This window comes from Martes martes (genome assembly GCF_963455335.1).
Source record: "Martes martes genome assembly, chromosome: 7".
Taxonomy (NCBI): domain Eukaryota; kingdom Metazoa; phylum Chordata; class Mammalia; order Carnivora; family Mustelidae; genus Martes; species Martes martes.
In genome coordinates this window covers 133,534,322-133,606,410 of record NC_137894.1, presented here as the reverse complement: position 1 = coordinate 133,606,410, position 72,089 = coordinate 133,534,322, and the positions used below count along the sequence as shown (strand labels likewise).

Below are 72,089 nucleotides of genomic sequence, written 5' to 3'. Positions count from 1 at the left end.
TTGTTCTCCCTAATCCCACCCTTACCCCCTTACACTGTTCTTAGCAGCCAAGCTGATCCTTAAAAACAGAAAGTCAGATTATGTTCATCCCCTTTGGACAAAACCCTCCAGTGGCTCTCCATTTTAGTCAGTTAGAAAGCCAAAGACCTTATTATCATGGCGTGCAATCAAGTCACCAATTTCTCTGACCTTGTCTCCTTCCCAACTTCTCTCACTCTGCTTCAGCCACACTGACCTTACTTTTCTTCTAACACACCAGAAACGCCCCACCTTAAAGCCTTTGCAATGACTGAACCAAATCTAAGTAAAACACCGTGAAAGGTAAATATCTGAAAACACTCTGATGGAGTAAATGTTCCTTTTTTATTCAGTAGCAAGGGAACATGTTGACACAGCCCAAGTACAGCTTTCTATCAGCAAGTAATTAAATTAGGCATGCTGAAACTCTCTGATAAACTAACATAAAAACACTAGAGAAAACAAAACACTGCAGAAATGGTGAAGATCATTGGACATTCTGGGTAAATATAAATGAGAATATATTTCTATTTCTAATATATCTCTATGTATTTCTAGAGTCCAATTTGGTTAATATAGAAAAAGGCATCTCAAAACACTTCCCTTTAATAATCAGGTGTAAACAAACAAAAATAACTCTAGGTAAAAACGATTAGGAACTATTACAGGTAGACAACTTTGAGGAAAGCCCTTTTTCTTTAAACTGCTGGGGATGAGAGGTCTCGCATCTAGGTACAAAAATTCTTATTTCCTTTAAGGAAAAGTACACAAAGTTTCAAATGGAAATAAATACAGGTTAAGAGTTTCATACAAGGCCAAGAAGTTTTGTGGGAGCCATCACAACAGCAAAAAAATAAAGATATTCATGGGCACTCCCTCTGTCTCATAAAAATTTTTCTCACTCTCCTAAAAGGTTACTTCCAACCTGGAGGAACCTGGACAGTTTGGAACTAAGTTCTCACGCTTCACACTGTATTTTAACCGCCCTTCGTTCACTCTTTGGAATCCCAGAGCACAATTCCCAGACTTTTTTTTTTTTCCCCAAATTCACTGGAAAACATGTGTGTACGTGTGCTGAGAAGATAATGTATGGCCTAACTGGAACGAAAATCAAGTAGCTAAGGAACTGTGCCTCCCTGTATTTATTCACTGATTCAACAAATACCTGAATACCTTTACAATTCAGCTGTGAAAAAGGACCGATCCCTGCCCTCAGTAACTGTTGGGTGTTCGATGGAAGGTACTGCAGACTCAAAAATAAAACTTACAGAAGAAAATCTTAGGGATTCATGCCCAAGGACGCGAGGGGCGCAGGGTCAGGAATAAGGCAGCTCCCACGCGTCGTCCCATGAGATGAACCAAATCACGTCATCCCACCCCCATCTCTACCCAAAGGTCGTCCCTTCCCACGGACAGAACAGTCCTAGTCTCGCTGTAGAGATACGTGTCTTCAACAATACTGCACGTCTGAGGGCTCGAAGCCCAGAGCTTCTTCCAACCCCTCCGTTTTGAAGCTTCTAAGAGACCCCTGAGGAGCCGGGGAAAACGATTTTTCGCCACATTAGAGCCTTGGGCTGTCCACAGAAACCACTCATAAGCGCCTGAGAGTCCTCACAAAAGATCCTGAATTTGCGCCCACCACGAGCTCTAAACCCCCAAACCAGGCCCCAGCCAAGCAGGAAACAAAGGGTAACATTGTACCTCGAATATCGACCGCCGCCATAGTTCTAAAAAGCGCTCGCAGGTTCTCTTTCCGGCGTGCGGTAAACGTCACAACTCCGACGACGGAAGCGGCGCGCGCCGAACCGCAGGGCGGGTCAGGAAGGTGAGGAAGGGAAGAGACCGCACGGCCTGGGAGTGGCCTGGGAAAAGGGTGGGGAGAGGCCAGGGCGTGGAAGAGGGGGCGGGGCCGGGAGGAGGAGGGAGCGGAGAGGAGTGGGGCGGGGAGGGGAGGCGGGTCTGGGAAAGAGAGGGGCGGGGCGGGCTGGAAGGTGAACCGGAAGCGAAGAGGTTATGGTGGGGGCCGCGAGGTGGGAAAGGGGCGGGACTAGAAGGACGGAGCGGGGGCCCGGAGTTGGAGGGTCTGGGAGGAAGCGTTACGGGTAAAAGAAAATTTGGAGACTGAGGAAGAAGAGACTGAGCGGAGTCCTGCCCCTTTTCCCTGTCCCACCACTGAGAGATTGGAAAATTGGACGTTGATCTTTTGTGATCGTTAAAAAAAAAAGCAAAAAAAAAGCTTTCTGATTATGCAGAGTTGCGGGGGAATATCTTCCATTTTGAAAGCTCCCTCAGGTGTATCCAAAAGGGCTGTTAGATTTAGGAGCTACTCTGTTCTGTTTTTCATCCTGCCTCAAGTATGGGATGCTACAGAACGAAGCAGAAACAATTTGAGAGCCGTTAGCTTTTAAGTGACTAAACCCATTAAAAGTCTAAGCCCATTAACGAAAGTTGTTAGATGCCTCTGAGATAAAAGTTTAAGACAGGAAATGTTTCTGAAGTAAGATATTAACAAGATTAAAGGAATGGGAACACCTCTGGGTCCCTGATTAATGATTTAGTGTCTGCATTTCAGGTAGTCTGGGGTAGGAAGCAAGCCAGCAGAGGGAATAATTCTGTGATATGGGGAGACCTAGAAAGCCCCAGAAAGATTCTCAAGCTCCAGCGTGACCCCATAAAAGCAAAATGATGAGGGTATCTACGAGCAAGACACTGACACGGAGAAGAGAACCTCCAAATCTGAGGGCGCCCTGTGTATAGGCATGAGGGGTGGGTGCCTACATCTTCTCCAAAACTCAGATATTATGAAGGTTCCCCCAGAACTTAACCACAAACCAGGAGCAAAGGGGGAGAACCTGAATTTACTGTGATTTTTCACTGCATATACTGGGAATTAAATTTTTAAAATCTGAGTGGAATAAAAATATACTGGGTTGCTTTGTCACATTTCAATTTTTAAGTGGGATTTTATACCTGAGGTGGTATGTGTCCCAATAGAAGTATGCACAGTGCACAGAGCAGAGTTTTAAAAAGACAGATTCTTCCCCCCACTCCAGGAGGAAATTTTCAAGAGGGACTGGTAGGGGGCTTGGCAGAGAGGGCATTTCAAACAGGGGGAACAGCATGTCCAACAAACAGAAGTGTGAAACGTTAAGCTTTTTGTTTTGTTCGTTTTATTTATTCATTCATTTATTTATTTATTTATTTATTTATTTTTGGATTTTTATTAGGAGAGCAGATTGAGGAAAAGAGCACCAGAACATGGATCTGCAGATAATAAAACACATGATAATCATGGTAAGCCAGACATGAAAGCTCAGCCTTTATCTTGTCAACTGTGGGAGAAATGCAATTGGGCTCCCATCTTAAAATACTCAAGGAGTATGAGTTGGAGGCATTTATAAGACTCAAAGCAGAGAGTCCATTTAGGAGACGTTTGCAAACTAAATGATGCCTACACTCACACAAAGGCAGTAGTAGCTGAGGGAAGAGAAAGAATTACGGATATTGAGGAAATAGAATGGGAAGGGACTTAGTGACTAACAGATGAGCATGATGAGGGAGACAGAGAATAATTTCCAAGGTACTGATTTATTAGACTAGATTCCATTAATCAGTTTAGGAATGACAGGTAACAAGTGAGTAGATGAAAAAAAGGGATAATGATTTCTTTTTTAACATGTCCATATCAGTGTTGTACATGAAGTCTCTGCAAGATGTTCTGTACACTAGGGTTTCTCAGCCTTTGCACTTTGCAGATAATTCTTTGCTGGATGTATGGAGAGCTGTCCTATGGTTTGTAGGATGTTTAGCAGCATCCCTACCTTCTAGTTTTTTCCTGGCTCCTCGGGAGTCTCTTAGAAGCTTAAAGGGACAGGAAGAAGCTCTGGGCTACAGTATTGTTCTACAAACATATCTCTACAACGATGTTGGGGCTGTTCTATCCGGGTGAAGGGACAGCCTTTGGGAAGAGAGGGGCTGAGATGACATGACTGGGTTTATCTCTTGGGACTGGGCATGGAAGCTGCCTTACTCCTGATACTGTGCCCCACAAATTCCTGGGCATGATTATGAAATGGAAATGGATTTGTGAGAAGTGACAAGAAAACTCCTTAAAATCTCTCTTGATCTTAGAACAATGTAGACCAACTACTTCATTTATGCTAATGTTTTGGAAATCCACAGAATAGAAAGATAAATACATGATAATGTTTTGTATGGTATCCTACCAGAAAGGGGTTCTAACAAGTATTAAATGTATGGGGTTTTTTTCTCTCACTCTCTTATTTAGTGAGGACAGAAAATTATCTCGGAATTCTTTAGGAAGTATTGAAAAGTTTTGCTGGAACCCCTGAGTGTAGCCCTGGTGGTCCAGGGAGAGATATGGTACCAAATGTTTTGTTGTTTAAGGGTTATAAGAAAATCTACACCACCCTTTGTAGCAAAGACCAAAACTTGACATGGGTTAGTACCTCTGAAGGCAGCAGTTCAAAAAAAATCTGAATAGTAAGAATTCAATCCTAGAATCCCAAACATGGAGCACAGGTTAGCTTAACACAGAAGAAACAGAATCCTTGGAATGCCTGGGTGGTTCAGTTGATTAAGCGACTGCCTTCTGCTCAGGTCAGGATCCCAGAGTCCTGGGATTAAGTCCCGCATCCACATTGGACTCCTTGCTCAGTAGGGAGCCTGCTTCTCCCTCTGCCTACAGCTCCCCCTGTGCGTGTTCTCTCTCTCTCTGACAAATAAATAAAATCTTAGAAAGGAAAGAAAGAAAGGAAGGAAGGAAGGAAGGAAAAGAAAGAATCCTTCCAAGAACCTCTTCTTGGATTTGTATTCTCATTGCAGGACAGTGGCCATGTATCCATGAGATTGTGTAGCAGTAAACCTCGTAACACTCCTGAGTCATCAAAAAGCAATAGCAAAGCTGGACTAAATTGATCAAATTCCAGTATGACATTCAAAGACAACCAACAATTCGCACACCCTTTAGGTTGAGTATGCCCCTGAGACATCTGGCTAATTCTGGAGTGAAGCACAGGAAGTATCCCAAGGAAGATCATTGACTGATGACTGATATGGCAAGGAGGACCCCAAAGGTGATGCTTAAAGTCAGACTGCTAAATCTCAAGTGACAATCCCAGCAAATTTTGGGAGGGGGATGGTTGTGGCAATAGCTTGGATATCTGCTGGTAGATCTGGCTTTATTCTTAGGGTCCTTCAAATAAAGGATTAGATGCCTTCCTAAACAAGATTACAGGGAAGAAGAAAACAGTACTTCCTAGATCTTTTTCTTTTAAAACTTTATTTATTTATTTGACACAGAGAGAGAGACAGTGAGAGAGGGAACCCAAGCAGGGGGAGTGGGAGAGGGAGTAGCAGGCTTCCCGCCAAGCAGGGAGCCCGATGCGGGGATCCATCCCAGGACCCCGGGATAATGACGTGAGTCAAAGGCAGACGGTCAACGACTCAGCCAGCCAGGTGCCCCCGTTATTCCTAGATCTTGTTAGTAATGAAATTGCTCATAGTGTTCTCATATTATCTTTTTAATCTAGGCTATTTCAGCACATATGTCCCCATTTCTAGCCAATTATTTTTTTTCTTTTCTCATTATTAATATCACAAAGGTTTATCTAATTTGTATTTTTTTAAAGAAAAATTTTTAGTTTTATTGACTCACTCTATGGTGTCTTTTTGTATTTCACTTATTTCTGCTTATATATATATATTTTTTTAAAGATCTTATTTATTTATTTGATAGACAGAGATCACAAGTAGGCAGAGAGGCAGGTAGAGAGAGAGAAGAGGAAGCAGGCTTCCCGCCGAGCAGAGAGCCCAATGCAGGGCTCGATCCCAGGACCCTGGGATCATGACCTGAGCCGAAGGCAGAGGCTTTAACCCACTGAGCCACCCAGGCGCCCCTTCTGCTTATATTTTTATTCTTTTTATTTTCTTTGGCTTTATTCTGTCAATCTTTTCCTAATTTACTGAGATAAACATTTAGCTCTTTAATTTTCAGGCTCTATCCATTTCTTAAATAAGCATGCAAGGCTATAAATTTTCCTTGGAGAAACATTTTCATTGTATACCTCAAGATTTGATATATAGTGTTTCATTATCATTTCCTTTAAGCATTCATTAAGTTCTAATTCAATTTATTCTTTGACATATCAGTTTACTTATGTGTGTTTTCAACTTCCAACTACATAGAATTTCTAACCTATCTTCTCGTTATTTACTTCTAACTTAATTGTATTGTTCTCAGAGAATGTGTTCTACATAATACCTGTTCTTTAATATTTGTTTAGATTCGCTTTATGCCTTATATGAATCATGTGTGCTGAAGAAGGGTATGTGTCTGGGACACCTGGGTCGCTCAGTCAGTTAAGCGTCTGCCTTTGGCTCAGGTCATGATCCCAGGGTTCTGGGACTGAGCCCCGCATCCATCGGGCTCCCTGCTCAAGTGGGGAGCCTGCTTCTCCCTCTGTTTGCCACCCCCTGCTTATGCTGTCTCTCTTTCTCTGACAAATAAATAAATAAATAAACTCTAAGGGGGAAAAAAAAAAAAAGAAGGATATGTATCCTTTAAGTGTTGGATACAGAATCTGGAAGCAAGAGATACTCCAGCTTCTCAAAATTGTCTTTCTTGATCTCCATGGCATGACCTGCTTCTAGTAACCTGCTGCGTCTCAGACCATCCTTTTCTATCTCTTACATTGGCTTCTCTTCCTTTGTTTTGCCTACAGACTTTCTTTTTCTTTTCTTTTTTTTTTTTTAAAAGATCTTGTTTATTCATTTGAGATAGGGAGAGAGAGCATGAGCAGGGGGAGAGGTAGAGGGAGGAGCCGACTCCCTGCTGAGCCAGAAGCCCGAGGCAGGACTCGATTCCAGGACCCTGGGATGATGACCTAAGCCAAAGGTAGATGCTTAACCATCTGAGCCACCCAGGCGCCCCTACCCTTAAGTTTTATAATCCTTAGTTCCATGCCTCATCTTTTCTTTGTTTTTTTGTTTGTTTGTTTGTTTTTTGTTTTTTTTGTTTTGTTTTTTTTACTCTCCTCTCTAGATGATCCAATTCATACTGTCTTCAGATTCCATCTGTGTCATCATGGGTTACAAAGTAGCCTAATCCTGACCTTTCGCCTGAGTTCCAGAAACATATTTGCAACCACCAACTGGACAGCTCCAGCTGGCTGTTCTGTGTCCTGGATTGCAAGATTTTCACTCTTGCCTGTATTCTTGCCCTTAGCTAAGAAGACTTGCCACCCCTCTCCCTTACTGCCTGTATCCAGGGAAGCATCAGGTCCTGTCCATTCTCCTCAGGCTCCTGTCCTGCATGAGGCTCCTCCTTGGCATTGCCACTGCAGCTTTTCTAATCCCAACACCCAATCTGTCTTGCCTGAACGTTGTTGCTAGGGGAACTTTACTTTTAAAAGTGCTTTCTTGGGCACCTGGGTGGCTCAGTCTTTAAGCGTCTGCCTTCAGCTCAGGTCATGATCCCTGGGTCCTGGGATCGAGTCCCGAGTGAGGCTCCCTGCTCAGTGCAGAGCCCGTTTCTCCCTCTTCCACTTCTCTTGCTTGTGCTCGTGTTCCCGCTCTCGCTGTGTCTTTCTCTGTCAAATAAATAAAATCTTTAAAAAAAATAAAAATAAAAGTGCTTTCTTGTTCTAAAATCTCTACTGACTCCCTGTTTTCTGCCCGCAGGACGTAAGTGTGCCCCAGCTTGCTTTTCAGCTTTATTCCTCAACTCCAAACCACCACCCGATACACTGAACCCCTACAACACTGGGCTGCTCATAGATTCTGGAACTGCACAGGATGTTGATGTCTTTGAGCCCTTGGAAGTGGTTCCACCTAGAAACTTTGAATGCTATTTTCTCTCTTTCCTCACATCCTAAGCTCTATATCCAGGAAAACAAATGTGTTTGCATACACAAGCACACACACTTAGACCTATTCATGTGTAAGCAAGATTAGAATGATGGGGAAAGTATTTTAAAGTTTATTGCTCTGCAGATGTTGACAATTAGGGACTAATATAATTTAGTTGGAGGAGAGCGGGTGAGTAGGGAGAAGCCAGGGAACGGTTAATAACACCTTTACTAGCAAATTGTCCCCTCTCTTCATTTCCTCTTCTGCTGACTTGTTAGGAAATTTTCTTAAGTCCCCATGAAATGATAACATGTTCATTTCCACTTCTCCTCAAACACCTAATTGCCCAGGCATTTAGATGATTGGATGACCTTATCTCCCAATCCACTTTCATATTACTTTCTCTTGGGATTGGTTGCCTGGTAACTCTGATACCAGGCTTGCCTTCCTAATAATTATGCTTTTTGTATTCTCCAGTAATTATCTCCTGCTGAGTTTTCTTGTGGTTTACATTTTATTTCTAGATCTAAAATGTGTGGACATAAAAAAATAATAGTATTTTCTTAGGACCACGTATGGAGTATATTTATGTAATAACCCTTACCAAACACTCTTGGTGGGAAGAAAATTTCTGGGCTCATTTTCCATTTCCTACCAGATAAAGTGCCCCTTCCCTTCACAGATCTCTGTCCTTGTGAGTATGGATTTATGTGAACCTGACATAATGTGAGATAATTCTTAACTTTCCTGTGGGTGCTCAAGTGTAAGTGTCAATGTCATTTCATAGATCCGTATTAAAAGAAGATTTTAAAAATTGACTTTAAAAACAGAAAAAATGTTTGAAATGACAGACTGTGTTATACATGCCTTTTCTTGTGTCACCTGTCCATGACACAAGTTCTTCCTAAATTATATTACCTGAAGAGGATCAATGCATATACCATTTGGACATACAGTATATCCATGTAAAATGTAAAACCGTATCATACATGTGCTAACATTCAGGGCTTTGTACTGTATTTTATTTTGTTGTTTTTTTAAGGATTAATGTGAGATTAATTTGGACAGCCATGCATATAGTCATCATTACCACATTTAATATGAGGTGTTAAATATTTGATCCAATTTTCTTTCCTGAATATGTTTTTCTTTCCTATCTCAGTCAGTTTTGAAAACAATAGTAGAAGAAGAGCGGCCAAATTCCAAACTGAACTCCTCAGAATGAGGTCTTGGGAGTGGGTCTGAAATTGGGGTAGATATTTGCTGATTTTGTGTGAATCAAGGAAGGCTCTTCTGTGGGCCCTTGGTTGTTGAGGTCGTTGTACCAGAGCAGGAAGTCCTGTTTAAGTTGGGACCTTAGGCCAACCATGGCCTTGTGCCTTCCATAGTTTCCCGAGATTCATCATATTCACCTGGGTGGAGCATATGGGGCAGGTGGCCAGGTGCAATGGTTGGTTAGGACTTTGCATTTTAATATGTCATCCACTAACCTGAGAATATCTGTCTGATTCATGGACAGGTCACTCAAAGAAACAATTTGTTTTTTTCAGCATTCATTCTTCTATTCATTTTTATTTATTCATTCGCTTGTCAGTTGTGGATGGACACAGAATGACCCTGTGAACCAATATTGTAATACAAAGTGAAAAGTGAGGTGATACAGGTTATTATAGGTTTATAGAAGAAAAGTCAACTGCAAAGCTGTGGAATAATGGGGGAGGGTTTCTATTCTCAACATGTTTAAATTTGTGATTTTAGATGAATAAGACATAGTTGTACACATGTATACACTCAAAGATGAAACAAGTCATTCACAATTAATTTTTACTGCAAATTCTATTACCTTCTCTTGGCAGAAAACTGTATTTACATAAAAGAGCTGGTCAGATCCCAAAAGCTAGATTAGAAATCACAATGAAATCTGTGGCATTTTGATATAGAATAGAAATAAATTTGACTCTGACGTGTCATTAAATTGAAATAAATGGTATTAAAAGATCACACTTGTGTGTATAAATTCAATAAAAATACTTTTCTTTAATCAAGCATAGGGAACGTAGGTAGAAAGAACTTGCAAACACAGGGTCTTTAAATTATTTGATTATGTCAATATTGCTTATTATCAGTGCAAAGTATTAAAAATACCTGACCGGACTCTAAGAATCCCCTAAGTACAAAAACTTAATCCTGGCTTAATAGTTCTTGATAGAACTAAATTTCCAATATCACTACTGCATGATAGTTCTATACAATTTGTTCAACCATACTCCATAAGATAGAGCTGTGGTAAATGTTAAGGAATAAATAAACTAGAATTGGTAATGACTATTACTTTGATCATTCAAGTCACCCAAGCTAATATAATTCTAGGCATAAAAGCTAGTTTAGCTATAACATAACAAAATCAAAATACAACTGAATCGGAGAAAATATCAGCAAAAATAGAAATAATAGTTAACATTTACATATGAAGCACTTACAATATGTCAGGCACTGTGCTAAGCACTTTAAAAAGGTTGCTACAATTGGATCTCCCAACAAACTCATGCGCAGTGACTATTAAATCTCCAACTCACAGAACCAGAGGGTAGAATGGTGGCCTCCAGGAGCTGAGGGAAATGGGGAGATGTTGGTCAAAGGGTATATAAACTTTCAGTTGTGAGACAGATAAGTTCTGGGGATCCACTGTACAGCGTGATGGATTGTAGTTAATAATATTGTACTAGGGCACCTGGGTGTCTCAGTGGGTTAAAGCCTCTGCCTTCAGCTCAGGTCACGATCCCAGGGTCCTGGGATCGAGTCCCGCATTGGGCTCTCTGCTCAGCAGGGAGCCTGCTTCCTCCTCTGCCTGCTTCTCTGCCTACTTGTGATCTCTGTCTGTCAAATAAATAAATAAAATCTTTAAAAACAAAAAAAAATAATAATATTGTACTATATACTTGGAATTTGCTAAGAGACTAGATCTAAAATGTCTTCACTACACAAACAAACACACACACTCACACAAAAAGGTAACTATGAGGTGATATGTGTGTTAACTTGTGTAAACATTTCACAATGTATACATATATTAAATCATTACATTTTACAATATAAATATATATAGTTTTTATTTGTCAGTCATACCTCAGTAAAGCTGGGAGGAAAGGTTGCTGACTTACTTATGAGAGAACAGAAGCTTAAGGAAGGTGAGCAAGTCACTCCAACTCACAGTGATGGGTGGAGAGGGTGGATCCCAAGCTCCAGGTGCTTTTCCTCTCTCCTATTTTGCTCTTCTGCCCTTAATGTATTGAACATAACAACTAAAATTTAATCTAGTATCAAAAGATGAGTATGATGGCTCCTAGAAGAGGAATGAGCATGCGCAATTTGCGTAGCCAGAGAAATCATTGGTGCAAAGACACAGAAGTGGAAGGGATTTTGTTCAAAGGAGAGTGGGGATATTATGCCTTGAGTATATAATATGATGCTAGAAAACAAGACAGAAAGAGACTTAGCTTGCTTTGGATTTTGTTTGTTTGTTTGTTTGTTTGTTTTCTGCTTAGGAGTTTTGATTTGATCCTAAAGGCATTGGCTAGTCAATGGAGGCTTGTATTTGATAATGGGAACTCAGATGTCAATGTGGAGGGAGAATTGGATACATACTAAGCATCAGTTCCTAACAATCCAGACAAGAGGTGATGCCGTACTAATCTATGGCAGGAACTATGAAAGTAATAAAGATACGGACCTTGCAGGGGTAAGAGAAATTTGCTCTTCTCCTCCCCCAGGGCAAGAGACACAGGCACTTCAATCGACTATTGGCTATGTGCAAAAATGGGAACGGTCAGCAAAGGAATGCTGTCCTGAGTTTTTCACACATCAGTAATGTTTCCCACTGTGGGTTCTTCTTTACCAGTCCAGATGGGGAGTCATCATTTGTGGACTTCAGAGGAAAAGGTAATTATAAAATTCATTAGGCTACCTGAATAAAGAAGTGTAATGTCTTCCAAGAAAATAATTAAACTACCATGGGCAAAGAGCCTCATCTGTGTAATTTAAAGCAATGTAGCGGGTCACTGTGTAGTGTCTCAAATCTAGTCTACACGTAGCTAATTCATAATCATGCTCCATCTGGCCAAAATTAGTCACATTATTCTGTAGGCCAAGCAAAAATACTGCTTTTGTTTTAGAGGTTTCAATATTCTATCTAATGTTGTCTAACGTGTATCTGGATTATTCATTCTCTTTTTCTCAATATATTTGAATCTTGCTAGAGTGGAAAAAAAAATAGAATCTATAACATGTAGAATAAATAGGTCTTGTTTCAAGAGCCCAGAGCCTTTAGTAGAAGGAGTTTGGATGGAATATTCTTATACCTATTTAAAAGAAAAGGAACCCAAACAGATGTGGGCCAAACTGCCAGGTGTTGTAGTGGTCAATTAGGATAACACACAAAAATGAAAATGACAAGCAAACCTTTTTATTTACTTACTGCAACAGAATAAACAAGAGGGAACAGAGAAGGGCACTAGCTCACCAGGGCACTAGTGTTCCATTTCTCCCCATGGCATGGCACCAGGCAGGGATCGAATGGAAGCACAGATGGGGATATCATCTGACTGCCAAGGAACCCTGAACAAAAACCCTTGCTTTTTTATGGACTTGTGGGGCCGCAGGAAGGAAGCGGGGAAAGGGCTTGGTGTGAAAAGGTACTGAGTCCAAGTGGAGAAAACTGCCTTGGCCAAGCTCTTGGTGGACATGCTTGATAAGTGTCTTCAACAACCCCACACCCCCCCACCCGCCATGAAGAGGCCTCCAAATAGAGGTGCCTATGGGCTGGGAATGCTGATATGCATATGAGTATGGCTGGCTCAAAAAGGGCCTGAGTCCTTGACTGCAACGCCCTCCAGATGTCCTGGCTGTGCACCAAATCTGGTATGGGGAGGGCAGCTTCCCCTGGGGAGCCTGCCAGGCAAAGCCTTGTTATTGCCTGTGGTCAGACCTGACAGATCACACATGGGATTTTTGGCCTGGAGCCACAGTTCTCACGGGGAATCCAGGAGATGGCAGTAAATCGAGGTGGACTCAGCTGTCCAGCACGCCGGTCTGCCAAAAGCCATAAATTGTGAATAGAGGGCATAAAGGAAATTTTCTGGTCTAATGTCATGCAATTACTAAAAGTATTCAGCAGTCTTGATCTTACATATCTGGGAATCCCAAGACCAAAGATTAGACCTGGGGCTTAGAGGAGAAACTGGCATTTTCCTTCTTAGTTCCCAGCTCCACTGGCTTCTCACTCATCTGTAAAACCGACTTGGAGAAGAGAAGGGAAGGGAAGAGGAGCGGTGCTCTGAAAATGTTTGCCCTTCCCCAGCCCTGTGAGCACGCACTTTGTCAGCCTCCATCACGGGAGAAGGCGACATCGCAGCTACTGTGTAATTTCAGAACACCGGCAAGTCCCCCCATCTGGGCTGGATGCAAGTTATATCTCAGATGTGTCTTAAATTTGTTCCCTCATTCCCACTCTCGCTGCCTCTCACTTAGACCTCTGAGTACTGTCCCTACTTTTGGCTTATTTTCCCCACTGGAATATCTAGGAAGTAATAAAGGACCCAGAACCGAAGGCTCTTTGGAAGTTACTTCTGTAGAGGTGATCATTGAAGCCCATGGGCATGAACAAGCTCTCCTAGACAGTGACGTAGGATTAAGAAACAACCACCAAACTCTTCCACTAATGAATTAAGGAAAGAGCACACGCCCAATTTTTTCATTTATTCAATAAATAATTATCAAGAATATTTATTTGTATGCTGTTGCTACATGCTGGGGATTAAGAAATTCTTCCCAGGACATAATGAAGGCAATGGGGTGGAGTTTTCAGCAAAGCCTGACAGGCCAGATGAACAGGTTTTTCTGAATGGGGCAGAAAGGGGAAAAAGCGGGGAAGAAGGTAGGAGAAAGGAAGGGAGGCAGGAAAAGGTTGACATGAAGAAACACCCTGCCATATTCAAAGTTTTGCAAACATTTCCCTCCAGATATTGGGGCTTAAGGGGATAATGAGTAAGATGAATGAGTATAAGATACAGCAAGAAGCAAATTTCAGTGCAATAACTAGAGGGCTCATATTCCACAGGAGAAATGTATTTATGTATTTATTTATTTGCGAGAAAGAGAGAGCAGGAATGGGGTGGGGGGATGGACAGAGAGAGAGGGAGAAGTGGACTCCCCGATGAGCAGGGAGCCCCCCGCAAGCCGCCAGCTGATCCCAAGACCCTGAGATCATGACCGGAGCCGAAGTCAAATGCTTAACTGACTGAGCCACCCAGAAGTCCCGGGGAATTTTTTACTTAGAGTAATGAAAAGGTCAGATTCTGGCAGTTACACGAAAGACAGGTTGTACGGTATAGTGACTGGAGACACTTCAGCCTAGAGTTGAAGTGAAAAAGAACATGGGTCCCAGTAGGGAAAATAGCAATGGCGCCAGGAGGACGGACATCGGGAGGGCATGTGTTGGGGTGAGCGCTGTGAATTGTGTGAAACTGATGAATCACAGGCCTGTACCCCTGAAACAAATAATACATCATATGTTAATAACTAAGAAATCAAATAATAAAGAAAAGTAAAAAGAGGAAGGAATGGATGTGGTGGACATCCAGTAGAATGTAAAGGACTTAGTGACTAAAAGGTTTTGGGAGTGAGGCAGTCCAAGGGGACTCCCATTGATTTGACTTGAGTGAGTGGGTGGATATCATTCATAACTCTTTGGGGCCATTAAAAGAGTGCAGCCACTTTGGAGAACAGTGTGGAGATTCCTCAAGAAATTAAAAATAGAGCTTCCCTATGACCCTGCAATTGCACTACTGATGTAGTGAAAAGAAGGGCCATCTGTACCCCAATGTTTATAGCAGCAATGGCCACGGTCGCCAAACTGTGAAAAGAACCAAGATGCCCTTCAATGGATGAATGGATAAGGAAGATGTGGTCCATATACACTATGGAGTATTATGCCTCCATCAGAAAGGACGAATACCCAACTTTTGTATCAATATGGACGGGACTGAAAGAGATTATGCTGAGTGAAATAAGTCAAGCAGAGAGAGTCAAGTGTCATATGGTTTCACTTATTTGTGGAGCATAACAAATAATATGGAGGACAAGGGTAGATGGAGAGGAGAAGGGAGTTGAGGGAAATTGGAAGGGGAGGTGAATCATGAGAGACTATGGACTCTGAAAAACAACCTGAGGGTTTTGAAGGGGCGGGGGGTGGGAGGTTGGGGGAACCAGGTAGTGGGTATTAGGGAGGGCACGGATTGCATGGAGCATTGGGTGTGGTGAAAAAACAATGAATACTGTTACGCTGAAAAGAAATAAAAAATTTAAAAAAAATAGCCTCCTTATTGATCTTCGGTCTTTACCCTTTCCAGTTTATCCTTAACATTCCCATCAGAGTGATAGTTCTAAAATACAATTTATATATATCCTATCACTTAAAACTTCTCGTTGCTACCTATAAGTCTGCAAAAGAAAATCTGTGCAACTTACTTTGGGGTTCTTGGCAGAGGACAGTGCAGCCTCACTAAAAACACCTATTTTTTATAGCATACATCATAAGGACATAACACTATACAGTTATTCCAAGAGTACCTTGGAAAGACATTCCCAAACCCATATGTATTTTGATTACTTTCTGGAAAGACAATAACCGACGGCCAAAATATCGAGCCCCCCATATTCTTGACAAGTTGTCTTCTTCTGTCACCATAAGGTCCCAGATACACCAAGAAGATAATTGCCTTTTCTTACCAACTATGGATCTGGCCCCAAACCAACATAAACACCACCTAGCACAGGCAGCTCCCAAAACTCTAGACGAAACACAGATGAAGGGACTTCTTTGGCTCCATACTTCTAGACCTATTCTCTAGTCGTTACTCACAAACAGCTGTCATCTTAGAAACAAAGAACAACTAAAAGTGACCCAAGGAAAAGAAGCTTCTCCATGTCCCTAAATCTCTCAGATTTTATGAGTCAGAAATTTTACACTGGCAGCTGCTAGGCCAAATTCCACTTGCAAACATCTTTTGCCAGCCAACACACTGATGGTTTAAAAAATGGTTTTAAAAAATAGTAAAATGGTTTTAAAAGAATAGTGAAATCCTTATCCCTTCCCTACTGTCAAAACGTGAAAAATGAATTTGCAGCAGGGGTGGGGGCGCTCAGTACATTTTGGCATTCTCCCATCAATAGGAGCTAGAATAGTATTCCTCTTTGGATGGAGTATTTGGCTTCCAATCCATCACCCCTGGCCCAGTTCCTGCATGTGGGTTAGGCCTCTTGATCATGGATGTGCATCCAAGTCACCTGGGACATGTTGTTAAAATTCAGATTTTGGATTCAAGAGTTCTTGGGTGAGGCCCAAGATCTGTTCTCAGGTAATGCTAACACTGCTGGTCCAGAAGCCCTACTTTGGTAACAAGGATCTAGGTAGGTAGCATGGTACTCATGTGCTCTCCTTTGGAGCCAACAGTCTGGTTTTGGATTCTAGTTCATCTACTTACTAATTGAGCCACTCTGAGAGAATTTCCTGCATTAAGTAGGGCTCAGCTTCCTCATTTAAAAAAGGAGGCTAATAATAGTCCTTAATTCAAAGGAGTTTAGAAAAGATTAAGTGAGTCATTGTACATGACAGACCTCAGAAGAGTGCATGACACACAATAAGAAATCAATCAATGTTAATTATGATGATTCATTTTTGAAGTTATCATGGGTCATTCATTCCCTTCCTTAAAATTATGGAATGGTTTTCCAGTGGCCTTGGCATGAATTCCAGACTCCTTGGCATGGATTACAATGCCCTTCCTGACCGGGCCCTTATTGTCCTCTCCATCCTCATCTCTCTACTTTTTGTCCCTGGTGAGACATTTAATCTCTCTCATCTTGATCCCACTGCCCTAGGAGTTCTCTTTACCTAGAATACTCTTCTGTTTCTTTATCCAGCCAACTCCTAAAAGCCCTTCAACATTTAGTTGAATCAACTCAAGTTACTTGAGTTGGAATTCTTCCCAGACCCTTCCCATCACCACTGTGAGTTTTAACGATAGCTCTCTTACGAGTCCCCATAGCATTGAGGGCCCATCTCTGCCATAACACTTCCCACATTATATTGTAATAGTCAGGTTGTCCGTCTCTCTTCTTTGGGGAAACTCCTGTGGTCCTAAGCTTTCAGTTAATGTCCACTGTGGAGTTAATGAATGAACAAATGACTAAATATATTCTTGGTGCTATTGTAGAGCTCTGTTGGCCCAAATGCTTTTATGAGGCCTCTTAGTTCATGGGTCACAGATCTTTGACCTTTAAGGATCCAGACAGGCTACAGCCCCATCCCCTCCCTTCCCAGGGATGCACACATACTTACCACTGCCATGACCCCACCGAGTAACTGGTAACATAACAGCCTTAGGGGTAATATTCAGACATTGCAGTAGTTCTTGCATTTTCAGATTCAAGAATACAGCCAATCGAGGTATGGATGTGGGGCTCAATCATCAGCTAAGCTACTAACCCAAAACAGTGATTTTAAACCTACATTCAACAGACTCAATTCAAATGCTAGGTGCTTTGCTTAAACCTTATTCACTTAACCTTTTAAACTCATTTTCTGGCCTCTGAGACCTCTCACAATCTTCCTCCAGTCCGCTTCTCCAGCCAGGTCTCACTGCCCTCACTGTACTCCAGCCACACTAGCCCACTTTTGGTTCCTGAGATATCCAGCTACCATCTGCAGGATCTTCACAGCAGCTCGTTCCTTGACCTGAAATGCATACTCCTCCCAGCCGCCACTCTTACACACATACAGACTCCAGACTGTCTCTGCCTCCTTTTCACTTCCAGAATGCAAGCTCTTTGAGGCCCAGACTTTGTTTCTTGTTTTAATTTTTCTTCCCCACTGTTCTATTTCTAACACTTAGTGCCGTAGGAAGAGCTCAATAGATACTTGTTGAATGTTGAGTGAATTAACACTTCCTATAAGGTCACTATTTAACCTTGACGACCCCTGCCCCATGCTCACCCATTTAAGGCCAGCCTCCCCCGCCCTGCCCCACTTTAATTCTAGATGAGCTTCCTACTGGGTTTGTTTGTTTTTATGACATCTACTACTGATTATAAATATTTTCCTTTGTTCACCTTTTTCTTCTCCTTGTATTATCTCCGACAGACTCTAAGAGGGAAGAAACTATATTAATTTTGTTCAGTGTCTGGCACCTAGTACTTAGTTGATAAATATTTTTTCTTTAGAATTGTTCAGTGAAAATTAACTGGCCAAAGATGAATAGTGGCACTATTATTTCATTTTATTTGTCTGACATACAAAATCCTACAAAAGCTTCAGGGCTGTTGTAGCTTTAAAATAGGAAGAAACCACTAGTATTAACTTAAGAAAGTCAGAATGGGAAAAAGCCTTAGATGTTATGAGACCCATTTTCTTTGCTCTGCAGATAAGTAAATCAGGACACAGGAAAGGGAACGAATTGCTCAGTTAGATAGGAGCAAGACTGGAAATAAAACCCAGGATTTCTCATTGTACATGATTCATTCATCAATGAGGAATAATTTAAGCCTTGACTTATGCGCTCAAGATGAAGGTAGGCTTATGCAGTGGTTCTTAGCCCTGGGTGCATGCTGCAGCCACCTGGAGAGCTTTAAAGAGTACTGATGGCTGAGACCCAACCCCAGAGATTTTCGTGTAATTAGGTTAAAAATCCTGATGCCCAGGCTACTGTCCCAACCAATTAAATCAGAATCTCTGGGCATGGGACCTGAGCATCATCATTTTTAAAGATCCCCGCATGACTCCAGCATATAGCCAGGATTGAGAAACGCAGTTTAAGAGAAAGAAAGGGATGTACATATTTTGATTCATTTGAAAATGGAACTCAAGACTCTTGGCTAATATCAGTCTAATTCCTTGACCAGGTTTTCTTCCCTAAGTATCAGTCCTTGGAAAAGTCATTTGTAAAGAGACATCCCCAACTTATCAGAATAGAGCCAACTGTTCTTGCAGGTCTAGATCAATTAATTTTGTAGATAAGGACTTTTGAGATGATTTTCATAGTCAAGTTTACAGTAATCCAAGGTAGACAGGAGGCAGGGTTGATTTCTTTGTGATACTCTCTACCCAGAAGAAATTTCCAATGGTTAAGGGGAATAAAACATATAAACTTATAGGAAGAAAACAGCTACTACATAAAACAAAACAAAACAAAAACAAACAAAATCTTACAAAAGGGAAGCTTACAGATGTTTTAACACTTATTCAAAATGTTATTCATGGAAATAGGAATGTTTTTAAAACCTCAGATTATGTTTATTTCAAGGGGATTTAAACCACTTACCAGACTACCATCTTTTTCTTTCAAATTCATTATGTTATTCTGAAATGTTTCCAGACTCTGGGAGTTTTGACTGCCAGATCTGATCACGCTGGTGACATCTCCAGGTGCTCTGCAGCGAAAGCAGGCAGGACACCTGCAACTTTTCAGTAGGTCCATTCAAAGGCGGAGGGAGGTAAAAGACAAGTCCAGGTTGCTACTTTTTAGGATCAGATTTTTCCATTTATAAAGTAGTATCTGGGCTTGTTCAGGAAAAACTGCACTCACTTCTATTATGCTCACGAAGAGTTTCCTTGTAGCCAGTTTCTGGAGGTGGTGGTAGTAATTAGACCAATTATACAAAGACCGCATTTTGATAATCATGTATTGTCAACAAATGACTCACAGTTTTGGTATCTGCAGCTGGTTTAGAAAATTCTGTGGAGACATAGTCACCTTGGCTCACGCCTTCTCAATGTAGGCAATGGAAACTGGTGGGGGTATAAAAAAGTCTTATCCTCTTTAGTCATAAAGCTCAGCTATACATGCAGTCCATAAACAAATAGATAATATATCAGCCTTGTTAAAACTTCACAGAGACCACATATTATATGATTGCTTTTATATGAAGTGTCCAGAAAGGCAGATCTATAGAATTAAAAAGTACACTAGGGATTGTCCAGGACTGGGGGAAATGAAGGTGGAGGCTCGGGGTAACAACTAGTGGGCACAGGGTTTATGTTGGGGTTGACGAAATGTTCTAATATGGATTGAAGTGATAGTTCCACAACTCTGAATATTCCAAAAGCCATTGATTTGTATCCTTTAAATGGATAATTGTACGGTATGTGAATCATATCACAATGAAGTTGTTAAAAAACACTTTCCTCCTTAAAAAAAAAAATCATGGGGGTGGTGACTACAGGAAAAAAAAACAAACATCTAAAGAGGCGCCTTAAGGGGCCAACAATGGAAAAAAAGGGGAGGGGGTAGAAACTGCCTTCAGTCTCATTCCCAGCCCAAACATCAGCCACGATAGCTCATCTCGTTAGCCTGAGCAGTTCCTTATTTGATCTTACCAAAGCCAGGTAGTAACCCACATCTCTACCAATGGGTGGAGTCTGGAACTAGTTCTGCTGGCCAGAGTCTAATACCAGTTGGGCTGAGGAAAGGGGTTGGGGGAGGTATGCCTTATGCGGATCAGGCGTCACGGTTGCCTTGCAGGGGTCATATTAGTAACTCTTTCCTAAGAACTGAGATGCTTGAGACCTCGAGAGGCTCCCTGAGAATTTAGCTCTTGAACTCGTGTTGCAGGGTGAAATTCTCAAGGATATAACCTCTGAGGTAGTTAGCAACCACGGCTTTCATGAGCGAATGCTCTCGGAATCAACTCCTGTGGCAAAGAGAGGAAGGAAGCAGGAGTCAGTTGAGGGAAAAGTTGAGCCGTGATGCTGGCCTGGAAATGGGCTCAGCCAGCCCCAGGAGAAGCTCTGGAACTGAGACAGCCCCCAGGGTTGTCCCAACGACTGAGCTCAAGCCCTTCATTCCTAAAGGGATATCTGGAGGGTACATCACAGCATTCATTGCACTCGACGTTTCCCAAGAGTCAGAAGAATCCCAGCAGTGGCTCATGAGCTATCCTGGTTGTGGTGACTAAGGCAGGCTACAGAAAATGACCGCCAAGAGGAATCCATTCTTTCGGTCACAGAATCATAGAGAATGAATTTGTACAGCATCATAACGTATACACAATTAACATTAGCTAATATCACAAACTTATACTGATATTGACAAAATGCATGAACCAACTATCATCAAGGAAGCCACATCTGTCAATGTGGATATTTAGTAAACGCTGCCAATCACACGCATTTCAATACCACGCACCGGTCGGTTGTGTTATCTCGCACGCAGTATCAGGTAAGATACACCATATCGGTAAGTCAGATTGCCACATGATAATATAAAAAACCATATAAATATGTTTATCTTTTTCATATATATATTTAAGCATGTACTCAGTAAGATTTCCCATGTCTGTCAGACGTAGTTTTGTGAAACCCTGCTCTTATCAAAAGCTCCTCCTCTTCCTAAGCCTTCCATGCTGTGCTCCTACTAGGTCTTTCTGGCTGTGATTGCTCTCCCTCTAGAGAACCCTATATTTAGAAGGCATGAAGAACCCAGACTGTCTGGAGAAGGGCTTTGGAGAGACTGTGAATTCCCTAGAATTGAATAAGAAGTGTGTGTGTGTCATGGTCTATGCACATTTTTCCAGGACAGGAGTCCATAACTCCCTTAAGATTCTCAAAGTGGCCATTCCTTTGAGTTTATTAATCATTCCATCTTCCATGATGCTCTTTCTACTGTTTTATTATAGTCACTGTGTATATTTGTGTTCCATCACATGTTAGGAACTAGATGAATTCCCATATCTCTTCTCTTCTGAAGTTCCTCCTTAAAAAAAACTTGCTGTGGGTCCTTTTTGAACAGATAACCTCTTAGCTGAAGGCTTATATTAATATTTGGCACCTGATAGTGAATATATCCCTAGTAGGTCCATTTCTAACACATCCAATTAGCTCCCTAGAGTGGTTGGTATGACTTCATGATGAGAGCATGTTCAGGGAGTTCCTCTCTTTGCCTCAATTTCCACTTATACTCCCTGTTCTGCTCTGAAGAGAAATCCACCTGGGAAATTATACAAGCCAAAAAAAAAAAAAAAAGGCATTGAATTGTCTTTTTGGTATAGTTGCCATTTATGAGCACTTAAGCAAGTGTCAGGCAGTGGGCTAAGTGTCATATAAATAATTTCACTTAACTCATATAACAAGCCTATAAGGTGGATGTTACTGTTTTTCTCATTTTCCGGAGGAGGAAACAGAGGTTGAGCAAGGTTAGAGTGCTCAAAGCCACACAGATGGTGAGTAGTGGAAGCACATTTGACTCCCAAGCTGATTAACTCCGAGGCTCACCCTCTTGACCATTAATATTGACTGTCCCAAACCATGAAGGCTGCCTTTCTAACCTTGTTCACTGGAGGGGAGGAATGTATATATGTGTGTGTGTGTATATGTATATATATGTATATATGTATATGTGTGTATATTTAAAAAGGTACAAAGCTTAATTAATAATTACAAAATGAATGCCATTTAACCACCACCTAGGCCAAGAAATAGAACATTGTGTCTCCTCTTATTCCATCTTCTCATCCCAACTTCCGCCCTCCTCACCAAAGGTAACCACAATCTTGACTTTTATAATAGCTTCCTTGCTTTCCTTTATATTTTTACCACCTAACGATGCATGCCTAAACATAATTGATTGGGTCTGCCTTTTTGGGGGGAAGGGGGAGGTTATATGAATGAGTTCATACAATATCTCTTTTCGTATCTTGAGTTTTCATTTAATCAACTTTATGTTTTCAATTGATCTAAATGCTTATAGTTGTATTTTGCTCATTTTTGTTCCTGAATAATGTTCAGTTGTGGTAATATGCCACAGTTTATTCTTTCTGTTGTCAGGAAACATTTAGATTGTTTTCATTTTGAGGCTATTTTGAATAATGCTGCTATGAACACTCTTGAACCCTGAGGCCTGGGGCACATGTGCTTGCATTTCTGTAGGATATAAAGCTCCAGGTGGGATTCTGAGTCATGGGGTATACATGAATTCAAATTTAGAAGAATATATCAAACTGTTATCAAAGTGACTTACTGGGGTGTCTGGGTGGCTCAGTGGGTTAAGCCTCTGCCTTCCGTTCAGGTCATGATCTCAGGGTCCTGGGATCGAGCCCCGAATCGGACTCTCTGCTCAGAAGGGAGTCTGCTTCCCTCCTCCTCTTTCTGCCTGCCTCTCTGCCTACTTGTGATCTCTGTCTGTCAAATAAATAAATAAAATCTTTTACAAAAAAAGTGACTTACTACTCTACACTCCCACCTGCACAGTATGAGATTTCCCATTGCTCCCCATGATTATTTAAAAAACAGACCGCAACTTTGTTCCTTGTCTTCTTTGGGGAAGAATCTCAAGTCTTTTCAACTGCCTGCCGGTCTCTCTTACACAGTCTCTCAGGGCCGCTTTGGTTATTGAACATCCATTTTCCAGCCACATTTCCTTTTTCTACTCATATTCTGTCTTTTGGAAAAGAAAATACTTCTGAATTCTTATCAGAAACAAATTCAGGGGAACTCATAGGAGGAACAGGAAAAAAAGACCAATAATGGAAATTTCCTAGAAAGATATTCTGTATCAGTTTAGCTATGCTACACAGATGTCCCGCAAACAGGAATAATTGTCCTTTTTCCAGGTTATTAGAAATCCAGTCCCAAGTTTAACGAAGTGTTTCCCACAGATGCTACATTAAGATTAGTAATGAAGACTTAGCAGGTTTAGTTTGTCAAGAGGATTAAGTAACCCTCAAGGATGAAAGCTCCTGAAAGGATTTTTGTCTGATATTCAGAACAGAGTCTAGCACATAGTAGGTGTTCAATGAATATTTGTTGGTTATTCAATGTAAGCCTCATGTGTCAAATGTCATTTTTAAATACCTCGACAAGAAACCCAGAGACTATATAGGTTCTTGAATCTGTAAGGGATGGAAACTTTTGATTGTTACTATAGTCAGCATTTCAACACCCTTGAATCAAGCACTTGGCTCGCTCTCTCTTTTCTTTAGGCTACATGCACTGGACTGAGCATGTGATAAGATGAAAAGTCCCAATGATGGACTTGCCAAGGATGTAGATCAAGAGAGAACTTCAGGATCTTTCAATTTTCAATTACATGTCGGTATCACCAACTATAGCCGATTTTACCCTAAGAGAGCTGCAGTATACAAAAAAAAAAGATATTTTGTGTGATTACTCATAATTCATTTCATATAAATAGAATGTAACATCCTGTGCCAATCACTGTATGAGGTGACAGAGCAATAGCCCTGAAGAGGATAGAGATGGTTCCAACATTTTGGTCTAGTGTGGACCTGGTAATGAAGTTACATTGGAATTAGAGCCATGAAGGAGAAAACAAAGTAGTCTGAGAGCATGAAATGAGGGTATAAAACACGTGAGGGAAATGGGAGAAGGCTTCCTGGAGGAAGGGATATCTAAGCCGAGACAGCAAAGAGGAGTAGGAGTTCACCAACTGAAAAAGAGACATAAGAAAATGCAAGGCAGAAGGAAGAGCATGAACCAAAGCCGAGAGGCAAGAGAGACCAAGAAAGTGAAAAATGACTGAAGCACGGAATATATGAGAAGATTGGGACAGATAAGGCTAGAGCAGAAATCGGGGGCAGGATTATTGAAAACTACATCAAGAGGTTGAGAGCAGTGAGAGACTAAACGAAGATTCTAAGGAGGCCAGTGACAGAGTCAAATTTGGATTTAGAAATTTGTTATCATTAGCTAAGCCTGAAAAGATGATGACGTATGCTAAGCAAATGATAGTAAGAAATGAACTATATGTAATTGACAGGAGTTGGTGAAAGGCCCAGGGTGAGGAGAGGGAGAATTCAAGAAACCTAGCTTGGCAGTTGGGCGAATGATTTACTGAGATAGGAAGCATATGGAAGAGCAGTTTGGGGACCGGGTAGAAGAGCTGGGTTATGTTTTAGTTGTGTTTGAAGTGCTGATGAATTATGCAAGTGAAGTGTACAGAGCAGATAAAACTAAGGGAAATCTGTGAGTCTCATAGGCAAGCTTAGGCACTCTAGCAGCCACTGAGTGTAGGGAGGGGCTGTGTCAAAATATTAAGGGAAACCGGTTTGGTGGATATTTTTTATTGTCCCATCATGGGCTTACATTGATTTAATCTTCTGTCCTGGATTCTCAGCCACGCTTGCTGAATAAGGACCTTAAAGCCAGGTGTTTATCATGAAGCAGATTCCAAGTGCTAAAATCCAGATCCTTTTCTTTCCAGGCAGCTCCCTGAGCTACGTTTTATTTCAAGTAAGTTACATCATTAAAAGTATGGTTTTGAATGGTTGTGTTGCGTTCATCTAGTATAACAACTTTTTGTCTAGCTTAAGTGTTGGAAGTAGCTAAGGAAGAAGCAGGTGGAGCCAGTCACAGTTCGGCCCAAGGCCAATTGAGGTCGTGAGATTTATTTTTCAACCCTGAAGGTGCAGAGAAAGAGCCGCCTTAGCTTCCCACGCCACAGCTTGGGAGAGCCTAGTGCTTTGCCATTAGTAGAAGCCACCTTTGCCAGCAGAGGTCTCTGCTTCACAAAACAATATCCTATTGGCTCTTTTGGATCCAGAAACAAGAGACTGGCTGGATTTTATTCTCAGCGCTCAGGAGGAACTCCAGAGTCCAGATTTACCAGGACAAAACAAACAAACAACCAAAATAAGACAACATTTCACCTTTCTCTGACTTTTTTTTTTTAACTGAGAGAATATTAGTAACAGGTAACTGTAATACTAAAAAAATGTTTAAGTGATCCTGAGAATGTTGCCCCCCTCCCAATGTCTTCAAGCTAATGCACTAGACTTGGAAATGTACATTTGGCCTGCTTTTTTTGTACATGTACCCCAGCTATCTGATCATCCTCTGTTTCCACAATACCTTTGTCCCGCCCTTCCAGCCTCTCCCCTGCCCCAATTCAGGTCTATCTGTTTTGTTTTGTTTTTTTAAGATTTTATTTATTTATTTGACAGAGAGAGATTACAAGTAGGCAGAGAGGCAGGCAGAGAGAGAGGGGGAAGCAGGCTCCCTGTTGAGCACAGAGCCCAATGCGGGGCTCGATCCCAGGACCTGGGATCATGACCTGAGCCGAAGGCAGAGGCTTAACCCACTGAGCCACCCAGGCGCCCCAGGTCTATCTGTTTTGATTCTGAACTCTTCTCCAGACCTTCCCTGTCTTCTGCCTCCTGCTAAGGTGGTTTTGTTAATGCTGGTACTTTGCCAATAACAGCCAACTCAAAACAACGTCGTACCTTCCTTCTCAGCACAAAAAGATCCTTGATGATTGTAGAACAGATGCATCAACTAAAATACAACTTAGTGGCTGGTAAATAGAAGTAAAGGAAGATTGGAAGGAGAGAAAAAGGAAAGTAGTGAAGAAGAAAGAGAAACTGTTGGGATGCCTGGGTGGCTCAGTCGGTTAAGCGGCTGCCTTTGGCTCAGGTCATGATCCCAGCGTCCTTGGATTGAGGCCCACATCAGGCTCCTTGCTCAGTGGGGAGCCTGCTTTTTCCCTCAGTCTCTGCCTGCCACTCTGCCTGCCTGTGCACTCTCTCTCTCTCTCTCCCTAAAAAAAAGAGAAACTGTTCATAAACTCCTCTATATGGTTGATCTGTCGTTCACATGTTTCTCTCCTAATATTAGACCTAAGAAGCTTCCTGAATCCCCACCAGTGAGCCTGAACTTTGATTTGCTGAGGAAGTTCAGAGAGCTGTGAATCTCTGAGATTGATAAACCAGATATTTTAGACTCCCAGTAGAAGGTTCTCTGGGAAACAAGTGTAAACGAAGCTGTATATTCATCCTCATTCTTTTTCTCTGCCCTGCCCACCCTATGTTCAAATACCTCCCTCCCAGGCTCTCACTTCAGCCCTGAATTTACTGACAGAGCTTCTGCAGCCTGTGAGTGGGAGAGCTGGGGCAGAATGTAAGAAAAGGAAATAAATAATGGATGATGAGTTTGGCTGGTGACATATTGTTGCAACAGCAGCGGAATCTGCAGGAGTGTAGATGCAATTCTGCAGATCTGAAGCGATCTTCAGTACAAGAGAAAGGAAAGAAACTCTGGCTGTCTTCAGCAGCTCCACAATTTTAAGCCCACATTTCAGTTATCATAAGGCAACCAGTGTGGTCCCACACATCCAAACGTAAATGGTGGTTGAAGGTATGATCTGAAGTGCATGAAGACAGCTACCTGCTCAAAAAACAGTTCTCAGTTAGCCTGAAATACCCCATTCATTCATCAAAAATTGATAGTTCCCTAGTTCTAACATCACGATGCCAGGAGAACAATATTGTATGAGTCAGGTACTCAAATTCAACTGATCTGAGTAAAAAGGGATTCATTAAAGGCTGTGGGTGGAGAGAAAGACAACAGCAGGATGACGGACTAAGAAGCTATAGGCCATCCTTCCCCAAAGAGACACTCTGTTAATATATTGACAAGAATACCTCTGTAAGAACTCTAGAGACCAGTCAATAAGCTACAGCACTCAAGGTATGGTAAACCAAGGAAGGGTTCCAACAAAAAGGGTAGGAAAATTTGCGGTATTTGCATCATTCATCCCTGCCCTTCCCTCATGCAGAACAGTGCTGAACAACTGGGAGGAAATCCCTTAGATCATCACGATGGAAACAAAAGAGTGGACCATGTTCCCATCATTCTAGTTTGTCTGGGGATTGCCTGAGTGACTAGTTTCTATCTTGACTAGTGACTTGGACTGTTTAAGAAACTGGTACCAGTTTGGAAGCCACTGAAAACAAGTGAGCAGGATGTCAGAGCTGCAGAACCACAGATAAACACTAGGGGGAGCAATAGATCAGAAAAGGTTTGAGATGTCCTAGAACCTGCCTTGGAGCTGATGGGTGAAGGTCTTCCCTTGCACAAAGATAATACGAAGACCTTTTTATTGGGCACCTGTGGGAATGCAAGTTGGTGCAGCCACTTTGGAGAACAGTGTGGAGATTCCTCAAGAAATTAAAAATAGAGCTTCCCTATGACCCTGCAATTGCACTACTGGGTATTTACCCCAAGGATACAGATGTAGTGAAAAGAAGGGCCATCTGTACCCCAATGTTTATAGCAGCAATGGCCACGGTCGCCAAACTGTGGAAAGAACCAAGATGCCCTTCAATGGATGAATGGATAAGGAAGATGTGGTCCATATACACTATGGAGTATTATGCCTCCATCAGAAAGGACGAATACCCAACTTTTGTATCAATATGGACGGGACTGGAAGAGATTATGCTGAGTGAAATAAGTCAAGCAGAGAGAGTCAAGTATCATATGGTTTCACTTATTTGTGGAGCATAACAAATAATATGGAGGACAAGGGTAGATGGAGAGGAGAAGGGAGTTGAGGGAAATTGGAAGGGGAGGTGAATCATGAGAGACTATGGACTCTGAAAAACAACCTGAGGGTTTTGAAGGGGCGGGGGGTGGGAGGTTGGGGGAACCAGGTAGTGGGTATTAGGGAGGGCACGGATTGCATGGAGCACTGGGTGTGGTGAAAAAACAATGAATACTGTTACGCTGAAAAGAAATAAAACATTTTAAAAAAAGATAATACGAAAAGACCAATACTGCTGGCAGAGGTGTTTGTTTCTTTAAATGCCCAAATCCCAGCAAAAGATAATAAGGCAACCAAGAAACATGGGCCAATCAAGAAACAAAAATAAAACCCCAGAAACTGACTCCTAAACAACAACAAACAAACAACCCCAAAACCATATCTATGAGTTGTCTGACAAAGAATTTAAAATAAATATCATAAAGCTACCCAATGAGCTAAAAGAGAATACAGACAACTAAATGAAATCAGGAAAATGAATAAAATAAGAATATCAACAAAGAGATATAAAGTACAAAAAATAACCAAATAGAAAAGATGGGGCTTTAAGATACAGTAATAGTACAGAAAAAAATCACCGAGGGGATTCAACAGCCAACTTCATAAAGCAGAAGAAAGAATCAGTGAACTTGAAGATGAGTCACTTGAAATCATTGAGTCAGAGGAGTAAAATGAAAAAAGAGTGAAGAAAAGCAAAGAAAACACAAGGTACTTATGGGACACTATCAAGAGAACTAATAGACATATTAGGGAATCCAGAAGAAAAGTCAAAGAAAGGGGTTGAGAGCTACCCTGAAGAAATAATGGCACAAACATACCAACCATGACGAAACAAATGGACACACAGATTCAAGTAGTTTAGAGTCCAATTATAAGGCAGCGCCTGCGTGGTTCAGTCAGTTAAGTGTCTGACTCTTGATGTTGGCTCAGGTCATGATCCCAGGGTCATGAGATCAAGCCGTGCATCGGGCTCCACACTGAGCATGGAGCCTGCTTGAGATTCTATCTCTCCCTCTCTCTCTGCCCCTGCTCCCCCACTTGTGTGCGCACCTTCTCTCACTCTCTCTCAATAAATAAATAAATCATAGTAGACTATGTTAAATCCAAAGAGAACCACCCTGAGACACATTACAATCAAGTTGTTTAAAGTCAAAGACAAAGACAGAATCTTAAAAGCAGCAACAGAAAAGTAATTTGTAACATACAAGGGAGCTCCCATAAGATTATCGATGGATTTCTCTGCAGATACTTTACAGGCCAGAACAGAGTGGCAAGATACACTCAGAATGCTGAAAGAAAAAACAAAACAAAATGAAACTGTCAGCCAAGAATACTGTATTCAGTTCAGAAAAACTGTCTTTCAAAATTTAAGGAGAAATTAAAACTTTCTCCGATAAACAAAAGCTGAGGGGATTTATTAATTACTAGACCTGCTCTACAAGAATTATTAAAAATAGTCTTTGAGTTGAAATCAAAGGAGAGTAGACTGCAACACAAAGATGTATGGAAAACAGAAGATTCTCTGGTAAAGGTAAATTCAAGGACGAATATAGAAACCTGTACTACTGTAATTTTGTTCAGAGAATTTATATGACAACAACATTTAAAAATAACTATAAATGTATGTGAACAGGTATACAGTATATAAAATGAGAAGTTGTGACAAAAATAACAAAGCGGAGGGGGGGTGTTGTGAAAGAGTAAAATTTTTATATGCAATCCAAGTTGTTATCAGTTTAAAATAGAATGCTGTAACTTTAAGATGTTTTATGTAATTGTCATGGTCACAAAGAAAATATTCTGTGAGACAGCTAGTCAGATTCATAAAACTAAAAGTGGAAAGGTGGCTGGGAGGAGGGGGAGGTGAGTTTTTTTAAATGGGTGTAGAGTTTCAGATTTGCAAGATGAGCGTGTTCTGGGGATCTGTCTCACAGCAGTGTGAATATATTTAACACAACTGAACATAGATTTTAAAATGATTAAGAGGGTATATTTTATGTTGTTGTTGTTGTTTTTACCACAATAGAAAAAAAAAAAGACTACTGGGGATGAGGGGAGAGTTAGCGTTTATTGGGAACAGAGGTTCAGTTTTGCGAGATGAAAAGAGTTTGGGAGATGGATGGTGGCGATGGTTGTCTAACAATGTTTGTGTATTTAATGCCACTGAAATGTATACATACAAATAGTTAAGATGGTAGGTTTTATGTTTTGGGTATTGTACCATAATTTAAAAAAATTATTTTTTTAATAATTAATTAAAAAAAACCCACTAAGTCCAAAATAACCAATAAGTGTGACTATATCAATGAATTCATTTCAAAATAAATTGTGTTCCACTTTCCCTGGCAGAGCACATTCACAATCCATTACATCATATTCCCAAAGATTTGCCAATAGAAATAAGTGAAACACTGCCCAAAAACCTGGCATGGGGTAGGTTACAGAATCACCGGGGCTCAATTCAGGGACACACAGGCAAAAACAATGCCCCCCAATTCATGCCATGAAATAAATACACAACGTGGGCATCATGCTACCACCACAAGACACTAGACACTGCCACCTGACCGCTACCCCTAATTCTGTCACTGGCAACGCTTGTCAAAGCAGTCCACAGCCTCCCCCCACAGAAGACTAAGAACCAATAAATTATAAGGTAGCAATTGACAGAATAATTTTATGGAAACTTCTTATTAGCAGAGTAGTAGAGGGTATAGCTAGGTACAATTAAAAAAATATATATATAAGACCTATTTCTTGGGGTAGCCAACCTCCAAAATGTTCCTTTAACATCTACACCCCTGTGTCCTCCCTGCCACCTTGTACCAGGGTTAGTCTGTGTGACCAACAGAATATGGCAACCATGGTGGTATATCACTTTTGTGATTAGATTTTAGAAGACTATGGATCTCTTAGGGATGCCTGAATGGCTTAGTTGGTTAAGTATCTGCCTTCATCTCAGGTCGTGATCCCAGAGTCCTGGGATCCAGTCCCACATTGGGCTCCCTGCTCAGCGGGGAGTCTGCTGCTCCCCCCCCCCGCTTGTGCTCTCTCTGTCAAATAAGTAAATAAAAAAAATTTTTTTAAAGGGTCCAGATTAGCTCCAAATAGCTTTCCCTACTAACCTAAAATTTCACTAGTAGAGATAAATTTCACTGGGACCTACAGTAGATGGTCTTTGAGAGTCTCCTGAAAGGCATCACATCTTAAAATAGCATTTACAATAAGGTCATGACAGGAAACAAAAGCTACCTCTAATGACACATCTAAAGAGACTCTGACCATGGAGACTATTTACAGAAGTGTAGGCATGGTTATAAGAACCAGGAAAGAATGCTGAATCTTCCGGAGATTAGCAAGCTATAGAAGATATTTGGGCAAAAGGCAGAAATTGTGTTAAGAGAGTCCACTGACAGGTGGAGCCCAGGAGTAGGGGGCGACCAGTCATAACTTTTGTGGAGAACCAGAACCATGGTGCCAAAGCAGGGAGGGGACGGAAAACAAATGTATTAAATCTCTCTCCAGCCCCATCCTCCAGGCTCATCTTGCGGGTGCTTTCCTTTGGGCAAAGCTGAACAGTAGCAAGAGGAGAAAGAAGCCCACGTGGTGCAGGAGTCAGCCCCCCCAGGGCACAAAGACAGACAGAAAGGGGCAGAGAATGGATGGTGGGGTGGTACAGCATTAAAGCATTTCCAGATTCTTAAAGAACCCTAAACGTTATCTAAGACAGTCCTTAGACTATCTGTGAAAATTGTCTTTATTTCATCCCTAGAAGAAGTCCCAAAATGCCAAAGGCATAGCTTTTGGGGTCCAGCCACCCTGCTCTGGCCTTTCAAACTATGTGACCTTGGGCCAATTACCTAACTTTTGACATCTCGGCTCTCTTTTTTGTAAAGCGAGTGTCATAATAACCTAATAGGTCATGGTGAAATTAAATAATATACACAGAGGTAAAGAGACTTATAATACTTATACTTTAATATGGATAAGTAGGTAGGCAGGCAAACTCTGGAGGGATGCATGAGAAACAAGTAACAGTTAATGCCCATTGGGAAGAAATTTGGAGGAATGAGTCCAGGGTAGAAGGAAAATTTAATTTTTATTATATGCTCTTTTTATGGAGAGTACTGCTGGAATTTCCCCCTTGCATATGTACTATCTTTTTAAAAAACTCCTTTGATACCAACAGTCTTTCTAGTTGGTGTCTTGTATTCTGCTGCTTATTCCATTTATTATGCAACTATTACTTACTAAAATGCTTACTACTGTACTAGATGTTGGAGTTACCAAAAAAATTAAGATACCATCCCTGCTTTCAAGTAGCCAAAGTCTAGTTGCAGGGACAAAAAGCAAGGAGATAAGCATTATGGAGTGTAGTTAAGTGTGGCCTGTCTGATTTTTCTTATTTAAAATTTGAACACACACACACACACACACACACACACAATCCCCCTTAAACGACCCCCTTTTTGGTTGCACTTATCACATTCTGACATTCTATTTAACTTCTTTATTTCTGGTGTTTATTGTCAGATTCCCTCTACTCCACAAAGATGAAAATTTTTGCCTGTTCTGTTTATTGGTAGATGTCCAAAGCTGGAAATGGTGAAACTTTTCAGTAGATATTTGTTGAATGAATAATTGCTATGTAATAGACAAGCATGAAGAAGGAACCGCTGGAACAAAGCATAAGGACCACTGAACTTCTATATGGAGCTCATTAAGGCTTCCCAGGACAGGTTACACCTTGTGCTAAATCTTGAAGCAAATCTAGTGACTTTGGCTGAAAGACCTAATGTTTTAAGAACACGCAAAAGAGAAATGCAGAGATGAAACACGCAGGAAATTCAAGTCCAAAGGCATAGAGGTATAAGAGAGATTGGCACATATGGAAAATCGCAATAAATATTTGGCAACAAATATTGGTTGCTGGTAATTGTTTATGCTGGCTGGGTGATGAGTTCTTGAAGATTTGTTACACTGTTCTTTCTCTATGCTTAAAATTTTCTGTAATACAAAGTTAAGAATAAATGAATAAACTATTTTAATAAGTATAAAAGAATTTTTTAAATGAATGGTTCTTAAAAAAACAAAGCAAAACTGAATGGTTCTAGGCAGGGGGGCATGGCGATATTTACCAACCATGTGTAATAGCCGAACTCGGGTGGCAATCAATGGGGGGGGGGGGGGAGAAGAGTTAAATACCTGACAAGAAATATATAAATTAATAGTTTTCTAATCGTAAATGACAACTCAAACTAGCTCAAGTACAAAAGGGAATTCATTGGTTCACATACTATGGAGTACAAACAGGGTGTACCTGGCATTAAAAACTACAGGATCCAAGAACTTCATTGATGCCACCAGAGTTCTGTCTTTCCTCATATCCTTTTTGTCTCTGTTCAAATTCATTTTCCAGATACTCCTCCAGGTGCTGAGTGAGATAGCCATTGATAGCCTGTACCTCAAATCCTCCCATCTTAAAGAGTTTTTCTCTCCCAAAGACCGTAAATCTCATGGAAGTCTCTGATTGGCTCTATTTGGGTCATGTGCCCCTCCCTGAACCAATCACTGTGGGACAGGGAGATGAAATAATATGATTGGCCAAGCCTGGAATAAGGTGTAACAAGTGGGGACTGGAGGGGGTGGGGAAGGACCACAGACACCGCGATTGACTTGCCGGCTCCACCGGGACCACATGGAATAGGGGAAGGGGAAGGCTGCTGGCTGATCCAAACAGCTGACGTCATGGCTCCCACAGAGAGCCATAGTTGGTGTTGGAGATGAGAAGGTTGTGGGGTGCAGAGTGGATTGAGTAGTAGGAGAGAGGGATAGGCAGAGAGGCCTTACTTTTCTAAATCAGGCTACACTGGACCGGACACTGGAATTATAGAGAAATTTGTTGTTGGGTTGTGGGTGAGTGGACAGATGTGGGAAGAATGAAAACATGAGGCTCACATTAGCCTCCTACAGCAAACGCTACGTCCAGGCATGAAGTGGTTAAACGTCTCCCACGCTTCCATGGAGGGATGATTGAAGATTGCATATGGATAAAAACTGGTGATGGGAATGCTGTAATTTTCTCAGGTAAATTGTGAAGTTGAACGCAATTAGAAAAACATCCCCAAAATAGCTTGGTTTGGTTGGCATGTGACCAAACCCTGAACAGCTTAGATTAGTATAAAAGAGATTCAAATATATGTCTTTTGCATATGCTTAGGAAACTGAGCTGAAGGAAGAGGAAAGCAGCTCATGCCATCTGTTTAGGAGGTATGCAAGCTTCCGAGGGAGTTTGGAAAGAAAAGGGGCTTTAGTCTTTTAAGACCAGTAGGCAGTGAGAAAGGCACATGCTCAGAGAAACAGAAATAAGGTCAGAACCCAGGACAGACAGACAGTCTGAGACCCATAAAGTCAGCAGGAGCACCATGACTTCCACTGTGCACCACACCAAGTTCTTGCCATCGGAATAGCTCCACCCACATCTCCTCTAAGAAACCTCCCGGTGTATCTCAGCAGTACTGAGCTCTTCCATTCGTGGTAAGGTCATTCATGGGATTCACTGACCTGCACCCAGAGCTTGCCTGTTAGGAGCGAAAGGAAAGGTTTTGATGACATTGAGCCCAAGGACCACGAGTGCTGGAAACCTACTATGGCTCAGTCATCTTTCTCCCCTGTGAGGTTCACAAGCACGTGATACATTCAAGAGCCATCAACAGAGGAGAAATCAAAATACTCCTTTATTTTCCCATGAACAGATGCTCAATTTCTTAGTGCGGAGCTCTCTTGTAAAAACAAGGTCAGAGCAAGCAGCCGACAGTAAAGGCCTCCCCGAGCCTCTCCCTCCCCACGACACACTGAAATCTTCTCACCCTCCGTCTTACCACACTGGATCAGAAATGGAAGCAATAAAAAGTATGCTCACCTATGAATTGGAGAAAGAGAAAACAAGATGACCGGATCCCAAGAGGGGGCCTTGGCTCAGCGTACCTATTCCTGCTGCATGAAATAGAAGAAAAAGCTACACGGAGGTTCCTAACCCTGCCCTTGTTAAATATGGCCCAGTTAATTTCCTGGAATCTGACCGAGCTAATGAACACGGCTTCTCTGGGAGAAGGCAAAGTCTGGAGAGAAGGAGAGACATGAAACTACCCTTTCCTCTAAATACTTGCTTCTCAAAATATGGGCCCTGGACCAGCAGCAGCACCTAGCAGCTTGTTAGAAATGCACAATCTTGGACCCCACCCTAGATGAAGGGAATCTGGCAGTTGCATTGTAATAAGATCTCTGAGGGATTCATATACACATTAAAGTCTGAGAAATATCGAGTTTCCAAATCCGTGCCCAAATTGTCGTTTTGATTTTTGCTCGCTTCCAAAAATAGGGCTCTGCATATGGTCAATAGTTAATGAAAGGATGTTTGAGAATTTCTCTTTGGCACCCATTTAATTCCATGTAAAGGGAGACCATTTCTGAGAAACCAGCACCCATTCACCAATGAGTGGCTTAGAGACAGAAAGCACACTGAAAACAACCAAACAAAACAGTCCTAGACATACACGCACAGCTCCACTGCATAGGACAGATGGACATAGTAAATTTCCTCTCACTTCACCCCCCCCATAATATTCTCTCCTTTCCTCACTCGCACTCTCCTTCACCCAAGCTACTATGAAGCTTTTGTGTTGGGCTGACATCACTCACAGGCTAGTACCCCCTGCATCACGTGTCTCTTGCAGCCCTGTCCTCAGACCCAAAATCTAAGAAGGAGACAATGCACCACTAAGCCGGGACACCGTAGGCTAACAAAAAGCAATTTGTCACATCAGTATTTCTCCCCTTTAAACAGTTCTGACTGTCATGACCCAATTCATACCTTATCTCCAACAGTAGCAAGATCCCAGGCCTAGATCTTCATCCAACATGTGCCTGAGCATGAAATTAACGGTAAAAACTCAGAGCACTCAATCCCAATTTCTTCTCTTGGCTCTACCTGATATAATTCCTTTTAGGAAAAAGGGCCAGGGGCTGACAAGTATTTATGGGTTAACAAGCGTCTGCCATAATATTATTAGGGGATCCAATAATGACAGGATATAATGAATAGTGATTAAATTACCATCTGCTGAGCACTTATAATGTACTTGACAACAACCTCATAAAGGAAGTAGTATTCCCGTGTAATAAGTGAGGGAATTTGTTTTCAGAAATTGAATAACATCCAGGAAGCAGCCAAGATAGATACCCAGCATATCTCTTAAGGAAAAAGCCTCTCAACCATGACAATAATACGATATTTCACTTGTCAGAAAACATTGCAAACTCCCTGTTTGAGTAAAGAATCATTTTCCTTCTCGGGGGCTAATGTGAGGATTAAACGAGATTAAAGATGTTAACGCATTTAGAAAAGTAAGATACTGCAACATACAAGGTATCATTTAGTACATTAAGATCATGTCCAAATAAAAGCCCTCCGTACTATACAAATGACAACTATACATGTGAAAAATGTTCACCCTTATAATTAAAGACACCCCAGTTCATTCAATATCAAGTTCTCATTCATCAAATTAGAAAATAATTTTAAAGTTTAACCCTCACTGTTGGCAAGGATGTTGTGAAAATACTACATTGCTGGTGGGAGTTCATGTTAGTACAACCCTCTTAAAAAGCAAATAGATAATATGTTTCAAGACATTTTAAAAAAACGACATAATTTCTTGTAAGGAAAAATAAATTAGGACAAAATTTTAAGTACAAATACAGTTGAGAGCATAGATTATGAAGCCAGATTCCTTGGATTTAAATCCCAAGTCCACTGCTTACCAGCAGTGTGCCCTTGGGAAAATCTCTGTCACCTGGTGTTCAAATGGGGATAATAATGGCACCTATTTCACTGAGTTGTTATGAGAATTAAATGAATTATTATACATAAAGTACTTAACCCAGTGCCTGGCACAAAGAAAGCATGATATATAAGTGGTATCTATTATTTTTATTGTCTTAGCACTCTTTATAATAATTGGAATCACTGTCTGACTATAGAAAAATGGTTAAGGACACCATGGTACGGACATAAAATGAATATTACGAAGCCACGAGACTTTAAAAGACTATTTAACCGCATGGAATGTAAAGTAAAAAGAAACCGTATCTATCACCCCCATACCATTCACGCTTGATCAAAGGGCACTTTGTACAAATAAGGATGTGTAGAAAACAACGAGTGGGGATTACATCAAAATATCAGCAAAGAGTATATGTGGGTGAAGGGGTAGGGTTGGGGGTTCCTTCCCTTCCCTTTCTGGACTTCACAAACCTATGGCAGTGCTTCTCACAGTCTAATATCTTTGCCCCTTAACCCCAGCCCGTTCCCAGCAGACAGCGGACACTCAGGCTGCCTGGAATCGTGAGTGACGGAATGGAACCTCGAGACGAAGGGCACGGAACTGGAACTGTCCTGTAAATGGAAACCGGAACGCATGCACCCCCAGCCGGATGACCCACAGTAACAGGTGTTTTCCGTCTCTGACCTCGGTGATTCATTCCGCACAGCTGCCCGCACACAGGGGTGTCCGCGGCTCCTAGAATACAACGCCCCACACGGGGTAGTGCGCAGTGTTCCGGACGCCTGGGCGGCCACACACGGAGACACACCTCGGGGACAACCTGGAGCCACAAAAAAGAGGCCCTGCCACCTTAAATAGATGAATGCCTGACTGCAAAGAGCAAGCAGCTATGGCTTGTGCCCACGCCCCTTGCTCCCAAACGCACCTTTCTTTCTAGTTTTCAAGCAATCTATTGAGGGTGAGTCTGCATGCGTCCGGTCGCTGGCGGACCCCCTCCCTACACACACACACACACACACACACACACACACACACACACCGCGCGCGCGCGCACACGCGCACCCCTTCCCCCATTCGTCTCTTTCAGACTAGGCGCGTCTCCGAGGGTTGGGTTGAATGGGAAAGAACGGGGCCGTCTTTGTCATTAATCCTCCCCTCCTTCGGGCGAGCCAAGCTTCTTCCGGGTCAGCGACAATCACCGCCACCCCAGTCGGGCCCGCGGTCCCGCATCCCGCTAGCCTCGCGCCCGCGGGGGCCAGGTCGCCACCGCCCGCAGGTTGCGGGAGGGGAGGAGGGCGAGGAGAAGGGCGGGCGGCGCGGGAGAGGGGGAGGGAGGGAGGCGGGGAGGGGACGGCAATCCGAGGAGGAGGAGGAGGAGGAGGAGGAGGAGAGAGCAGCCTCCCGCAGCTGGCGAGGAGAATGGGAGTGCGGGGCGCCAGACCGCCGCGGGGTGTCACGGCCGCGGCCGAGCTTGCCGGGCGCGGGGCAGGCGCCCGCCGCTTTTAAACCCGGGCGGGCGCGGCGGCGGCGGCGGCGGGCGGATCGCGGCGCGCGCTGGGCGCCGGGCGGCGGCCGGATGGAGAGGAAGGGCTCGGCGGCCGCGGCCAAGGGGAACCCGAGCCCGCCCGCGGCCGGCGAGGCGCAGCGGCCGCCGCCGCCACTGTGCGTCCCGGGCGGCGGCGGCGGCGGGGTCCCGGCGCGCGGCCAGGCTGGGGCGGCGGCCGAGCCCGCCGAGTTCATCCGGCGGGCGCACGAGTTCAAGAGCCAAGGGGCGCAGTGCTACAAGGACAAGAAATTCCGCGAAGCCATCGGCAAATACCACCGGGCGTTGTTGGAGCTGAAGGGGCTGCTGCCGGCGCCGGGGGAGCAGGAGCGGGACTCGCGCGCGGCCTCCCCGCCCGGGGCCCCCAACCCCGGCCGCCTCTCGGAGGAGCAGAGCAAGACGGTGGAAGCCATCGAGATCGACTGCTACAACAGCCTGGCAGGTGAGCTGCGCCGCGCCGCGCCCGGCCCCTCCGCCCCTGCCCGCCCGGAGCCCGGCGAGGGACCCGGGCCCTCGGGTCCCAGCCGACCGCTGCGGCGCGCCCGCGCTGCCCTCTTCCCCGCCGGCACCGTGCTGCTCCAGGAAGGACGACCCGGGAGGGGGGCGCTTTGGAAAAAGTGACTTTTAGGATTATACCTCCCCAAACTCGTCCCTTCCCCCTCGTCCATCGTAAATCTCACCTAAAAATAACTGGACGGACAGAACGAGCCCCGGCTGGCCTGGTGGCGATTGCTTCTGCTACTGCTCACCAGTGGACCTCGGTCCAAACGCGGGAAGTAGCGCCCAGGGTGGAAACCCGCACCCACCGCATGCCCAGCGGCCGCTCTCCTCAGGTTATCACAGGCACCAGAGCTCGCCCTCACCTTGCCCTCAACCGACCGCATCCCCATGGGCAAGGTCCTTCCTGCCCCAAGTTCCCTTGGCCTCGGTAGCATAGGGCAGTTTGCCACGATGCCTTCGGCATCTTGAGCAAAATGGATTCCAAAATGCCACTTTCTTCTCTCTCAGCTCTGCTGGGGCTCCCGGTTGCCAGGTGAAGGGAGCGATCTCAAAGGGAAGCTGGTTCATGGTTGGGCTTGAGCTGTGCGCGACATCCTTGCTCCTTCACTGGTCCTCTTCCAGCTGACTGCAGCGCCGGAGGCAAAGGGGGCCCTTCTGTTGGGATGAGAAAGTACATAAATGTGGGGTGAGAAAGGTACATTCATTCCGGAGTTCCAGAGTTCACTTTGGGGATTTAGGTCACCGTCAGGCATTTTAAAAAATTTAACTTTGCCACAGGAAATCAAAGTCTCTTTTAAAAAAGGAAGAGCGTGGGTCCTTCCAGGGCCTTCCTGTGAGAAGGTGGGAGATGTGGGCAGGCGCAATGGCCTTACGTGTGGAGAGGCATTCTGTACTCCTCTCACCCCATTTGGTGGGATTTGGGCATGGTCCAATGCCCAATCCAATGGCCAAATAAAAGGCCATTACTCCTAGTCCCTAACCCTTGAAGTTGCCTAAACTAGCTCGGGACAGTTGGAGCAGAGTAGCTTGGGGAGAAGGACTGGGTGTGGCCACGGAAGGTGAATGTGGTTTGGGCACAGGAAGTTGGGGGATGAAAAAAAATATATATCGATAATTCTGCTGTGTTCCCTCTGAGGTGTCTAGTGCCAGCCTGCCTCTGTGTTCCCATAATGCCATGCCCAGTATCACCTCAATCAGGCAAAACCCAGCCACTTTATAAACTGTGGTTTACAAATGTAAGGGATTAATAGACTAGCAGTAGTAACAGTTGTAAAAATGGTGGTGCCCATAGCAGTCCTAGTAATAATGGCAGTAGGTAAAGTATAGCAAAGATGGGCTATCTCAATCCGTCATCACGCACAGCTTGGTTCTCTTTATTTCCTGTAAGCCTCTGGCATACTTGCTTCTGCCTGATGAATAGTTAAAGGGCAGAGTGGGCGTGGGTGGAGGAGAGGCAGTCTGGATCACTAATGCGGTGATTTCAGAGTGGTAATGGAGTTTTATATTTAGTCTTATCCACGGGCATTCTAGGGTTGCCCCTCACCCCACGCTCTTGGCCGCTGGCCTGTGGCTAGGACTGCCTATTGCCAACCCGAGAGGCGGTTACATTTCCATGGCGAAACCAAAGATGTGTCCTTGGTCAGGCAAGCCCAGCCAGGGCGGGGCTGAGATGCCGCCCGCTCCTTCACCCCTACCCTCACCACGAAGGCAACTTGGGAAAACTTCAGCGGTGAGAGAATGGAGAGAGGCAATAGCTAGCGGACGGATTTCCCCTCTGCTGCCTTCTCCAGCCGCTCGCCCCTTCTTCGTATTAATAATTTATTGTGTGCACTGTGCTAGTCACCCTACGTACAACGCGCTTTTTAACCTTTAAGACAACTTGCTGAAAGACTGCAGAGAGAAAAAACAAAAACAAAAACAAAAACAAAAACCCTGAGGTTCCAGAGCCATTCAACTCCAAAATCAATGATCAGTGTTCTCGCCATCACACCTTGATGCGCAAATTCAGTGTCCTCTAGGCATCTGGCTCGCTGAATCCAGTCTTAGGTGGGCTTCCGTTTGGAGTACTGAGCCCTGGGAACCAGGAGAAAGGAATACAGGACCTAATTCAAAACCCTGATAGGGCTCTTCCTAAACATTTTCAAGTTTCAATGAAAGAGAAAAGAAGAATAATTACAAGCTGAGCAGTCACGTCAAAGCCAAAATCTGTATCCTGGATAGAACATTCAATTGGGAGAAGGGATCCTGGAAGCCACCTAGAAAAAATAAGTAGAAGCCCGATGTTGGTTTCCTTGGGGATAATGCATAAAATCTCTTACTACTCTCTGAGAAGTCCTAGCTGATAGGAAAGTATCCTTTCTTGTTGGACAGCACAAGTAATACATACCTTTAAAGTATATTTTCTTTTAGAAAATATCAAAAAGTTTAAAGAAGAAAGTGCAAAATTACTCTTAACCCCACCACCAAAAGACACCCCTCGTGATATATTTCCTCCCTGCATTTTTCTCTAGACATTCATGTGAACTGTTTTCAAAGCCAGGACCTCCTGTATCTGCTTTTATTCCCAGTTACCATTATTATCAGAAGCATTTTTACATTTCTTTAAATGTGAAGATTATTTGAAGTGGCGGCATAAAATTTTTAGCGCTTACAATGACCATTTGATGGAAAGGGAAGAAAAGATCACTGCTACTGTTGTCAGAGCCAGAACAGTGCCGTGAAGCCCATAAGATACCCTGTCCCCCCTCGTGCCTGCTGATAGGAAGGAGACAGCAGCTGCACATTCTTTCTGGCAGAAAGGCAACTGACCCTTCCATCCGGGCTACAGTGCCGGCTGAGCAGCCCAGCCAGCTCCTGGTGGGAGCAGTCTGAAGACGTTTGTGCTCTCGAAGATCTGTCCTTCTACATAGCTGTCCATAGAGAGAGACAGTTGGGGTTTGGAGGAAACTTGGACCAGCCCAGAAGTACCCGGAGGATTAGGCTATGTTGCTAAGGGCATCTCGGCACCTAACAAAAGGCTGTTGGGAGGCTTCTGGAAAAAAACCTAGGTCTGGTTGGACCCTGGTACTCTTCATGGAAGGCTCCAAGAGAATAGGAAGAGGTGGCGGGAATGTGCAATGTACTAAGAGACGTTCGTCTAAAAATCCATTTGGATGACTTGAGGGGGTCACGTGAAGGGTGTGCAGACAGTTGTCAGAGTGCCCGTGGTTGTGGTCTGTTCTGGCTTGGAGTTCCTCCTGATTAGGAGGGATCTGGCCAGTACTGCAAGACCCCTGGACTTGATTTTACCCGTCTTATTCTTTATGGAATTAAGAAAAAAAAAAAAAAAGATGGGAAGTATCCCGTTCTTTCTGAATTTTGAATGACATTGATACAGTGATCGAAAAGATATTCTGACCTAACTAGGGCAATGTAGGACTCTACTCCTTGCCAAAGCTGCAAAGGAAGCGCGTGTTGGCCTGTTGATCGACTCCTATTGACCTTGAACAAGACACGGGACTCCCCTGGGGCCTTGGAATGTTTTGTGCAGTTTCTTGAAAGACAGAGCCTTTTGCTCCCCATGGTTCCCATGGGGCTGTGGTGGCCCCAGCTGGGCGTGATCAAAAGATTACAACATGTAATGACTTTGTTGGTATTTTCGAATGACATTCAAGACTCAAATGCCCGCAGTGTAGATGAGTGCCTACAGGCCGTGGCATTGGATCTAGATGAGAGTCAGCTTGTGCCTCTATCCCTAGCATACCCTGTGACTTTGGTTAAGCCCCTACCATGTCATTTTGCCCATTTTCCCATTCAATTAGGGCTACATTTAAGAGATTTTTGTTGTTTATTTTACCAAAGGGACAGATAGTATCCACTGATCCAATATGAAGCCCCAGGACAAGGGTATGGCAAGGCCTAGAGAGGTCACACTGGGAAAAGGCCTGGGATGGACATGTCTTAAAGCCATGGGACCAGGGCTGGCTACATAATTTGTGCAGCCCAGTGCAAAATGAAAATGGGGAGCTCCTTATTAAAAAAATGTGTGTGGGATGGGGAGAAGTATCATGAAAGGTGTTGAAAGGTAAAGCTTGTCTCCTTTCTTTCATGACCTTTCTCCCTCTCGATTTGACATGGTGCTTTTATTTGCTATTTAATGTCATTATAAGAAAATTAAAATTTTAAATTATTGTCATGAATTTTACTGTTCACCTTTATATTGTGCAAAGCTAGTTTTAAATGGAAACGCGAAAGGACTTACCATTTATGTGAAATCACGAAAATTACACAATTCACATCTTGTAGCTTACACATGCGTAGGTAGTCTATTCTTCCTAGGGCAGTGGAAATGCTGACAAAAACAAACTCAACTATTTTTATTTCATTTCTTTACATGCATTCCTTATGGGGCACTTTCCACCAAGTTTGGCTTTCTACCAAGTAAGCAAAGGAAAAGGCACTATTCCCTACTCTTACCTTTTATGTCATCATTTTCAGCATAAGTGGTTGGCTAGTGCAGGGTAGAAACATAAGTAGGAGAGGGTATGATGGGGCTTTAGGTCATCTGTGCTTCTTACTGCTTTCTTTCTGTATTTGAAGCAATTTCTGGGTTGAATGGAAGTCATGCCTCTTGGGGCTGTCAGCATGTCTGCCTGCTTCCTTAGTCACAGACCTGACAGTCTTACCTCGTACTCAAGCTGGGTTCTGCTGAACTCTCACGCATTGTGGGTCCACTGGAATTCTGTGCTCACGGGGCACCCTGAGTGCTACGTGCAAGTGGGGTTGCAAAGAATGGTTGTGCCTCTCTCTTCTGCTCATGTTCGTGTACCATCGTCCCATCAAACTTCACTTACAAAACACAGCTCCAAAGAGAAAATTGTTAGGAATTTCAAGGAAGCAATAACAGAGCACTAAACCAAATACAGGGAACTTCTGACCGCATAAGGCACCCACCCGTGAAGTCACCCGCAATGGGATACCAGAAGCTGACTGGGTAGATACATCTAAGGTGGACAAAATTAGACATAGACTCTGAGGCAGGTTCTAAGACCAAGGGTACTCAACAGAAAGGGGTGTGGAACCAGAGAACCAAGCATGAAGATGGATGAATTACAAATGCAAGAACTCAGTGGTAAGAAGGAGATGAAGACTAGAGACAACTGGTAACCCAGTAGCTAGAAGATAAGTTTTGGAGGTAAGAACTGGTCAAAGAAGGGGGAAGAAAAAAGGCTTCATGCTGAGATGCTCAGCGAAGAGCTTTCCAACTGGGTGAGAGAGCTTGACTGGCCATGCCATTGTTGACCCGAGGCTGTTCCTTGGGCAGCACTTTTGCCAAGAAATCTCGGCCTATAAATGTGGCCTCTAGGATCATGTGAGAATTGAAACTTGTAGGATGCTTTCTAGGAAAGTACATTCTGAATGTAGACTTCAGGCCGAGTTCTAAAGTAGATTCTGAAGGTCCTTAGTCTACTTCCGAGGGAAGTGAATTGGGTGGTTCTTAGCCAGAAACTCTTTAGGATGTCCCTACAGCCACAATACATGGGAGTGTCCCATCCAAGAGAAGGGGACACAGCTGCAGTGAGGACAGGAAGGCCAAGATCTGGAGCAGCCAAAAGCTGTTCCCAGAGCTTTGCAAGTTGGGACTGATCTCCAGATGGGACAGTCTCTTCTTATAGCTATTCTCTCTTACCCCCAGCCTGTGCCTTCTTCAGATAGCTAGGATGAAAACCAAATGTCTCAACCCACCAACCATCAAGTGCCTAATTCCCAGGTGACTTTCGGAGGTCAGAGGTTCAGTTGGGAACAGAGTTTTCCATTTTCACCAAGATAATTAGTCCTGCTTCAACCACATAGCAGAAGCCTCTAGCACCAACCATGGTATCAGACATAAAAAAGCCAAAGATAATGCTATCAAAGATGAAAGGAGTTTAGTTCCTGGTGGTATTCATGTGGCGGAGAAATCACTCATTAGGAATGTAAAGCTCATTCATTACCTTTCTCTTGTACATGTACTTTTTCATATCAGCCATAAAATGATGCCATGGCTAATAGGACCCAAACCAACAGTGCCCAAATATTTTTGAAAAGGAGGTGGGATGTGCAGTGCCAAGGAAGGTTGATTTGAGCTGAGTTGAATCTCAGGTTGAAATGCATCCGAGTGGATCTTCCCTTCCCTTTCTGCCAAAAAGACTTTCAAAGAACACGCCAATTATAGTCGACGTTTACATGGGGCAAGCTCAGGGGCAAAGGTTTCCCTTCCATGGTGTTTCTGTGTGTAAAGAACAAAAGTGAGAAGTGGTGCTAACTGGCTGTCTCTAGAGTTATGTAATCAGTTATGATTTCAGATTCGGATGTGACCCCAAACGTCACACAGGTGTGTGAATTTCCTTGGTAACATAACCAGCTTGGCCTCTAGCATCAGCTTAGGCACCTCCAACAGTAGAGACACACCACCACCTAAAGTGACCCATTTAAAAACTACCACCACAAAACAACAACTATAATAATAACAATTACAATAATAACAATTGTAGTGGCAGTAAAGACCACCATGACCAGCCCAGTTCCTAGCACCCAGTCGATGTTTCATGAATGGGTTAGACATGAATGAAAATGCTTATTCCAGCAGCTGTCTCACATTAAAGATCCTGTAAATCCAATCATTCCATTAATATTAATTGTGCATTTAATATGTGCTAGATGCTGGGCATGGGGCCTAAGTATACAGGAGTAAACATGAAGGACAAGGTCCCCGCCTTTGATGAATACAGACACACACACACACACACACACATACAATACATATATGTACATGAAAATATAAAATGATATATAATTTATACATATATATACTTAATATATATAATTTCATTTGCTCTCACTTTGTGAGACAGAAAGCTTAAGCTTGGAGCAGTTAAGTCACTCCCCCGCGGTCACGTGGCAGTATGTGGCAAGCTGGGATTTCTCATCTGCCACTCTATAGTTCCACAACCTGTGGTCCTAACCATTCACCTCACAGCCTCCGTTTTTAGGAGTTTCTTCCTTCAATACTAAAATTCACCCCCATGAAATTTCTATTGATCCATCCATATTCTTTTTTTTAAAAAATATTTTATTTATTTATTTATTTTATTTATTTGAGAGAGAGAGAGCATGTGTGGGGGGAGGGGGAGGTGTGGCGCAGAGGGGGAGGGGGAGAGACAAGCAGACTCTATGCTGAGCTGGGACCCCAGTGTGGGGCTCGATCTCAGGACACTGAGATTATGACCTGAGCTGAAATCAAAAGCTGGGTGCTTAATCAACTGAACCCCCCAAGTGCCCCTGATCTTGTCATATTCTATCTACCCTCTGAGGCAACACAGACTACATCTCATCTCACAGACTACATCTCATCACCCGTGTAACGAGGACAAGCCTTGGCATTTTTAGGACAGCTCAGTTGCCCCTCGTCCAGTCTTGTATTCTGTAGGTCAAACATCCTTTTACTGTGATTGTGCCTTGTGTGATTAAGAGTCCCCTTCCATGACCATTCTGGGTGGTTAAGAGACAAGTGTCCTGCATTCTGTAACCGGGTCAGAATTTCCCTTTTGTCGCCAGGAAGATGACCTGAATTTGTATGGACAGGGAAGTGTGAGGAGCTGGTGAGTCCTGATTTCCAGTGAGCCTAGAGGCTGCAGGAGCCCCACCACACTTCTTCCTCCTTTCTGTACTTCTTGCTTTGGAGCATGTGAATTCCAGTTAGGAGGTCCTGAGAAATTTGAGTGGAAGTGTTAAGAGCCGGAATTCCCTTCAGCCATTACTGTCTCAATAGTCACTCTGTGGATACCGTGAGGAGAAACGATCCACTAGATGGATAACATCTGGAATTGTCCAAATGCATTAGTCTAGACCTGGTCGGTTCTAATGTCATGAGAGCGAGGATGCCGTCCTTTAAAATCATGTTTCAGTTTTAATGCCAAATGAAGTTGGGCAGATTATTATTCCGGGTGGTGTGGAACATTTGCTCTCCTAACATCCTGGAAAGTAATATTTATGTTTTCGTTTGTGTTTTTATGACTGGCTGGTACTAGGTTCTGGCTTTGTGGGCCAAACCTCATCTCTCAAGAAACAAAAACAAAAAAGAGTCCCCAAAGCCAACACCAAAGAGACCAGTGGTCCTGTGTCTAGTGGAATGCTGACTGGGCAGACTCATGTGACCGCTGGTGGCACATTCACCGTACGGGAACTTAATCTGACCTTGATTTGCCTCTCTTATTAAATGGGTATAATCATGCCGGCTTGTCTCACAGGGTGCGGGCGAGGAGTAATGTGAATATATTTACGCAACTATAAAGTTTAGTAGTGTAAATTAGCATTTTAAGTGGGTAGGGATACATAGGAGGAAAAAAGTAGAGGAGAAATAAAAAGTGAGACCTGCCCGATGAAGGAAAATGCTCACCTCCAATGTCAATAATTTTGGGATAAAAGACATACTTGGATAGTATCCACTAGGAAAACTCGCTTGATGACCGGTTTCTGTATTAAATATCTATCCACACTGACTCTCCCATAGTGTTTCAAACACACATACTAAAACAGTCCCCCCAATACTGGTTTCTTCATAGTCCACACACAAAAACACTTGCTTTAAAAAAAATCATCTAATGAGAACGTGAGGGGTGTTCTCTGAACTAAGATTTCCCTGCTTCTGACATCCCTACCTTTGAGAACAGAATGGAAGCTTGGCTTGGTGAACAAGGGCTTGGACTCCAAGTTCTCCACGTGCTGGGGCCTTGTGTCAAAGACTCTTCTCTTTGGGGCTCTAGTCTTCTTATTTACAAAGACTAGGGTTGGATTCCAAGATCACCGAGGTCTTTTCCAGCTCTTCATGCCACTCTTTCTGAACTGTGTGGTCATTACATGGGATGGGGTCGTTCTGTGTGTGCAGATACATACCAGTCTCCAAAAGCTGTTATGACATAAAAAGGCAGAAGGAAGGCCACTCTTTAATACAAGTCCCTTGTGTGAGTAGATACAAGCTAGCATAAATGTATCTGTGTCAGGAAGATCATCTGAAATCCTTCAAGTGAAGCTGTTAACCTTACTTGAAAAAGGGATAAATTAACTTTAACTTTTTTTTTTTTAATTATTAAGACTTTATTGTTTGTAGGGCAGTATTCACAGCAAAATGGAGGGGAAAGTACAGAGATTTCCCATACAGTCCCTGCCCCTACACGTGCACCACCTGCCCCATTGTCAGCCTCCCCCACCAGAGTGGGACGTTTGTTACAAAGGATGAACATACGCTGACACATCGTAATCACCCAAAGCCCGTCGTTTACATCAGAGTTCGCTCTTGGTGTTGTGCATTGGATGGCTTTGGACAAGTGTATAATGACATGTATCCACCATTAGGGTATCATACAGAGTGTTTTCATTACCCTAAAATTCCTCTGTGCTCTGCCTGTTCATCCTTATGCCTTACCCCACAACCCCTGCAACCCCGGAGCTTTTTACTGTCTCCATAGTTTTGCCTTTTCCAGAATGTCATGGAGTCAGCATCATACAGGACGTGGCCTTTTCAGATTGGCTTCTTTTACTTAGCAATATGCACTTCAGTTTCCTTCATGTCTTTTTTAACTTTTTAATTTTAAATCTTTCTGTAGTATTTGACTTTTCTAACGATATATGCATGATGGCTATTATTTTTTAAGAAAAATGATGACAGGGTTATCGCTTAGAGAAATCATGGGTAATCTGGCTTTCTTCTTTTTATTTTCCTGAAGAAAAGCCACCTCATAGACATGATTTTTAGTGCCATGCTAGATATTTTCTGTCTTGTCTAGCCTTGACAGGCAGTGACACCAAAGATGTCAAGCAAAACTATCCCAAGCCCCCCCCATTTTCTCTTAATATCCCACAGTCGGATTCATCCCCCTTTCTGCAGTGCCTGCCACCCCAGTTGGCACACAGAGCTAGATCCCGACAGCCTGGAACCCCCGGTGGGAGAATGCCCCTCAGTAGTACGTTAGTGACAGCTCAAATCTGGCAGTGAGGCAGGGAAGGGAGTTCGGTCAGGTCTTGTGATATGAATTGGTCCTGAGTTTTAGCGATATGCCTCTGGTATGGAAGAAGGGGTGCCATGTGTCATCAGTGTTCAAGACTCTTACTGGCCCCTGAATTTTGAAATCCTGGCCATGGGTACATCAGATACAGCAGCCTGAGCATGGGAAGGCAACTCACTTATTCACTGAATCTTTCCTGTGTACTTTCCTGGCCTCCTTACAGCCCAAACCCAAACCCAAACCTTCTGTGTTCTCCTCAAACATGGCACAGGTATAGTGGGAACTGGAGTCCTAGTCCAGAGTCTGCTGCTAACTTGCTCTGTGACTTTGGACAAGTCACATCACCCTGAGCCTCAATTTCCCCAAATGTAAATAGTGGGGGTTGGGTCGGGGCCCTCCAAGTGTCTTCTCACGAGGGCTGAACTGTTTAGGATTTTGAAGACCTTCTAGCTACCCGCTCCCTGGCCTCTCCTTCTGGGAGCAGCCAGATTTAGGGAAGAGACAAGCAACAAGCTCGCTTTTATTCTAGTTTACTGGTATGTGCTGACAAATAATTGTTAAAATATCCCAACTAGGATTTCCAAGGCAACCCTTGCAAATAGGGAGGGCCAAGCGAAATAAGGGACCTCACAACCTCCCAGGATGATAGCTTCAGACAGAGCGTCTCTTAAAGAAACCAGAGTAAGGATTGGAGGGCTATTTAAAATATTCTCTGGGCTTTGGAATCTAAATTGATGTCACCAAATATTACCCATTACTGCTAAATATTTCCAGATTATTTCAAAATTCAGGCTTGGATTCTGAGCAGGCAGTCATTCACCATCAGAAACCTGGCAGTGCTGGTTAGACAAGGCTAGGAAGGCCTGATGGCAAGAAAAATAAAAGTTTTTAACAGACTGTCAGGATGCCTAGGTGGCTCAGTCAGTGAAGCGTCCGACTCTTGGTTTTGGCTCAGGTTGCGATCTCAGGGCTGTGAGAGGGAGCCCATCGGGATCCAGGCTCAGCACGGAGTCTGCCTGAGGTTCTCTCTCTCCCTCGGCCCCTCCCCCCACTGTCTGTCTAGAAATAAATAAATTTTTTAAAAAAGAGAGAAAGGAAGGAAGGGAGGGAGGGAGGGAGAAAGAAAGAAAGAAACACTGTCAAGCGCAAAAGTTATGGGCAACAGGTGCTGGCTTAGAGTGTCTCAGACATTTGCCGCCCTTGGCCCAAAGCTAAAGATCCCTCAGGAGTTCAGCCACATCCAAGCATTTAGGGATGTGATTCTGAGCCTATTGCTCTCACCCTGAGTCAGAACTGAGCTCCTTCCTCTAATAGGCCTGCACCCTCGGGCTGTGGAGGGAACTGGGTCACTGGGAATGTGTGTGGACCCGTCCCTGACACCTAGATAGTGAGAAGGCCTGTCACCCCGAGTTTGCCAATGAGGTTGGGAGGGAAGAAAGAGAACACAGAGGAACAGACGGGCAGAAAACCTGCAGAGCCATGTGGCCTAATGGGAGAGAATTTTGCTTAGCATAAGCAGGTCTGGGTTTGAATCCTGACTTCCCATTGACTCCGCCATTAACCTTGGACAGGTCCTTCTCTCTGAGTTTGTTTCTGGTAAAGGGTGGGAGCAATGATGTGCACTGCGCAGGATTGTGGAGGTAATTGACATGAAACGGTACATGCACCCATGCCTAGCACAGGGCCTGGTGCACAAGAAACTCTTCATAAATGATGGTCTCTGTAAGTCTAATTCCCACTCCGGAAGGTACTAAGACAACAAAGCATGTAAGAGGGGAGGAAAAAGGACTCCCCAAAGGAGGTTATGGGGGACTATGGGAAGCCAAGGAGCACACGGAGGAGGAGAAAAGAGTCCTCAGTGACTCCAGGGCAGGGGAGCTGAGTAAGGTGTAACCCGACAGCCTTCAGTGTGGGTGTTTCCGACCTGGCGTGTTCAGTTGGGTTCCCTGGGGAGCCTCACAAGCAAGCAAGCTTACTGGGGGGAAGGGGCAGTGGGGGAAGGCAAGGCCTCTGTGAGAGGGAGCCATCCAAGGGAGAGGCTGTGAGGCGGCAGCCTGGTGCCTGCCCTGCCTGCCCCGTTGTGCTGCATGCCGGTGGCGCCAACTTCCTGAGCCTCCTCCCTGGTGTCGGATGAGGAGAGCCTTTGGCTTACTCGGGTGTCCTGAGAGCGAAAGCACCAGCAGGTGTGTCCCTTGGAGCCCCCTTGTAAATCCCGCCCTTGCAGGTGTGCCTCTGCCACGATGCCCAGGACCCTCACAGGCCCCAGGTCTTCCCAAGGCAGGGGCCCCGGGAACAGGCAATGCTCTCTGCTTAGGAGACCCTTAAGCCTTCTCTGCAGCCCTAATGCCAAGTTCCATCCACCCCTGCTCTCTTTGAAGACATAATGGGTGGAGGGGATTTTTAACATAGTTTCCTAATTACAGAAGTAAGATGTTGTAACTGTAGAAGATATTAGATAAAAGAAATTCAAAGGAGGGGCGCCTGGGTGGCCTGGTCATTAGGCGTCTGCCTTCAGCTCAGGTCATGATCACAGGGTCCTGGGATTGAGCCCCTCATCGGGCTCTCTGCTCAGTGGGGAGTCGGCTTCTCCCTCTCCCACTCGCTCTGCTTGCGTACCCTCTCTCACTGTTTCTCTCTCTGTCAAAATAAATACATAAAATCTTTAAAAAGAAATTCAGAGGAGAAACTAAAACTCACTTATTATCCAGCCATCCAGCCAACTCTTCCCTGTTTGGGTTTATTTCCTTCCAGTCTTTTCTTCTCTGTCCATATAAATATGTATCAGCTAGCCCACTTCAAGGTCTACCTTTCTCCAGTTAATTTAGGAAACAAGGAGTTTGGGTCCTTTGTGCTGGGGCCACCACCCGTCTCCTTCCCAGTACCCCCAGGATGCCACTCACTCTCCCCGGGGGGCTGCCGGGGGGGATCAGTTCTGGTTCCCCTTTTTGCCCCTTCACTTTCACACCCCCGGTACCACCACTTGGGGTTGTAGAGTTCCTGAAGGTTGTGGGATACACAAGGAGTTTACGTCTCAAAAACTGAATATTTACAATTCTTCTTCTTAGAATTCATTTGGCTGGCAGACTACCAGGAGTTTCTTACGGACCGCTGAACTTCTGGCAGGTTTTAACAACCTACCATGCTTCTCAGAATCTCCCCCCCCCACCAACCCATCCCTTCTCTGTCTCTTAGGCTCTTCCAGTCTCAAATTCAGGTCATTTCAAACACAGAGCAGTTTTCTTGTCTTTTTTTTTTTTTAAGATTTTATTTATTTATTTGACAGACAGAGATCACAAGTAGGCAGAGAGGCAGGCAGAGAGAGGAAGGGAAGCAGGCGCCCCACTGAGCAGAGAGCCCGATGCAGGGACTCGATCCCAGGACCCTGGGATCATGACCCAGGCCAAAGGCAGAGGCTTTAACCCACTGAGCCACCCAGGCGCCCCAGTTTGCTTATCTTTTTATCTACCTTATTTGCCTCCGACTGCTCTCAAGCTTCACCTCACCCCCTAGAGCAGGTGATGAAGGTGTTCTTAAAAAAAGGATACTTTCAGGGCACCTGGGTGACTCAGTGGGTTAAAGCCTCTGCCTTCAGCTCAGGTCATGGTCCCAGGGTCCTGGGATCGAGCCCCGCATCAGGCTGTCTGCTCAGCAGGGAGCCTGCTTCCCCCCCTCTCTCTGCCTACTTGTGATCTCTGTCCAATAAATAAATAAAATCTTTAAAATAAAAAAAAAGGATACTTTCTTCCCTAAAGAGGAACTCTGATGTCTCCTATTACAGTTCTTCACCATGATATAAACACACACTTATTTTTCACAAGATTCCACTTCTACCCCATAAACGTTTACCACCTTGATTTTTCCACCAGTATTTTCCACTAAAAACATTTTGTCAGTGTCACTAAGCATTTTTCTTCAGCATGATGTCAATGTCTGTGTCATGTTCCATTGTACCCGTGTCCCATTATTTATTTAACCAGTCTCCTCCTGGTAGATATTTCGGTTATTTCTAACGCTCAGCTATTACACATGGTGCTGCCACAGAGAGGCCACTAAGTGCTTTTCGGTGACATGTGTGCCTGTTAAGTAACTCATCCCCAAAGTATCTGGTGACGTGATGTTCACACTGGTGCCACGGAAGGATGGCGGGAAAGGCCACAGGAACAGGAGAGATGTTGCTGGGTCACGAAGGGGTGGCTGGAGAGGTGATCAGAACAGGGACAGCATTCTTTAAAGTCCAAAAAGAGAACAGGTTGGGAATTTGGCTTCTGAGATGTCCCCTCGTCCTGGCTGAGAATTCCTGCCAGTAAGCATGAACATGTGTCTTGCCTGGCCGGCATCAACAAGGTGAAGACGGATTTCTACTATTGCTGGGTATGTGCTCATCACCACATTCTCAGTGACCCAACTGGCCCCGCCAAATCCCACTTCCAGCCCAACGAAGGGGTGTTATGCAGACTCCAATAAGCAGTAACCCTGTCCTGCTTTCTTCCTACTACTCCCTTCTCTCTCTGCGTCCACCACGATGAGGTCAAGAGGGAGAGTTAGGGGCCACAGGGGAGGGATAACTTGTTAGCGTGCTGCCAGAGCACCGACAGCCTGAACTGACCCGAGGCTTTGGCGTTGCTGTCCTGTGGAGCAGACTCTGATGTCCCTTAAAGGACTGCCAACGTGAGCCTGCAATGTATAGGATTTTCGATCGGTTTTTCCACTTTAGCTCTCTCACCTGCAACTTCGCCACCCTTAGTGCTGGCCAAGAAAGGGTGAAAAAGAAGAGGATGAGCTCCTGGGACCTATCAATATCTTTTCAATGCTCTCCGTTTTCCTTTCCCATGGCATGGACCATGATGAATGAATCTTTATCAAATAAGTTTACTAAGAGCCTCTGCCCAACATTGTGTGGCCATGGCGAGAGGGATGCAGCATCCCTTGACCGCTGGGGACGTCCACGTGAAGAACTCAAAGGGTGGGCAAAGTAGACATCTCCAGAAACAGGGTTGCTAACACAAAGAAAACAAAAGAAATCATTGGCGGTGTTTGTTTGAATCAAATGAAAGCGTGTGCTGGATTGGAAAAGCAGAAGGTCAGAAGTGAAGGTGATGGTGTCAGGGGATGTTCAGCCCACTAAACAGAGTCACGTGACTCGTGGTAGTGGGAGTCATGGCATCAGTGTGGGGAGAGCTCTTGTCTGGGCACCAGGTAGGGCAAATCTGGTGTGAACAGATACTGCTGTCTTCCTGCTCTTAGAGCTTCCCAGGGCCTTGGACTCAGAAAAAGACCTTTAGAGATCGTGGAGTCCAGGTTTCCATTCTTTCCCACCAGCTCAGCTGGAGGGGAACCAACATGGGATCTGGGTTTAGATAACCCTGACCCTTCCCTTACAAGTCAGATGGCCTTAGAAAGTCACTTCACTTCCTCAAGCCTCAGTTTCTGGAAGCAGAGCTAATAATACCTATTTCCCACAGTCATGAAGGTCAAGTGAGTCGTTAAACAATATGAAAATGTTAGGTATTGCTGCTTACCGAGCCTACAATGTATGCAAACCACAATGACGTCATTTTGCTGTGTGGGGATTGGAAGATGCCCCACACAGGGGCACCTGGGTGGCTCAGTCCGTTAAATGTCTGACTCGATCTCAGCTCAGGTCTTGATCTCAGGGTCCTGAGTGTGAGCCCCGAGTTGGGCTCCATAGTGGAGCCCTACTAAAACAAACAAACAAAAAGATGCCCTACAGATACTTGTCTGGAAGGGCAGAGGAGCCGTGTTTCATGAAGAGCTGCAGGGATGGGCACGATCGGAGCATGTGGCTGTGAAAAATAATTTTATTCTTTGGAAAACTAAAGGGTCCATTTGATGGTCATACCTGTAGATCTGACCTCATGGGAAAAAGACTGCCCAGCGTGACGCGATGACCATCAGGTACTAGAAAAACAATAATTTCCCAGCAAGTTAGACATATAAGGAAGTTACCTGATCTTGATAAAGAACCTCTAGAAAACAACTAAAGCTAACACCAGGCTAAATGATGACTGATTGAACGTTTTCCCTCCTGACCCAGGAATTGCCCTCTTGGGCATCTGTCCTAGAGAAATGAAAGCTGTCTGCGACTGGTCGTAGCAGCATTAGTCACAATACCAAAAAACAGTCCAAATGTGCTTCCTCAGGTGGACAGTCAGACAATGGCTACGTCCACGCTGTTGAATACTACTCAGCAGTACAAGGAACGAACTATTGATCCATGCAACAACTTGGATGCATCTCAAGGCGATTATGCGGAGTGGGGGAAAAAAAAAGCCAGCTCCTAAAGGCTTCGTACTGTATGGTTCCCTTTATATAATACTTTGAAATGACAGATTTTAGAAATGGAGAATAGATGAGTGGTTGCCAGGGGGTAAAGTAGACTTGGGGATACAGGAGGGATATGGATGTAGTTCTAAAAGGGAAATGGGAGGGATGCTTTGTAACTTAACTTCGGAGGTAGACGGAGGAAGCTACATATGCGATAAAATGGATAAAACCGAACACACACACGCAGAAGCACGAGCAAAGCTGGAAGGATCAATCTGTGGGTTGTACGAGTGTCAATCTTGTGGTCAATGTATTGCACGATCGTTTTAGAGGATGTTACTTACCATTTGGGGGAGACGGGGTAAAGGGTACAGGGGAGCTCTTCGTATTATTTCTTGCAACTGTATGTGAATCTACAGTTAGCGCCACAAAAATTTCAATTAAGAAATCAGACCATGGGGGTTAGTCTTACAAACACCAGCTGAGGTGGGGATTGTTTCAGGAAGAAACCTGAGACTTGTCGTGTCAGCCCTACGAGAACAACCGTAGACTCTGGATGGAATTGGAGATGCTGGTGGTTTTGGAATTTCAAAACAAAACAAAAAACCTTGGTGGTTTTGTTTGTTTGTTTCCCCCTTCAATGCAGAGAGACAAGGAGGGTAGAGGGTCCTAGAGAGTTACATAGGAAGCTTCCAGATGTATGGAATGTGAAGTGAGCACAGTCTGGCACCGCCAGGACCTCGCGCTCACTCCTCACGAGAAACAGACCTCACACCTCGAATCTGTCCATGAAGGACATGAGTTCAAATGCATTCTAGGCAGTTGAGCATCCTAGGGGGGGACACTGGGTCCAATGCTTTAGGGGCACAGTCTCAGGAGCCGGATGGCTTAGGTTCAAATCCTAACCCGAACACTCAGTCACTTTGTGACCTTGAGCAAGTGACTGAAGTTCCTTAAGCCTCCGTTTCCCCACCTAGAAAATGGGTGAGATACTAGAGCCTACCTCTTAGGTTGTGATCAAGGTGAAATGAGTTAATGCTTAGAATAACGCCTGGCCCATTTAGGCTTAATAAAACTTACCTGTTCTTACTCTTCTGGAGGGATGGATGAACACCGCCTACAGGACCAGATTCTCTTGAACTCACCCTGGAGCATCTCAGGCCTTCTGCTCTGTTTCTCCATTTCCCTGGCCTAGGCTGCTGTTCTCCAGGCAGAAGTCTCTAATCACTAAGAAGAGAAAAACCCCAAAATGTCCCAAGCTGATCATCTGTCTGAGAACTGTTGTTTTCCCACATGTGCAGATTTTTTTTCCAGCTCTAGGACTTGGCCATCTGGGACCTGTTTGGCCTTGTGGGTAACCCTGAAGCTACTCACAGCTTTCCTGGCCTCTCACAGTTGGTCTCACCGACTGCGTGGTCCTTAAGAAACCTACATCCAAAATGCTAGAGTATAAAGTACCAGCTCGGGAGGTGAAGGCCCCTACCGACGCCCACTGGGGACTTCTTAAAAATGGGTATTACCGGCCTCCACCCCGGCCCTTTGGAATCTTCGCTGGGCATGAGGTCTAGGATCTCTATGTTAAACACGTTTCCACGGATGATTTAACGTGAAACATCTGTAGGGTTCTCACCAGATGTCAGACTTATTGTGTGCCGTCAGCAAGCCTTCAGGGAGAAGGTGGATAGCCACCATAATTATTTTTATGCTTAGGCACTAGAAAGTCGAAATCCAGAGAGGTGAAGTGTTTTAACCCAAGGACACAGACGTGAATGCCAATGCCAGGGACATTGTCTTGAATCAACTAGCTCAGAGGCACCGAAACTGGCCAGCAACTTCTCTGCTAAAAATACTTCCCTCTTTCCCTCCCAGACTCTCTAAAGCCCTACAGAATCAGGAACCAGGCCTATTCATTTTCCCGCCACCGCTGGCGTTTCGAGCTCCTAGTTCTCCTGAATTATTAGGACCCCAGAGGAGCTCGGCTACTTTGGGTCCATCCCCTCTCCATCCATAAAGCTGTCAGCTAGATGCTGCCTGGGGAACCAGTTCCTCTATGGGCAGCGAGAGAACAGGTGCAAGCAGCACTCCTGTTTGCTGTTTGGGGGTGTAAAGGGCTTGAGGATAAAACCGCTTGTTGACTCAGAGGCCGGCTCATGTGTGAGAAGAAAATACCCCCGAGCCCCACGCCATTCTTTCCTTGAAGCCCCCTTTCCTGGCTGCAAAGCTCCTTTTGTAATGGTCTCTGCATCTCCCCAGCTGCTCCCAATAGAGAAAACACACCTTCAAAAAGGAAAAGGGTCAGGGAAAACCAAGCATCCAACCTACGTTTGGGAAACACTCGGAGCAAGTGTGAGTTTGTGTACATCCCCGACCGTGAAACAAAAATGAGAAATCCAAAGAAGAGAGTTGTTTTCAGAACTCTGATCGCAAGCATTTGTGTACACAGAGGAGCAAATCAGCGCTCTCAGGGGAAGGTGGAATGGGGTGGGCAGACCTGGACACGGAGCCTCAGGAGGAAGGGTCCTGTCCTCTCGCTGCCCAGGTCACATTCCCCTTGCTCTGCTGCAGAAAGACCCTCTAGATCACCCTCCACCGTGTCTCTGACCTAGTCTTGAAAATCTGCTTTAAATCAAGCTCTAGCTCCGTGTATGTGTCATACACTGTGTGTAGGACTCAAAATGGAAATTTTCTCTGGTGAACGTGCATGTTGCTGGGGAAACCGTCTTTGACTAATGGTTTCCTAAAGAGAACCCGTTTCTGTGCCCAGCACTGTGTGAAGCATGGAACATACATTAATTATCTCATTTTATCATCACAAGAGTTCCCACAAAATAGGTATTATTATCTCCATTTAATACACGAGAAGACCGAGGCCCAGGGACATGAAGCGACACGCCCAAGGGCCTGGGCTGGTAGGTGGCAGAGCTTGGACGGCGGCCCGGGACTGTATCTCCAGACCCAACGATTGAAGCTCAGCCAGGACACCCCGAAACTGGCTTGATACCCCATGCCTCTTCTGTTTGGCTATGACCTATCCCAGTTGTTCAATATGCCCAGTGTCACCTCTGTTCACCAAACTCCATCCACTTTACTACTATGCCATTGCCCCTTAAAATAAATATGAAAACCAAATGATTTTGTCCCCTTCGTGGAAATTTTCCCCCAGTAATGTGATAGACACTTGCCGAGCCTGCCTCTCAAAGGAATGACCAGCAAGGTGTGTTAGTTTCCTAAGGGTGTCCGTAACTATCACAGTTCTGGAGGCTGGGAGTCCAAGGTCAAGGTTTGGGTAGTGTTGGTTCCTTCTGCCCGCTGTGAGGCAGAGTCTGTTCCATGCCTCTCTCCTAGCTTTGGTGGCCTGGGGTTCCTTGGCTTGCACATGGCTGCCTTCTTCCTGTGTCTTTTCACATCGTCTTTCTTAGGTGTGTGTCGGCTCTGTGTCCAAATTTCTCCTTTTTATAAAGACACCAGCTGTATTGAATTTAGGGCCCATCCTAGTGACCTCATGGTGACTTAATGACCTCTGCAAAGACCCTTTCTCCAAATAGGATCAAATTCTAAGATACTGAGGATGAGGACGTCAACATCTCTTTTGGGGAGGACACAATTCAACCCATAAAGTGAGGCAACCTCCTTCTCCTCACTCCTGGCTCACTCCAATCTGGTCTTTCCTTCCCCCACATCCAGCCCATGCTTCCCTTCTGGACAGCCGGTACGGGCAAACTGTAGCGAATCACCGGAGGAAGAAATCCAGTGTCTGTGTGAACTTGTTCTCCCCCTCTCATCCAGCGTCCCTTCATCTCCTGCCAGCGGGTGGCACCTTGCCCAGGCAGTCACTATGCCCTGCGTGCACCAGGAAAAACAAAAACAGAACAGGTGCCAGAGCCAGTAGAACCTGACCTGTTTTAGCCTGAGGTCTCAGTGTGGTTGTTTGGGGAACGTCCAATGTAGGATTTCCACTGTCCCGAGCGCACAACCGTGCAGTGGGGTTCTTTCAGTTGCTGATTTTCTGATTTTTTCCTACCACAGACCCCTTTGCAGAGCTGAGAAAGCCTGTCAGCTCCTTTTATAAAACCGTACCCTAACCACCCAAGGTTGACCGTGGAAGAGGAACCTCCACGTGCGAGGATGGTTGGACCCTGGCAGTCCAATTCTGGTCCCCTAAATGTACTTTTCTCTTGTAACTTGCACTGTCCACCGCTTCTGTCACCACTGTAGGCCTGGGGAAGGCTTTTCTCTTCTAGTCCTTCTTCCCAGCCATGACTAGCAGCCTGTCTGACTCCTCCATGGCTCGGCTGGTTCCAGGCTGTAGCATTTATTTAAACATGTCAGAAGACCCAGAGACCAGAAGGTCCGTCACATTTCTCTCAAAAGGGCTTCTGGGTGTGGTTGTCTGGGAGCCCAGGCCACATGTCTACTGTGGACATGTCTCCCCACTTCGTACCCCTTCTGCCACCCAATGACTGCATCTTTGAATCCAAATATATACCCAGAGTCAAGGCCACGGATGGGAACAAGCTCCCTCTCCATCCAGCAGGAGACCTGCCTTCCTGAGTTCTCAGCCTTCTCTGCTGAAACTGACGGGCAGAGGCAGACCTTACTCCCTTCAAGGAAGATCTTGCCCTAGAGCCTGGCCTTGGGGAGACCACATAATTCAAATCTGTGCTGTGCCAAAAAAAAAAAAAAAAAAAAGTCTCTATGTAGACAGAAAGTTGTCTTACAGAAGCCCTTTGGATCACTGCCCTACAAGATTTGAGTGTCATCTCCAACAGAAGATGCCTCACCATAAGTAGTAGGGAGAACAGAGTTCCTTTTGAAGAGGAACGGGTGAACAATGTCCTTCTAGTCGGTGGCCAACAATTTTATTCATAGCCTGTTCGATTGAAATGGAGAGTAGAGACTATTCAGCCAAGTGGAGGTCCCTCCTTTTAGAGAAAGGAAACGGAGGCCCAGAAAGGGAAATTGATTTTCACACTATTGGCTAGCGGCAAAGGTGGGACTAGAATCTAGCTCCCCTGATTCCCAGACCAGTACTCTCTAAAATATGGATCCCTTCCATATAGCAGAGCACATAGGCTGTCGTCTTTAAACCCTAATTCAAATTCAGACCAGGTTACAACAATGTGGAAGAAATTGCTGAATCATCAGTGAATCCAAAATGGCAGGCTGAGCCCTCCTGGATGAAGGGCTCTAACCACATGAGTGTAACAGGAGAGGGAAAATATTTCAGGAGTTCCCTATTGCTAGTCAGTTCTGTCTCCTAGATGCCTCTTAAACTGCTCCCTCTCTGGCGCCTGGGTGGCTCAGTTGGTTGGGCGACTGCCTTCGGCTCAGGTCATGATCCTAGAGTCCCGGGATCGAGTCCCACATCAGGCTCCCAGCTCCATGGGGAGTCTGTTTCTCCCGCTGACCTCTCTCCTCTCATGCTCTCTCTCTCATTCTCTCTCTCTCAAATAAATAAATAAAATCTTAAAAAAAAAAAAAAAAAAACTGCTCCCTCTCCCCTGTCTTTCTGCCTCTGCTTCAGTCAACCCAGTCATTGCATTTCATCATCCCACTGTGACTAAGAATAAAGTCCCAGATCCTTAACATGAACCAGAAGAGTGTAGGTGTCCGGGTGGTCTCTTGCTTCTCTACCCTCCCTTCCTTTTACCCTTCCCTTCGGTCTCTCTGCTCCAGCCAGGCATTGTTCCTCAAAAATCCTCAAATAAGTCAACCTCCCTCTTCCCCCCCCAACCCCCGATCTCTTTCTCTGTTGGCTCTGCCTAGAAAGTGTTTTCTCCTTTCCACCTAGATCACTGGTTCTCAGGGAGGATTTTACCTCCCCCTCTGGGACATTTTGCAATATCTGGAGATGTATTTTTGGCTGTCATGACCGGCATGTAGTGGGTAAAAGCCAGGGATGTTGCTAAACATCATATAATGCACAGCACAGGGCATCCTCCTATGACAAAAAGTTATCATCCTAAAATGTTTATAGTAGGTGGATCTGTCCGTTAAGCAGCAGCCTTTGGCTCAGGTCATGATCCCAGGGTCCTGGGATCGGGTCCCACATCGGGCTTCCTGCTCAGCGGAGAGCCTGCTTCTCCCTCTCCCTCTGCCTGCTGCTCTGCCTACTTGTGCTTTGTCTATCTCTGTCAGATAAATAAACAAAAAGCACAAATAAATAAATAAATAAACAAAACATTTATAGTGCTAAGGTTGAGAAACATTCAGAGACAGCTAAAATGCCACTTCTTCCATGAAGCCCTCCCATGATACTTTGTATTGGTGGAGGGCCCCCCTCTGTCCATGTGCTCCCTCTCTTCCCTTCTCCTTGTCAGTGTTGACACATGGGAGTATTCAAGATAATAGAACATCTGCCTCCCCCACCAGCCCATTTGCTCTAGGGTGGAGGGGAGTGTTTGTTCACAACTGATCCCAGCGCCCAGGGAAGTTAGGCATTGCTTTTTGCCTTTGACCCTGGAGCACAGAGAAATGTAGTTTACACAGGCAATGTGACTTCTACCATGGGTTACATTGGTTTTGGAAGGCTTCAAACGCAGACCCACAGAGACCCATAGTCAAGAGCACACTCTGGGGATCCTGGCAGAAGTGGGTGGATGTCATAATTCTCCCACTTCCTAGTTGAGCGACTTTGAGCAAGTTACTTAATTTCTCTGGAACGGGTTTCATCATTGGTAAAAGAAGGATCAACATTGAACCTGTGTCATAGGTACCATGAACGTGAAAAGGCATAGCATACATAAGGTACCGAGCGCCACCTGTGACACAGGGTGAGGGATTAACCGCAGAGGGGAAGCAAGGGCACTGGGATGATGGGACCGCAGCCCACAGGCCCTGGGTAGTGGGCCTAGGGGTGCGGCAGGAACTTCAGGAGACCGCTGGTCAACCTCCTCTTCTGAACGTTCTCTACTCTAAGGATGTGCCTACAAACGTCCCATCTTACCTCTACCCTAGGCTTGTTAATGTGAACCCCAAATAGCTCCCCACCCGAACAACAGGGATGCCTAAAAATCACCTACAGGTAGGGCTGAGGGTAGCTTTCCAGACTTTCACTTACCCCCTCTACCTCAGAGGAGCTCTGGCTAACACCCCGGGTTTCTTGCCTGACTCCCCCCAACCGCCCCCGGCCCCGCACGCAGCCTTCAGGATGGTGGCTCGTTTGGACCCATGCTGCCTCACCTCCCACGGGGTCCGAAACCCGGTCTGCTGCCAGGTGGCCCCGTCGCCACTGGATCTGGAGCCACAGGGGAATTCAAAACATTTTCAGTGAAGGATTCCCAGAATTTGATGGCTGGCCTTTCCTCTCCCCTTGGCGAGGAGGATCTGTTTCCATTTCCAGGCCTTTTTGCTTTCTTTCCCCACCACCCCACCCTCATTTTAATCACTCAAAAGCTGTTTTTAAAAGAGACAAAGGTCCATTTCCTTCACTGCTCAGGTCAGCCAACAGAAGGGTCTGTCTGAAGATGGACGGGAAGAGGTTTGCCCGTCTGGGCAGAGAGGACAGCCGATGAGGCACATGGGAGCCCAGACAGGAAATCCTTCAGCTCTGGGAGCCGGTGTTGGAGCCAAGACCCACACAGGTAGCCCGGGAGGTCCATGCCCAGGAAGCTCTTGACAGAAACCCCTCCCTGTCCGCAGAGCTGTGTGAGCACCAGGACGGGATCCAGCAGCTTGGGGGGTGGGAAGAGGTCCCCACAGCCAAGGGAGGAGAGGAGAGGGAGCTGGTGGCATCAGCTCAGCCCGATGCCGGGCTGCCAGCACATCCTGGTTTTCTGTGACTGCAGCCACCCACGCCCGGGGTGGGGGGGGGGGTTAGCAGCCCCTCACTTCTGTCTCCTCCTTTGGCTTTCTGCCCCGGGGCCTGTGAAACCTGACGGGTCAGTTTCTAGATCTGGGCTGATTCACTTCCACTTCCCGGTTCTCACACCTTCTCCTTCCGAGACTGTGTGGTTCACCTCCCCCTCAGTCGGCCAAAAGGATGTGGGTGAGTATTTTTTCTTTTTCCCCAAAATGGCCAATGAAAGAGCTGATCTCCTAATCAGCGATTCTTATCCCTGGGAAGTTATTTATGGGATCAAAACAGCTGAAGTTAGACCTCTGAAGATTTAAATCGGTGACTCGCCTCTATCCCGGAGAGAGGATGGTTCCTCCCCTGTGGGAGGAATCAGAGCTCAAAGGGCAGGCATCGGGCTTCTCCCCCACCATCCCGTCTGGTCTTGGCGGGAAGAGCACTTTTGCCTCCTCCATCTCTCTCTTTCTCTCTCTCTTTTTTAAAGATTTTTATTTATTTTAGAGAGAGTGAGCATGAGCAGGGGGAGGGGCAGAGGAAGAAGCAGACTCCCTGCTGAGCAAGGAGCCCAGTGCAGGGCTCGATCCCAGGACCCTGAGACCATGACCTGAGCCAAAGGCAGAGGCTTAACCCACTGAGCCACCCAAGTACTCTTGCCTTCTACATCTCTTTTTAGTCACTCTGAAGAAGCAGAGAGGTGCCTTTCCCTGCCCCTCCCCTCCCCCTTTCTGGTAATCCCTCCAACGTGTATAACACAATCTTCCTTCAGTGCCTACTAAACATTTGTATGATCACATGGAGGGGGAGGTACCTCAACAGGGCGGGGAGTTGGGTGAGGGAGGGGAGGCCACTGGGCACCCAAGGAAAGGGGGCGTCACTCTCTAGGGTGTCACGAGCTTCCTGGCCCTGGCTCTGGCCCCACGGCTGATGGCCGGTGAGAGAGAGCTTCTTCAAGGAGAGAGGGTTTACTCAGAGGGTAAAGGGACTGAGGGACAATAGGAAGGGGCCCCACCACAGGCACCTGCCAGCCTCAGCTTCCTCTCGCCCGGGACACAGGACCTCGCAGGTCCCAAGGTGTGCTCTGTGCGGGCTTTTGCACTGGCCCTATCAGAAGGCCCCTGGTCCCCAGAACTGCAAAGACAAACTTGCATGAATGAGAACTTCAAGAAAATCAGAGGCAGTTGTCACGGCAGGGGCACAGGGTTGAAAAGAATTATAATAATATTAAGTGACATTTGGGGTGATCTACTCTGTGCCAAGTCCTATGTTAAACACTTCATGGCCATTATTTTGGGAAATTCCATCAACAACTCGATAAAGAACTTGGGCACTGGAGCCAGACAGCTTTGACGTAAGTCCCAGCCTTGGGACGCTTGGGTGGCTCAGTGGGTTAAACGTCTGCCTTTGGCCCAGGTCATGACCCATCCCCACATCGGGCTCCCTGCTCAGCAGGGAGCTTGCTTCTCCCTCTGCCTCTCCCCTCTGCTTCTGCTTTCTCTCTCTCTCTCTCTGACAATTAAATAAATAAATAATCTTTTAAGAAGCAAGCAATCCACCCATCCATCCATCCCAGCCTCGCCTCTGTCATGTTGTGTGCCCTTGGGAAATAACCTAATCTTACTGGGCCTCAGTTTCCTCATCTGTAAAATGGGAATAACAGTAGGCCCTACATCATGGTGTTCTGAGGTGTCAGGGAATACAAGCAGAGCAAATGACACAAACAGCTTGCACCCGGTGGGCACTTGACAAGTGTTAGCCACAGTTAGCATTGTTAGGGCCTCTTGTGGCTTATTTCTAGGGTCGCCACAACATAAGTCTCATAAAATGGCAGCTTGAACAATAGAAATGTGTTGTCTCATCGTTCTGGAAAGCAGGAGGCCAAGACGGAGGTGTTGGAAGGTTCGGTTCCTTCAGAGGGCTGTGAGGGAGAGTCGGTGCCATGCTTCTCCCTCACCTTGCAGGGCCTCCGGCGTTGCTCGGCTTCTAGACGGCCATCTTCTTCCTGTGTTTCTTCACATCGTCTCACCTCTGTGTGTTTGTCTGTTTGAGCTGCTATGTCAGTAGCATAGACTGGGCGACCCAAACAACACAATTCATTTCTCACAGTTCTGAAGACTGGGGAGTCCAAGATCACGGCAGGAGATTCAGCGTCTGGGGAGAGTCTGCTCGCTGGTTCGCAGACAGCCGTCCTCCCACTGTGTCCTCATGGCGGAAGGCGAAGGGAGCTCGCTAAGGTCTCCCTCGTAAGAGCACTAATCCCAGTCACGAGGGTTCAGCCCTCGTGACTTCGTCACCTCCCAAAGACCCCACCTCCAAATACCGTCACACTGCAGACTGGCTTTCAAGATACAGATTTTTCGGGGAACAAAAACATTCAGTCTATAGTGTATGGGTTTTTTTTTTTATTAAAACAACTTTTTAAAAAATTATTCATTTGAGAGAGAGAGAGAGAGAGTGTGTGGGAACAAGAGCAATGGAGAGTGTTAGAGGGAGAGGGAGAAGCAGACTCACCACTGAGCTCAGAGCCCAGTGACGCAGGCCCGATCCCAGGTCACAAGCCCCACCCCAGGACCCTGAGATCATGACCTGAGCCAAAGGCAGACCCTAACTGACTGAGCCACCCAGGCGCCCCTGTAGTGTGTGTTTTTATAAAGACACCCACGATATCATGTTAGGACCCATTCCAAGGACCTAACTGTAACTTGATTACCTTTTTTATAAAGATCCTATTTCCATATAAGGTCACATTCTGATGTACTAGGAGTCAGGACTCCAACATATCTTGCTGGAGGGGACACAAGTCAACACACAATACAAGGCTAAGTACCTCACTCAAGGTCACACAGCTTGCTGGCGATGAAGGTGGGTCCTGGAACCCCAGATCACCTGGTGACAAATCCCACAGCAATACACCCCAACATAAAGCCCCAACACTACTCCACCTTTTCTGGACGAGGAGCAAGAACCAAAGAGAAGCACTCGGAGTTTCTGTATTATAGCCCATTTCCTTTCTCTCTCCTTCCTCCACAGCCTGCCTGCTCCAGGCGGAGCTGGTGAACTATGAGCGAGTCAAGGAATATTGCCTCAAAGTCCTGAAGAAGGAAGGCGAGAACTTCAAGGCTCTTTACCGGTCTGGTGTAGCCTTCTACCACCTTGGAGACTATGACAAAGCACTCTACTACCTGAAAGAAGCAAGGACCCGACAGCCAACAGGTAAGGCGGCAGTTACTGTTTTCTTACTGGCGGTCCCTCTGGCGGTCTCCCCATCATGGCGCACAGCTGTCATGGCGGGCGGGGCCAGGTGTGGGCCGGGACCTGACATGAGGAGCACGGACAGTCCACGCATTTGCCTGGGGTCTTGGTTCCAGGGAGCTTGGGCACCTCTTTTCAAATAGACTATGGAATTCTTTGGGTTTTTTTTTTTTTTTTTTCCAATCCAGAAGCCAACTCTTCCCGCTTACTCAATAAATACATATTGAGTTCTTAGTTTTGTGCCACAGTTCGTGCTGGGTGCCAGGGATGTAGATGAGAAAATGGAGTCCCGGCTCGTGAGGACCTCACCCTCCAGTTGGCGAGACAGAATGCAAATGGATGCTCTTGGTGCTGAGCTCAGCAACTTGCGGGAAGGGTGCTCTGACTTCTCTGGTCAGCTCCCCTTCCTTAGAGCCTGCATTTCCTGCACCACTCGCTCCAATTCCTGTCCACCAGCTCGGCCGCTCATTCATCCCACAGACATCCACTGAGCCGATCTGGATGTGTTCTAGGAGCTGGGTAGATAGCGGTGAACAAAAGGAAGCTGCTACCTTCCAGGAGTTTGTGTCATGACGGAGGGGGATGGACAGTAAACAAATAGGTAGAAAATACAATGTTTAGTCGTGGTACGTGCCGGGAAGGAAATAAAGCAGAGTAAAAGAATCAGGAGAAAAGGGGGTTCTGTTTTACACCAGGGGATCAGGAAGAGCCTCTCTGAGGAGGTAACATTTATTTATTTATTTGCGTGTGTGTGTGTGTGTGTGTGTGTGTGTGTGTGTGGTTTTTTTTATTAAATTTAAAAAAAATTTTTTATAAACATATTATGTATTTTTATCCCCAGGGGTACAGGTCTGTGAATTGCCAGGTTTACACACTTCACAGCACTCACCATAGTACATACCTTCCCCAATGTCCATAACCCCACCGCCCTCTCCCGACCCCCCTCCCCCCAGCAACCCTCAGTTTGTTTTGTGGGATTAAGAGTCTCTTATGGTTTGTCTCCCTCCCGATCCCATCTTGTTTCATTTATTCTTTTCATACCCCCAAACCCCCCGCATTGCATCTCCACTTCCTCATATCAGGGAGATCATATGATAGTTGTCTTTCTCCGATTGACTTATTTCGCTAAGCATAATACCCTCTAGTTCCATCCGCGTCGTCGCAAATGGCAAGATTTCATTTCTTTTGATGGTTGCATAGTATTCCATTGTATATATATACCACATCTTCTTTATCCATTCATCTGTTGATGGACATCTAGGTTCTTTCCATAGTTTGGCTATTGTGGACATTGCTGCTATAAACATTCGGGTGCACGTGCCCCTTCGGATCACTACGTTTGTATCTTTAGGGTAAATACGCAGAATAGTGCAATTGGTGGGTCATAGGGTAGCTCTATTTTCAACTTTTTGAGGAACCGCCGTGCTGTTTTGAGGAGGTAACATTTAAACAACGAATTTGAACTTGGTATTACCATTGTTGTTCAACGGCTGGTTTTTTAAAAAATCCAATCCTCCTTCCAAGAAGAATTTAAGAACTTCACGATCCGTTTGCAAAGACCCAAATGTATACTCTTTTCTATATTCTTAAAGACTGCCCATATCTTTATTTTTATGTGTCACTGTTTTGCTTTTTTTTTTTTTTCTGTATATAAATGTGTTCTAGACTCGAAGCAACTTGAGAACGAAGAACTGGACTCATTTAACAGAATTTTCTTGAGCGCATCCTATCTACCAGCACTGCTGGCTGCTATAGCTGGCATTTTTGAGTGTTAGACAGTATTCGTTTCTGCTTCCTGAAGTATAACATTAACATTTAATGTTAATTAATAACATTTAAAACATTTGCATTCAGTTAGCATTTACTGCTCATTGGATGAAGCACCTTTGGCCTTCTCTATCGTGGTCCTCACGGCAATTGTATGAAGAAGGTAGACGCTCCCCGGCGGGGGGAGGCCATCGAAGCAGGCTCACCCTTAACCGTGGGTCTCCCTGGGCCTCTTCATCTCTCCAGGGGCTCAGTTCTCCCTTTTGTCACAGTGAGGACGAGGATCTGATCTTGGCGTGATTGTAATGAGGTGGAAATAGATGGTGACGGGAACAAGCGTGGCCCTAAGTAGGATTCCGTGTAGACCCGACCGTTCTCTTCCCCACGCCCGCCAGGTGTTCCCTAAGGTGTGTTTCTCTCCTCGCAGACACCAATGTGATTCGGTACATCCAGCTGACGGAGATGAAGCTCAGCCGATGCTCCCAGAGAGAGAAGGAAGCCATGTGACAGCTGCAGCCGCCCCCGAGGACGGACTTCCGGGCAGCCCCTGGCGAAGGGCCCCTCCTGGGTTTTGCTCCCTTCTCCCCACTTCTGCCGGCTCCCCCTTTCTTCCTCCGGCTGCCCCTCAGCAATCTGTCTGCTCCCAATGGGAAAGGAAGGAGAGGCAGATTTGGAACCCGGCGGGTTGCCTGCCATGGAGACACCCCTTCTCTAGCAGGTCCGCTACCGAGAGGGACCTCACTTCTGCGGGGACAGCTGGAGAGGACTCTGACAGGGCCCAGAACGCTGATGCAGCTGTGACCTTGGCCAGTGCTCCCTACAGAGGCAGAGCCTGGCAGATGTGCCGTCGCAGGCACGGAGCCCACGGGCTGGACCCCTGCACACTCTCCGGACAGACTAGAGCATCTCAAGGCAACCGTGACCAATCCAGGAATGAGACAAACGCCAGAAGCATCAGGTTAAGCCAACAGACCGTACATTTGTACACTGGGTTCCCCCCCATCCCCACCCAGCCACCTCAGCCCCTGCCTCCCTCCCTCCACTTGTTGTCTCTGCCTGGCTTTCTTCTCTCCCCCTTGGGGATCTGAGACTGCCAGGATTCACATGCCTCTGAAACCCACTCTCAGTGCCCTTGGGTGACCACACATACCATTCGCCCATACTCCCACCCAGCAGGCAGCTGTGACAGCAGAGGAACAGGGTGAGGAGGGCCACGGGCTGAGCACGTAGGTGATGGAGGGGAGGGGAGATGAGCTCTAGGGGAAGGAGCATTGTCTAGCCTGCGGCATCGAACTGTGGACTCAGTAAGTGTAAATAAAAATAAATTAACAGGCAACAGTTCCTGTCATTTCTGCTGGAAGCAGCCCACTTCTTCGCTGTCACTCCCTCCCCCAACTCTGAGTCAGAGCTACTTACAGCTTCCCCCTAAGCGAGGACCCATTTGTCCAGGGGTAAACAATGTTGGCTGCCGCCTCTGTGCGTTGGAGTGGGCTGGCCTTGCGGAGACTGGCCAGGGACTTGGCCTTGTGGGAACTTGTAGAGCCTCCTTTTGATGAAATTATCTGGACTCAATATCTAGCACATAGAATGTGTTCAACAAATATTTGTTGAATGAATAAATTATGACTGCAGACTGGCTCTCCTGCCTTAAACTAATTTTAGCCCAGCCTAGTCTCCTGATATCTATGCTCTTTACGCTCTGCCGTGTTGCTTTAGTCAAATAAGAAACATTTACTGAGGGCTTATCGTTTGCCGATCATTGTGCAATACGCCGTGGGATGGGGACATCGTCCTGGTCTTTAAGGGGATGGAAGAGTTGAGAAATACTCATATGAGATTATCACCAATGACACCTTTAATTTATATGATGCTTTAAATTTTTCAAAGCACTTTCGTGTATTTTTTGTGTGATTAGTGAGACAAGATTGTACAAATTAAAATATATACAGATGCAATAATGTTCATAGTTAGCATTTATTAAATGCACTATCCTCAGACCTTTACATGTATAATCTCATTTCTTTCCGGCAATTACCCTCTGAGATATTATTCCCATTAGGTGGGTAAGGAAACTTAAAATCCAGAAACATTCCCTCCCCCAGGGTGATAGGGCCTTAAGCGACGTGGCTAGGATCTGAACCAGGTCTGTCTGACCCAGAGCTCTAAATGCTAACTACCCTAGTTAGCTGCTCTCTACGAAGTAGTCTATGGAGCCGTTACGACCATTAGGGAGCAGGACAGTGCGTATTCCGTGGAAAAGCCTTACTGGGCCAATAATGGTATGTGGGCTGCCTTGGTATTTAGCCCAAGGTTTAAAAAGTTCCCTAACGCCGACTCCCTAGTGGTCAAGGCAGTGACAGGCCAGAAAAGACAGCTGAGACCTAGCAGTTACTTCTGTGTATGATTCATTGTACTTTCTGACGTCAGCGCATATCCAAACCCACCCTCCATTCCCCCAGCCTTGGGGAAGGTTCACAATTACAGGTAGAGATCGAAAGGAAACACAAAGTTGATTATGGGTTCTTTGTGTAATCAGAGACTCCACCTCCACCCCTGCAGGATCCAATCACCGCTGAGGGGCCCAGAAGCCAGCAGTGCAGGTTATAGTCCCGCAGCTGCTGAAAGGCTTCCAACAGGGGTGTTAAGAAGGTGCTAGAAATACCCAGGGGCCCGCAGTTGCCCATCTATAGCTCACTTCTGGGGAAGAGGGAAAGGAAAATGCTGGTATTGCTGCCATACTCTCCCCCCAAGTCCCCACCAGATCCTTCCCTCTGCCCTTTTCTTCCAGAACGGGTTCACATTTCCCCAACGCAGAACCATCCTGCGTCAGACACGGCATAGGCCTATGTGCAAGTCTCCCCCGTTCCCAAGCCTCCAGTCCAGGAAGCTGGCGAGTTGGCAAACTGCTTGTCAGGGTCTGAAGGATGCGGATGAGTTCAGAGGGCGGAGGCAGAACCGGTTCAAACCAGCAGGGTCTTCCTTTCGTCTTCATGCCATCAGGAAGGACCCGGACTAACTATCCCCAAACCAGAGCAGGAGAGAGGTCTTGCCTCAATGAGCAAGTTGGGGCCGAGCTGGACAGATGGGGATAAGATCGTCGCCATCCTTCTAAAGAGGAAGGTGGAAACCCGGAACTAGATGAGCACAGCCCTGGGCACAGATCACCGCCTGTCTGGTGATTTGTGTACACTTGCTTACGGGGATCCGTTCAACTGTGACCCAACGTTAAGTGATTCCCAAAGTAAAAATTTGCCTGGGGGTGTTGTCCGATGTTTGGGGTGGAGGGATTGAAATTGCTGTGCATTTTGTCCAACAAAAACTTCCGAAAGCTGTTAAGCAAGATCAGGTCTATTCACCTTAGTCGACCTTCAGCTTCCTGCCCCCCATCCCTCCTCGAAACACCGACCGTGATTTCATGACAGCCTTTGTTTGCAGACGTCACTGCTGACCTGGGGCACTAATCCTGGATCTGACCTGCTTTGTCATCTCCTGCTTGGACTTTTGTGATAGACTCTTCGGGGAAAAAAATTATACTTTTCTTGTTATTGTTATGAAAGCCTCACATGTGTATTGTAGAAATTTAGCGGGGAGTGGGGGGTTGGGGAGACAAACTCCATCCTGTCGTCCTACCACCCAAGACAAACATCACTGTCCTTTTAGACTTCTTTCAGTTCTTTGGGGTATAAATGTAGACATGCTCATGCAGGGTTTTGGTTTTGTTTTTGTTTTTGTTTTTAACAAAAACTGGATTACACTGTATATACTCTTTAGTAACTTACTTTTCAAAATGTGTATTTATATTTTAGA

General features: G+C 45.1%; 2 protein-coding genes across 4 annotated transcripts in view; one reads left to right on the top strand and one right to left on the bottom strand.

The window, feature by feature from the left end:
• Positions 1-1,795, bottom strand: part of MED6 (mediator complex subunit 6) — a 19,968-nt gene extending 18,173 nt beyond the window's left edge. The window contains exon 1 of one of the 3 annotated variants that reach the window (XM_080807359.1): positions 1,720-1,795. In XM_080807359.1, coding sequence (XP_080663485.1) covers positions 1,720-1,741 — 22 coding nt within the window. In that variant the 5' untranslated portion in view covers positions 1,742-1,795. The remainder of the gene's footprint in view (positions 1-1,719) is intronic. The other 2 variants (XM_080807360.1, XM_080807361.1) reach the window with 2 other exon arrangements.
• Positions 1,796-38,696: 36,901 nt separating this feature from the next.
• Positions 38,697-70,283, top strand: TTC9 (tetratricopeptide repeat domain 9; the record flags this gene model as incomplete). The annotated part of the gene is made up of 3 exons (XM_080809178.1): positions 38,697-39,105; positions 66,294-66,476; positions 68,710-70,283. The coding sequence occupies 3 exons, from the start codon at positions 38,697-38,699 to the stop codon at positions 68,787-68,789; spliced, it is 672 nt and encodes a 223-aa protein (XP_080665304.1). The 3' UTR covers positions 68,790-70,283.
• Between the last annotated feature and the right edge of the window lie 1,806 nt (positions 70,284-72,089).